The sequence below is a fragment of the Eumetopias jubatus genome, unplaced genomic scaffold (assembly GCF_037043125.1).
Source record: "Eumetopias jubatus isolate StellerSeaLion01/CBP00866 unplaced genomic scaffold, mEumJub1_p1.0 scaffold_15, whole genome shotgun sequence".
Taxonomy (NCBI): domain Eukaryota; kingdom Metazoa; phylum Chordata; class Mammalia; order Carnivora; family Otariidae; genus Eumetopias; species Eumetopias jubatus.
In genome coordinates this window covers 72,889,412-72,961,500 of record NW_028274821.1, presented here as the reverse complement: position 1 = coordinate 72,961,500, position 72,089 = coordinate 72,889,412, and the positions used below count along the sequence as shown (strand labels likewise).

The following is a 72,089-nucleotide window of genomic DNA, read 5'->3' as shown; positions in this document are numbered from 1 at the left end:
ACTCCTGGTGAAAGCTCCTGACCGTCTGACTAAAGCCTCCATCACCTGTGTGATTTGCTCGCCTGCCCTCTCTGCTTTTCTCAGCGCATAGATACCACTGTAAATTGTATCCGTTTCTCGGCCCCACACGAAGGCTTTGTGTGTGTCAGCCTTTTCTCCTTATTGGGTGACTGACTTCACGGGGGCCAGGAAACCTGCAAGAGCATCCCTTCAGGTTTACAGCAGACATTCGGTAAACTAATACGTTTACCAGCTTTACCCTAATCCCCTTGAGAAGTAAGTACCACCTGTGAAGATGATGCAGGGACACCTTAGGGCAATGAGGTTTCTTGCTTTATATAAATAGCCAACGATTGCCAAGACCATGTTTGTATTAGCTGTTGTAAAACTTTTATTTGTATAAAAATTTTGCTTGTTAGAAATGTGGACTCTAGGCTTCTCTGCTCACAGATATTCTGATTCAGTAGCTCTGCAGTGGGGTCCTGATAGCCTGCATTTAAAAATAGATCCCTGAAGGGGCGCCTGGGTGGCTCAGTCGTTAAGCGTCTGCCTTCAGCTCAGGTCATGATCCCAGGGTCCTGGGATCGAGCCCCGCGTCAGGCTCCCTGTTCAGCAGGAAGCCTGCCTCTCCCTCTCCCACTCTCCCTGCTTGTGTTCCCTCTCTCACTGTCTGTCTCTGTCAAATAAATAAATAAAATCTTAAAAAAAAAAAAATCCCTGAGAAATTCTGGTATAGATTTTGAGATGACCATACTTTGGGAGGCATTGTTTCTGGCAAAAAATCTACCATTCCAAAATAAAAGCAGGATTTGTTCTCATTTCTCCCCTGTTGCCTTTTAATTTTGTTTTTCCTTCCATTGTTTGTGCCTCTGTGTGTGCCTTCTCATTTGTCTACTTCCATGTCCAGGGTAGGGAAGGGGAGAGGGTTTTGAGTAGAGGAAGGTTAACGCACTTGACAAATTTCAACATATGAAAGATCTAAAGAGTTGTAGTATTGGATATTGAGTTCTGGATGGTTTCACTCATAGGCCATCCCCTTAGATCTGAGGCTTCCGTTACATGTTCAGGGATGTGTAACCCACATAAAGAGACACTTTAAATTATCACTCAGCAAAATTCTGGTGATGCTGGGGCACCCGGGTGGCTCAGTGGGTTAAGCGTCTGACTCTTGATTTCAGCTGAGATTTCTCAGGGTTGTAGGATTGAGCCCCGCATTGGGTTCTGCCCTGGGCATGGAGCCTGCTTACGATTCTTTCTCTCCCTCTCTCCCTGCCCCCCTCTCTAAAAAAAAAATTCTGGTGATGCTGCAAGGGGACAAATTTGATGCCAGGTATTGTTGCCAAGAGGTGTTTGATAGTGGAGGATGAAAGCAAGTCCTGAGTAGTTGGCTTTGGGGCAGTAGAGGTGAGCTGACCACGAAGATTTCATCCCAGAAGTAATTGTTTTTTCTGTTTGGATACCTCCGCCTTCACAACCAGATACCGCATGCATTTCCTGGTAATTTCAGAGTCATTGTCAAGTGGCATTCTGTAGGAGGCTTTTATTACAATAGAGCTGGCTTTTATGTTCGAGTAGAATGAATTATCCGCCTCCCAGAATTCGCGGTAATATCTGTGCTACTGAATATAAACAGGATTAACCAGAGTTATAGACATATCTGAAATCTTTACTCCAAAGAATGAATTATGAGAACTTAAAGACACAGAAATTGAGTGGCTTCTGTAATTAGTCATCAACTTTGACACAAGGAACTGAGCAAATGTGCATGGAAATGAGCTTCAGAATGGGATATGGATCAAAGTGGGACACTGAAACAGATTAGAAATGGACTCATGACACCTGGGTCCCAGATGTCAGAAAAGGACTCATGATGGGACCCAGGCAGATCTCTCTGTAGCAGTTGGTACCTCAGAGATTAGGAGTTAAAGTAGTTACAGCCACATGGTACCTAAAGTTGCTATGGAAAACAAGTGAATATAAATATAAATGTGTTTTATATATTATAGGCAATACTAAAGTTAAGTGTTGGTAAATGGTGCATTCCTTCATTTGGATTAGATTCCATCTCCACCATTACTAACTGCAGTCATAACTTTTAGAGTCTGGGTAAGGGATCCTTTTCAGGTATTGTTAAAAAAAGGGATATATTTGACAGAGAAGGGAAAAACGACATCTGACAGAGAGCCAATTGCTGAACGATTGATTACATAACCCAGATCTATGCTGTAGAAAAATTGGATCATGTTACTTCCCTGCCTAAATCCCTCAGTGACTTGAAAACTTGAAGTCCTTAAAATGACATTCAAGGACTTTCTTAATCTGGTTACCCACCATTTACATCCTTTGCTCTAGGAATACACAAATCCTTCTAGTTTCATGGAAGTGTTATGCTCTGTCTTGCTGCTGCTTTTATTAGGAACACTTATCATAATTTGTAACTTGATAATAATTTGTGGGTTGGCCTGTTTCATACCAGTTGCACTAGTGTGCAGGCTCATGGAGGCAAGGGCTATATCAATTTCATTAACCATCGTATACCTAGGCATTAGCACAAGTCCTGCACAGAGAAGACATTTGGTGCAGACTTTTTGTGAAGGACCGAGTGCTCAGTGAGCATCTGTTGAATAAAAATATGCATGTAATAAACTTCTAATGGTAACTCAGAGAGGTACTTGATCATTCCTGAAGATGTCAGTGGTGACTTCTGGGTGTCAAAAAAGGCTGATGGTGGAGTTGAAAGGTAAATCGTGAGTTGTGTTTTAGACATGTTGAATTTGTCATGAGTTTGAGATCTATAAGTAGAAATATCGGGGATCAGTTGGATATGCAGGGTTTTTTTGTTTTTTTGTTTTAGATTTTTATTTATTTATTTGACACAGAGCCAGAGAGCAAGCACAAGCAGGGGGAATGGCAGGCAGGGGAGAAGTAGACTCCCTGTTGAGCAAGGAGCCCGATGTGGGGCTCGATCCCAGGACCCTGGGATCATGACCTGAGCCAAAGGCAGCCTCTTAACTGACTGAGCCACCCAGGTGCCCCAGGATATGCAGGTTTTAATTAATGAGAAAGATCAGCCTGGAGATGGAAATTTGTGACATATTTGCACATATGTAATTAAGTGATGAACATGGTTAACATGGACTTAGGGAGGGAGTATAGAGTGAGAAAACTGCTTGAGATGAAACTAGAGAAACACTAATATTTAAAGCCCATCAAATGGGAAATGCCAACAAAGGGGTATTGAAAGGGAGCACATTCTAATTAGGAAGAGGGCAAAAACCAGCATACAGATTCCAGTTTTGATCAACATGAAGTAAGCACGTGCCATCCCATTTCTTCCACAAAATGCAATTAAAAATTCTAAGCAGCCCAAGTGTCCTGGCCTAATGAATGCTTAAAGAAGATGTGATATATATATATAAAATGGAGTATTACTCAGCCATAAAAAGAATGAATTCTTGCCATTTGCAATGACATGGATGGAGCTAGAGGGTATTATGCTAAGTGAAATAAGTCAGAGAAAGACAAATACGATGTGAGTTCACTCAGGTGAAATTTAAGAAACAAAACATACAAGCAAAGGAAAATGAGAGTGAGAGAGAGAGAGAGAGAGAGAGAGACAAATCAAGAAACAGATTCTTAACTGGGGGGTTGAGTGAAATAGGTGATGGGGATTAAGGAGGGCACTTGTCACGATGAGCACTGGTTCTTGTATGTATCCTTGTGTGTATGGAAGTGTTGAATCACTGTATTGTACACCTGAAACTTATATTACACTGTTAACTATACTGGGATTAAAAGAAAATGAATGAATGAATGAATAAATCCTCTAGACAGAATGTGTGGAGCATCTATCTGAGGACTCTGCAAAATAAGATAGCAAGCGGACCCGGGAAGGAAACTACCTGGCAAGCTATCCCTAAACTCAGGGTGAATTTCTGTCTCTCCTCCTCTCCCTCCCCCGGTATCTGTTGGCTTTGATTGAAGGGAAGGCTGAAACCCAAACCCACACACTGGGTTCAGGCAGAAAGACAGAAAGATCTCCTGGAGACGTTCCCTTTTCTTTTTTGGTCTGGAAAGAGAAATGGGGCTCCTGTGTATCAGAAAGAGTGAAGTACATTCCCTGATGTCTTCCTATTACCTCCTGCCCAGATCCCCAGGCAGTACTGTGGGGACGGTGATGCCATCAGCAGTGGTGGCTGGGCAGGCACCTGAAATCCTTAGGACAGACTCTTCTTCCTGCCCGGAGGGACTGTGGTCCCAAGAGCACGGCAGGAGTCCTTATTGCCTCTCTTCTTTCTCTAGCCTCTCACTGTTTGGTACCTGAAGCAGAGACTTCCAGCTTCCAGAACTGTCAGAAAGTGAATTCCTGGTCAGTCTATGGTATTCTGTCATGGCAGCCTGAGAGCACTCATACGTGGCCCCTTCCTCCAACTCCAAAGGCAGCAGATGAGTCAAGTCTCACGTTGCATCACGCTGACCCTGCTTCGCTCATCACATCTTTCTCTAACTCTCTTCTGTCTCCTTCCACTTTTAAGGACCTTTGTGATTATATTTGGGCCAAGGCAGATAACCTCTCTCTTGTAAGGTCAGCTGATTAGCAAACTTAATTCCATCGGCAACCTTGATCTTCTTCGCCATGTATGTGAATAACACATTTTCTTTATCCACTCATCCATAGCTGTACATTTGGGTTGCTTCCACCCCTTGGCTATGGTGAATAATGCTGCAGTGAACATGGGTGTGCAGATATGTCTTTGAGATCCTGCCTTCGATTCTTTTGGATATGTAACCACAAGTGAGATTGCTGGATCATATGATAATTCTATTTTTAATTTTTTGAGGAACCTCCATACTACTTTCCATCCTGGCTGCACCGTATTACATTCCCACCAACAGTGCACAAGGCTTCCAATTTGCCCACATCTTTGTCAACACTTGTAATTTTTTTCCTTTTTTTATACATTAACCATTCTAATAGGTATAAGGTAATATCTCATAATGGTTTTGACTTGCATTTCTCTAATGATTAATGATGCTGAGCATCTTTTCATATACTTTTTGGACATTTGTATGTCTACAGAAATGTTTATTCAAGTGTTTTGCCTATTTTATTTTACTTTATAGTCTCTATTATGTCCTTGATTACATGGTAAGTTCTTTAACATGGTACCTTGGCTCTCTTAAAATTCCTTTTTTCATTAGGCTTTATTTTTTTTTTTTTAGAATAGTTTTAGGTTCACAGCAGAATTAAGGGGAAAGTACAGAGATTTCCTATACACTCCTTGCTCCTGTCCCCACAGCCTCCACCATCATCAGTACCCCACAGTGGAGGGGTACATTTCTTATTCAGTTGATGAACCTACATTGGCACATCACAATCACCCACAATCCATGGTTTGCAGTATGGTTTTACTCATGGTGTAGTATATTCTGTGGGTTTGGACAAACATATGACCTGTAGCCATCATTATGGTATGAGACTTCATGGCATTTGCAACTGAGTACATTTCTGTTTTTTTATTAAAAGATTTTATTTATTTATTTGAGAGAGAGAATGAGAGAGAGAGAGAACGAGAGGGGGGAAGGTCAGAGGGAGAAGCGGACTCCCCGCTGAGCAGGGAGCCCGATGCGGGGCTCGATCCCAGGACCCCGGGATCATGACCTGAGCCGAAGGCAGTTGCTTAACCAACTGAGCCACCCAGGTGCCCCTGCAACTGAGTACATTTTTAAGCTTGAGAGTAATATTATCTTTGGACCCTTTTATGAGTACTTTGAACCACCTCCACCCCTCAATATTCCACTGTTGCTCATCAGTAGAGATTATTGCACTTTGAAGGCACTTCAAATTTCCCTTAGGAGAAACTTTCTGAGAAGAAAAGTTCTCTTACTAATGTCTCCGTTGGATTTTCCCAAGTTTGTTCCTAACCTACTGCCTACCCACGAGGCTGAGTCCCAGAGTGTCTTATTTAACCCGTGTGCACTACCAGGGCCACGAGCACCCCGTGGGTTCTGAACTGTAATGAATCTCAGTTTCCTCCAGGGCAGTGAGAACTAGTCTATGACGTGGACCTGTGTAGTGGGAATAGTGTCAAAATGAAGAAGTGAGGTGCTACAGAGAAAGAAAATAATTATGACTGTCTCGGTTAAGTAGGTTTTGTCAACAAAGGCATGCTCTTGCACTATTTGAAGAGTTAAGTCAAGTAGCTGTTTCTCCCAAAGGGCCATGGGAAGATCTCAGAGGGGTGGTGGAGAATATGGAATAAGAGAAGCGGAGAGGTGTGTGTGCATCTTACTGCCCCTTGAGCAAAGAAGTACCTTCCCAGTGTAACTCTTTTCTTAACTTCTGTTTCTTTACCTCAAATGGGCCTCCAGATTAACGAATACAACTTTCTGTACTTTATTAAAAAACTTAACTTTCCCTGTATGTTTTTCCTCTTTTTTGAATAATAAGTCCTAGAGATTTAGTGCACAGTATAGTGAATATACACATCAATATTGCGTTATAATCAGACTTGCTAAGAGACTAGAACTTAATTATTCAAACCACAGTATGTAATGTGATAGAGGTGCTAATTCTCACTACAGTGGCAATCACTACCATATAAAAATCTATCAAATTAACATGTACACCTTAAGTTTATACAACATTGTAAGTCAATCATATTTCAATAGGAAGAAGGAAAAGCAATTTTTAGAAAATAAACCAAAATATATGAAAAAAAAAGGAAAAACAAAATTAGAGTCAACTACCGTTGGCTTCCATAAAATGGGTCCACTACTTGCTTGTGATGTTTAATGTTTCTCCAAGTCAAATCACTGAAAACAATTTTATATAGAATAACCCAGAAGGTAGAGCCATAATTTCACCAATTAAAACGTTATTAAACCTTAAGTTGCCTTGTATAATGTGAAGAATAGCTAATCCATTGGCAGTGAAGACAAACTGTCATTTACCTGACTTCATTAGAACTGCATTCAATTTACCATTTCTAATATTATTAGGAGAACTTATTAGAACATAAGACTTCGATGGCAGAGACCAAAATCTTTTTTTTTACCGGAGTTAGCAAGTCAAATATGAATTCTCTTTCATACCCTCTCTAAAATTCTTAACTTTTTAGTCTTAAAAAAACAAAAAACCATCAACAAGAGTATGAAATTCATAAGTTCCACTGTAATCACTAGCCCCAGCCTCCCCCACCAACACTCACCCTAACTGTATCTAATCCTCATTCTTTCCTCCATTCGCCCATAGCTTTCAAATTCTCTCAAAGTTCAAAAAAGACAGTCTTCTCCCTGATTAATAGCTCATAAAACTCTCCAAAATTGCCTACTTTTTTCCCCCCTACAGTTTTATTCTATTCAGTTGGGTATACTTATATATTATATTGTGAAACGTTTTAAATCAGCTTTTTCATTGGGATTTTGTCAACTAACTTAGAAGAAATTCAAGGCCGGCTGCTTTCTGTATGTAGGATCAGAGCACAAAAAAAACAACACAAAATATATTTTGTATTAGACATGGCTTTTTCAGTGAAGTAGGGCAACGGTGCTCATGCACAGTGAAGCAAGTGGCCACTGGTGAAGTGTAGAGTGAGGTGAGTCAGGGATCCGAAATAATCACATTCCAGATAGTCAGTGGGATATAGGTATGTGCATTCCAAATGCCTATATTTTATGAAAGGCAGTATGTTACTGACAAAGGACAACTAAAACAATTATTAAAGAACAAAGCTATTACCTCCAGACCTGGGATACACCTCCTGGGCTGTGCGTGTACATTCCCATCCGGTACTCCTCATCCATCTCCCACTAGAGCAGCAGCAGTATGAGGGGCCAACAGGTCTTCCATTTTTATCAGAGCAGGCTACTCCTCCAAAGCGCATGCCTTTTCCACATTCTTCGCAGTCTCCCTGTACCCGAAATCCTCCTTGAGACTCCCTTCTGCCTTCTGGAAGAATGCACTCTGATCATTTTCTATGAGGTTGAGAAATAAATATACCACAAGGGCATAGTTTGGTTTCCACAAGAGGGTACTAGCATTTCTCCTTCTTCCTGCTTTTCCTGTGAGCTGTTGCCATAGACTTGGGGTTATTTCACAATTTGCAGTGCAGGGTGTAAACTTGGACCAAGCTGGGAAGGTGTAGTCATCTTGATACAGGACTGTGCATTCTTGCACGAATGGAGGCGTGCCATTTGTCTGCTTGAGGCATTCCATCATTTTTGCTGTCTGGTTATCACCAGAGATGCAGGAGACCAAAACTCTGGGAGTCAGAAGTCCGACATCAGTTTCATGAGGTTAAAATCCGGATGTCAGCAGGGTTGGTTCTTTCTGGAGGCTAGGGAGAATCAAGTGTCTCACCCTTTCCAGCTTCTAGGGACCGCGCACATCCTGCACGGCTAGGCCCTGACTCCAGCTTCACAGCCCACAGGGTAGTATCAGCACACCTCCTCCTCTCTGACCCTCTGCTTCCTTCCTGTTTCTCCTGATGGCCCATCTTACGGAAGACAGTTTCCTTGACATTGTGGGACTAGTAGCATCATGCCCAGAACAGATTAAGGCTGGTCGCATTCTACTCCATATGGGTTAGAGCTACGCCTGCAATGTCTGTTAGTTTTAGAGGAAATGTACCGCCTACTCTAATTATTCTGAGCAGATCTGGGAGGCTCCTTCCACTCTCGCGTTGCCTACCAGCTGTGCTTCAAGGAGAAGAATTTTAGGAGCTCATCAAAATTCTTTTTAATTTCCCTTCTGGCACTTGCTGTCTTTTAGCCACAGGCAAAAGTTAGCATGATGGCATTTACATCTGGGGAACAGCGTTCCAATTTAAGAGAGACATTGATAAACAGGGGCTATGTTATATTTTACATACATCTTTCCTGAGTACATTTTCCTTGAAGAATTATTTTATCTTCTATTGTCTTTTTAAATTCATAGTCTATGAGTAAATATATTCTTCCAAAAACCATTAAAGCAAAATGCTTTAGCAAACTTCTCCTTTCAATATATCCACATTCTATCCCAGTCCTACCCCCAGAGTTAATTCCTTTAATCAGACCTTTCTTACACAATACTCTAGTAGTTCTCAAACTTTACTGTGCTTAAGAATTACCTGAAAAGCAAGTGGTGAGCAAGTGGCTTGATTCCTCAGCCCTATTCTAGAAATTCTGGTTCAGTCGTTTGGGTGGGAAGTGAGAATATGTTTTTCTAATTAGTTCTTAAATGATGCTGATGTTACTGGTCCACAGACCACATTTTGCTATTGGCATGTGGTATGGAAGTGGTATAGAAATATTTAGTATAACTGTGTATATGGTGTTATGCATATGTTATACTGTTTGTAATTTGCTTTTAAAAATTAATAATGTGTCTTGGAAATAGCATCATGGCAGTACATATGGGTCTACCATATTCTTTTAAGCTCCTATAGAATATCCTATATTTTCTTCTAATTTTTTGGGTGCTTACTATAATTTATTAGGATTTCCTTTCTTTTTTTTTTTTAAAGACTTTTTATTTATTTGACAGAGGGAGAGAGAGAGAGAGAGAGAGAGAAACACAAGCAGGGGGAGCTGGAGAGGGAGAAGCAGGCTCCCGCTGAGCAGGGAGCCTGATATGAGGCTTGATCCCAGGACCCTGGGATCACGACCTGAGCTGAAGGCAGATGCTTAACTGACTAAGCCACCCAGGTGCCCCTTAGGATTTCCTTTCTTGCACAACAATTTGTGTTGATACTTGTCTGTTTAATATTTAGTTTTTAATGTTCTTTTTATTAACTCAAACCCAAGCACCAGCCAGAGAGTGTATATCTTCTCTCCATATAGTCACACACATTAATTATTATATTAATCTCATCTTTTGAAGAAATCTCTCCTCAGGGTCTACTCCAGAGACCTCTAACTTACTATAGTCTTTATTTTTTTAAAATAATTTTTTATTGTTATGTTAATCACCCTTCATTACATCATTAGTTTTTGATATTACTATAGTCTTCAATGGCCACTCTCTGGACTTGGTATAGAACTATGATCTTGAGGTCTCTATCATTACTTTGGGGATTGCTTTTGCCTCTGACTTCACTTGTGTTTCCCAGTTCCTGATTTGATGTCTTCCTCCTTCCTTCTCCAAAACTGCCTTGTGTTGTTGACCATCCCTTCAGTAGCTTCCCAGAAAAGGGTGCACGAGTGGTAATTTTTTTGAAACTTTGAATGAACATATCTTTGTTCTGTTGATGGTTTGGCTGGTTATAGAATTCTAAATATTTCGAAATTTCTTAATGATGTGGCTTTGGATAGATTTTTTTTCCACCTGTAGTTGGGGTACTGCTTGGAAGCTTTCAATCTGAAAACTTATGTTCTGGGACATTAAAAATATATATACTTTGATGATTTCCTTCTCTTTATTTTCTCTGTTTTTTTCTGGAACTTTTAGCATTATGTTGAAATTTCTGGATTGGTACTCTAATTTTCTAATCTCTTGTCTTTCTTTGTGTTTTTGCTTTACCTCCTGGGAGTTTTTCTTAATTTAATCTTCCAACTTTTCTGTCTAGATTTTCCAGTTTTGACCATGCTTTTAATTTCCAAAAGCTATTTTTATTTTTTGAATGATTCTTATATACCACAACTTCTTTATCCATTTATCTGTTGATGGACACTTCGGTTGTTTCAACATCTTGGCTATTGTAAATAAATAATACTGCTGTGAACATGGGAGTGTAGTTATCTCTTTGACATAGGGTTTTAGTTTCCTTTGGATATATTCACAGAAGTGGAATTGCTGGATCATATGGTAGTTCTATTTTTATATTTTTGAGGAACCTCTATATTGTTTTCCATAGTAGCTGCACTAATTTACATCCCACCAACATTCCACAGGGTTCCATTTTTTACACTTTCTCTCCAGCACTTATGTCTTGTTTTTTTGATGATGGCCATCTTAGTAGATATGAGGTGATATCTCATTCTGGTTTTGAATTACATTTCCCTTATCATTAGTGATGTTGAGCACCTTTTCATGTACCTGTTGGTTATCCGTATGTCTTCTTTGGAAAAATGTCTATTCAGATTTTCTGCCCATTTTTAAATTAGTTTGTTTATTTGTCTTTGCTATTGAGTTGTATGAGTTCTTTATATATTTTGGAAATTACCCTCTTATCAGATATATAATTTGCAGATGTTTTCTCTCTTTCCATAGGTTACCTTTTCATTTTGTTGATGGTTTCCTTTGCTGTGCAGAAGGCTTTTATATTAGATTTTGCTTTATATATTTCAAAGCTGTTTAGTTAAATCTATAAAAAATCATACTGTTGTGTCTTTTTGATGTATTGAAATGTGCTTGCACAATTATTAATATGTAATAATCCCTCTGGTCCCTCTAATAATTGTCATCTTGTATTCAATTTAATATTAATATTGTTACAGTTGGTTTTCCCCTAAGCATTTTCTTGATATACCTTTTCTCATCCCTTTATTTCAACATTACCTTGTTATTTTAAGCCTGTCTCTTAAATAAGTATAGAGTTTAATTTTAACCCCCTCAATCTGTGAGTCTGTCTTCTAAAATGAATTCTACCTATTCATATTTATTGTTATTTTATAGTTAGGCTGTTTGTCCCCTTTATTTATTTCCTCATTCTTGCTTTTTTTTTTTTAACTTCTCTCCCCATCCCCACTCTATTGAATTGATTATTTCTTTATTTTCTTCTGCTGATACATTAGAAGAAATAATGCCATACACTTATTTAAGTTTATATTTTCTAACAATGTCTATCAATTAATATCTATATCTGTATAAGTTAGCTAGGGCTATTTGATGTTTTGTAATAAGATATCCCCCAAATAAACCCAAATAATAGCAATCTTTTTCACCATTCATGCATCTGTGCAGTGCCTGAGGTTCAGCTGATCCAGACTGGACCTGGCAACATAGCTCTGCTACTCAATGTAGCTCTGTGGGTTGGTTGGAATAGCTTTGCTTCAGACTGTAGAGGTCGGGTGGCTGTGCTCCATGTGTCTCTCATCCTCTTCTTGGAACCACAGGTTTGGGTAGGTTCTAATATGATAGTGTAGGCACAGGAGGGTAAACTTAACTGTGAAAGCCCATTTTACATCTCTGGTTGATTCCTAGCTGCTAACAAGTCACATGTCCTAGCACTTAGTGAAAGTTAAAGAAATATACTCCAAGACAATATGAGGGCATTGCAAAATTACATGACAAAGAGTGTGGATGAATGATCCTATTACTAAGGAAAGAGAGAACAGTTAGCATAATGACCCAGTCTACCAGGATGTTCTTCCCTTTAACAAGCTGACCTTTTAAAAAATGTATACAGCCCCTCCTTTTTTCCTCCCTGTCATCTCCTATGTTGATATTTGAGATTCTTGTTATTTGATATTTGATAGTCATTATTTTTAACTAAAAAATGTATACTTATTGAGGCAAGGACATCCAGGGGGCTGCAGGGATCAGAGTTCTGGCAGGTGGTACTATGAGGTGCTGATCAGAGTCCCCCTCAAGAACGAGGGATTCTCAGCTGTGGGGATGCTGCCAGCAGACAGTTCTCAACTCTCAGATGCCATCAGGGATTGCCTTGACTGAAGACAGCTGCCTTGCCAAGACCATGGCCTCTTCCCAGGTGGTCCCATCCACTAACTGTTCAGTGTGAGGGTATCAAAGTCCAGGGCTTTGGGATGGATGGTTCTCAAGAGTAACCCAGCTTTTGGAACTCCTCAGAGAATCAGCTCAGCTTCCACCTAACCTTGCCCCCTCATGCTCCCTTCTCTTCCCCAGGTGTTGATTCTCAGAGCACTCCCAATTAAACTTTTTTACATGCTAATCGCTATCTCAGAGATAACCCATCCCGGAGAGTTGGTGTGGGTCGGTTCAACAAAACCCAAACCAGACCAAAACAAAAAACACAGGCTGGGATGAGATCCTGGAGTAGAATCACGCATTACCTGACTGGCAAAGAGGACTATTACTGGTGGTAGGTGAGCCCCTGGAAATATAGGCAGTATAATTGTGAAAACACCCATTGTTGGGTAATTGGGACAGTGGATCAGTGGAAGGTAATGCATTAGCAGGTACAAAGTGTGAAGCAGGTGATAAAAATGAGAGGAAAAGCAACTATAAAGATAATAAAATGGAATGTTTATTGCTAAACTCAACACTTGGAAAAAGATAATGAAAAGTTAAAAAAGAATAATTAGAAATTACAAGCTAAATGTGAAAGCCAGAGGGCCTATTTGGTATCATATGCAAATGTTCTCATAGCCTATAGCTGGAAGGCAGAGAAAACAATGGACCAGGGTCAGACAATGGACCAGGTTAATTGTGAATAGCCGAATTCTAAACCAAGGCAGGTGTGCAAGTTTGGGAAAGAATGGGACCCTGACTGACATCTTGGATGAATGGGAACAGTGATATTGATGCCTCCTAAAAACCTTGAATCATTGGATTTTTCTTGAGTCTTTGAGCCTGCAGAAGTGACCCACTTTACTTATAAAGGCTAGAATTCCTTCCTTGCTTAAAGATGATGCAAGGATGACTCTCCCTTACCCCCATCAGGATGTACCCCCATCTCCCTTCCTGACCGAAAGCCAATAACTAAGGTTGAGTTATAATATTACCCACAGGGCATGTATTGGATCTGAGAGACAGGAAAGCAACATGACCTCAAAGGAACTGTAGTATTCAGCTAGCATGTTCCGGCAAAAGCTGCGAGAAACATGGAGTTGAGTTTTGAGGGTCCCTGATCAAGGGGAGAGGAACAGGATTTAAGGTAGAGGAAAGGAGAATTTATCAATTTGAGAGCATTCCCTCAGCAACAGGATATATATAAATAATACATAAATATTTCAAATATAAGTATTTTTTGCTTTTTCATGTATTATCACTTTGCCACAATTGAATAAATGTAGACCTCCATCATTTTCAGTTGCTGCATGGTATTCCATTATGAGGGTATGTTATAATTTTAATATTGTTTGGTGTGTGTCTGATTGAACAGTGCTTTTCCTTTTTTCAATAATTACGTTTTGTCTATCGGTCAAGCAGCAAATTTTATCCCACTGTTCTGTTACTCTGTCTTGCCATATTGTTTGGATGCAGTTTGGATGACATTTGCTGTTCTTCATCAACTTTGCCCTCTCTCTATAGAATTGCCACACATCCCTTCAGTGGAACAAAAAGAAAGACTTCTCAGTGATGTTGCTTTTACTAAAGACAGTTATGAAAATGCAGCAGCTTTTTTTCCCTTTTAAATATTTTATTTATTTGGGGCGGGGGAGAGCAGAGAGGGAGAAGCAGACTCCCCACTAAGCAGAGAGCCCGATGCGGGACTCGATCCCAGGACCCTAGGATCATGACCTGAGTTGAAGGCAGCTGTTTAACTGACTGAGCCACCCAGGCGCCCCCATGCAGACTCTTTTAATGAGAATTTTGTGTTGGTCTGAAAACTGTACATTCTTTCACTATTGTGCCTTGTGGTTTTACAATATAGAGAACATACACAAAAGTAAGAATTAATTCTATTAGGACAGATGGGCCTGCTCACTTGTTTCCCCCCGCATTTTAGAAAATGGAATGTTGAATAGAATAGTTAAGTATGACTGGCTTCATCAAAATATATTTCCAAACCATTACATGGAGGGAGGCTTTACTTTGAACCTTTTGAAAATGCCAAAATGGGAAAAGAAGTGTACAGAATCTCTTCACTAGTCAACTTAAGGAGAATTATATACAATGAACATATCCTGTATATACAGTGGGGTTCTAATATTAATTTACAGTGGGTGTGTAATTATGAGTGCTTTCCTTATTCTCTCAGGCTTAGATTTCTCTTCTCAAGCAATTTAGGTTCTGTTGATGCTTTTGTATACAGTGGTCATGAGGAAGCTTCATTTGCGTAACATTTTTGAGGACACTGAGATAAAGTACCAGCCTAGGAAGATTTCTTCAAAATAGTGAAGGGAGTGTTGAGTACCATAGAATTCAAAGAGGGGATAAGAACTCTACCTACATTTTTGGTGAGACAAGGAGAGAATGAAGATAGGAGAGTAGAAATGTTGGATGGATCTGGGGATGTCAGTTGGGTCTAGCAAGGGGAAATTCTTTTGAGCATGGCATTCTAGGGTTGTTAGCCAAGTGCCTCTCGCTCATCCGAGTACCTTCTTGTTGGGTTTCATGGCATCATTTCTTTTCATGATCCCCAGATGACCCTCAGATATCAGAAACTTCTGGAAAAAGCTATGATCATTTAAACAGAAAAAACTGACTTCCAACTTCAGGGGCAGTGGTGGGAAAAAAGGCACGAATAACTGCATAGAAGTGTGAAGAGCTCTGGTGCCCGGAGGGTTACCTATGCTAGCAGGTGGGCAAGAAGAACATTGATAAGAGGAGTTCTCCTATGAGGAAATTAACAAAGCTGCCTATTGGCTCAGAGCAAAATGCCATATTATCATTATCCAAGTTCTTGAAATTCCTTCAGTCGATATGCTCTGGGCACAGGGAGAGTCTGTGTTCACTTCCTCCTCCTTCCCCTTCCCCTTCTTTCTTTCAAAATGCGTATTTATATTTTGCATTATCTCTTTCCACGTGCTCTAGTGCCATTTCCTTCCACCTGAATCTGGATCTTTCTTAACGCCCTATTTTTAGTTGAAAGTGATTTTCGTATCTTGTTAAAGTAAACAGGTTCGTCCCAAAGACTAATTCCTGTATTATTTTAAAGGATAAATTCACGAATGCCTTCTAATTTACTTTTTTCCAGCCTGATTTATTTTGGATCCTGGGCTCCTGCTGATTTTTATAGGTGCACTAGGAGGCACTGTTGAGTTTTAAATATCCCAGCAGTGTTTGCCTGGTTTGTATTAATGCTGAACTTGCAACTCCTTTCATTTATGTCAGTATTTCACCTTCTGTGCTAGCAGCAGGGTATGAAGAAGACGTGCGGGTTTGCTTCCAGTGCAGAAAAAATAATGATGATTTAAAACAGTGCTTGTTGAAAGTTAGGGAAAGAAAAATGCATTATTTGTGAAGGAGTACTGATTTTTTTTTTCTCTTGGCGTTTTTGGGTTATAAATTCACATTAGTGATACAGCCAGTATACAAACCACAGTTGTAGCAACCAGAGGAGGAAACAGGATATGGCCCCTTTTGTAAGATACTCATAGTATTCCCAAGGAGGCAGGGGAAAACTCCATTCATCTGCAGTTTATTCAGAATGTTCTTTTCTTTTGCTTGTCGTTTTGGAATGGATTTAACTGGATTTAATGGATTTAACTGTTGCTAAAAAGTTACAGGAACAATAGCCTCATAGCTAGAAATCATCTGTTTCTTCACAAAACAAGTTCGCCCAGATCAGCCATGTGACCTTCCCCAGCAGTGTCCAGCCCTCTGACCTGAGTCCTGTTGGAACAGCGTCTCTTTGGGACTGAAAAGAATTCATGTTCTAAGTCCTTCCTGCTATTTCTCTCAAGTTTGTTGCCTGCTATAACGTTGGGTCCTTTTTCCTTTTAAACCAGATCCTGCAAAGTAAACTTAAAAACCCAAATCCTTTCGACAGAGACTTCAATGTGCAGATTTGGGATAAAATAAGCCACACATATTTGACCAGTATCATGATATATCATTACATAATTAAAAAAAAAAAACTGACGAGGGATGATTTGAGTTTTCTCACTGGTAAAGCTAGGCTAGTTGTGCGAGTGATTAAACCGTTTTCAGTATTATTCCAGCTGAGCCTCAGAAGATTCTTAAATTTATGTTTGATTTTTTGTGTGTGTGTTAATAGAATCAGATCTAAGTCTATTTTTTCTATCTGCATTTAATACATTTTTATCAGTTTACCGATATTTTAGGAATAATGTGTCATCATTAATTTCCATTAAAAAGCATTGATTAAAAACATGCTTTTGTTTATGTAGTTACTAAGTGCAGCTAGTTATTTGTGATTCTTGTTCACGTGATGTCCACACTTCACTGAGGCACCAAATATATCTGGATTTGCTTCCCAGCCCAGCGGGTTGCTAGTCCTCTGGCTCTCTTGGGCCACTTATTTGATTCTCTGAGTCTCAGATTGATGAAGATATAAATATTTTCACCATAATGGCTTTGTAGGGATTGAATGATGCTCTAAGGTAAAGTGGTCAAGGTGGCAAAGTATTCAGTGGAATCTAGCGTGCTCCCTTTTGCATCTACTTAAGACCAGTGATGAGGTGTTGTTTTATGTTCCCACATCACCCTGGAAAAATCTCGCAAAGGTGAAGAAAATACTACAAGGGAGTGTGCACATTTCTTGCACTACAGTGTCAACGGAAATGTATACCTACTGTCCAAAACCTAGAATGAATTTGAGCTCTTTATAATACATGCTGCACTCCAGAGTGTTTTAATCAGTCTTGTGAATGACTTTGGATCAAAGAAATGAATCAAATAACCAACAGAAGTAGAGCCTCTATTTCCTTAGTACCTCATATTCATGCTTAGAATATGGTGCTTTTGAAAATTTCTGTTAAAAATTTTTTTAAAAGATAATAGGGCTCGGGGTGCCTGGGTGGCTCAGTTGGTTAAGCGACTGCCTTCAGCTCAGGTCATGATCCTGGAGTTCCGGGATCGAGTCCCGCATCAGGCTCCCTGCTCGGCAGGGAGTCTGCTTCTCCCTCTGCCCCTCCCCCCTCTCATGTGCTCTCTCTCTCTCATTCTCTCTCTCAAATAAATAAATAAAATCCGTATCCCTTAAAAAAAAAAAGAGAGATAATAGGGCTCAAAGCCCAAGAAGTGCAAACGAGTATAACTAGATATAAAGCACTCTACTACTCTTAGCCCTTCCTGAAGTTAGCCTCTGCTACATTCTTGAATATCTTTCTATTGAGAGTAGATAGATAGATAGATGAATGGACGTAGTAAAGGTGTAGGTATAATATTTTCACTCATTGGGACATATCTTTAGGATAAATTACTAGAAAAGGAATTGCCGCATCAAAGGCCATGTGCATTTACAATTTTTATTTTGACAAATCGCCCTCTGTAGAGGATATATTTATCCTCCCCCATATAAATACATATATTCTTATCACCAATGCCTATATTCTTTTTGTTTGTTTTTATTTTTGGTTTTTAACTGAGGAAAAATTGGTATATAACATTATATTAATTTCAGGCGTACAACATAGTAGTTTGGTCTTTGTACATACTACAGAGTGATGAGCACAAGAAGTTTAGTTACCATACAGTTGGCCCCCTTCACCCGTTTTGCCCACCCTCCAGCCCCCTTTCCCTCTGATAACCACCAGTCTGTTCTCTGTATCTTTGAGTTTTGTTTTTTAGATTCCACATAATAGTGAAATCATACAGTCTCTGACTTATTTCAGTTATCATAATAGCCTCAACAATGCCTATATTCTTTAGCAGTACCATTTATTACCTTTTTAATCATAATTTGATAGGTAAAAATGATATTTCAGTGCAGTTTCGATGAAGTACTTTTATTATGAATGATATTAGTTATGTCTTGGGGCCATTTTCTTCCCTTTTCTGTGAACTGTCTTTTCATATCCTTTACCTATGTGAAATTAGACTCTTGGTCTTGTTATTAAGATATTTAAATATATATTAGGAAAATAAGACCTTCATCTGTAGTTTCAGTTGCGACTTTTTTTCCAGCTTTATGTTTATCTTTTGGCTTTTCTTACGTTAGTTTTCATATGCAGGCATTTTACATTTTTCTGTAACCAAATCACTCCAAGATTATGAAAACATAGAATTTGCCATATATTGAATTCCCATGTGTATTTGCTGTATGTGGAAAATTGCATTTTAAGATAAGATTCCCCCCCGCCCCGGAATTATTATCTTTTATGTTAAAGAAATATAATAAAAATATTTCTAAAAGAGTTGGAGGAGACCAATATAGGTTATAGAAATGGATTGTATTAAAGATCACACAATATCTAAGACTAGAGTAAGGCATCATAGCTCATTTGATACCTTTGGAGGCCTTGCCTGGTGAATAGAGATGAATGATTTTAATTGGCACATTAGTTGTTTGCCTGTAAATGGATGCTTCTAAAAGCCTGAAACTAGCCCTTTTTTTAATTGGTCCCTTTAAGACAACTTTAGTTTGGTGAGAACATCTGTGAGATACTTTGGAACTGGCTTTAGGCATATTTCATTTGCATGGCTAATTGCTTTTTAGCATTCCTGGGCATGTCTATCATAGACGATAGGCATATCTTGTCCAACAGTACAGAGTTACACTCTTTTATTTTATTATTATTTTTATTATTTTATTTAAATTAAAGTTAGTTAACATATAGTGTAGTATTGGTTTCCGGAGTAGAATTTAGTGATTCATCACTTACATACAACACCCAGTGCTCATCCCAACAAGTGCCCTTGTTAATGCCCATCACCCATTTCACCCACCCCCAACTCCCTTCCCCTCCAGCAACTCTCAGGTTGTTCTCTACAGTTAAGAATCTCTTATGGTTTGCCTCTCTCTCTATTTTTATCTTATTTTATTTTTCCTCCCCTTCCCCTATGTTCATCTGTTTTGTTTCTTAAATTCCACATATGAATGAAATCATATGGTATTTGTCTTTCTCTGACTGCCTTATTTCGCTTAGCATAATGCACTCTAGTTCCATCCATGTTGTTGCAAATGGCAAGATTTCGTTCTTTTTGATGGCTGAGTAATATTCCAGTGTGTGTGTGTGTGTGTGTGTGTGTGTGTGTGTGTGTGTGTGTGTGTGTGTGTGTACCGCATCTTCTTTATCCATTCATCGTCAGGTGATGTACATTTGGGCTCTTTCCATAATTTGGCTACTGTTGATAGTGCTGCTATAAACATTTGGTGCATGTGCCCCTTTGAAGCACTATGTTTGTATCCTTTGGATAAATACCTAGTAGTGAAATTGCTGAGTTATACAGTAGTTCTATTTTTAACTTTTTGAGGAATCTCCATACTATTTTCGAGGTGGCTCTACCAGTTTGCATTCCCACCAACAGTGCAAAAGGGCTCCCCTTTCTCTGCATCCTCACCAACATCTGTTGTTTCCTGAGTTGTTTATTTTAGCCCTTCTAACAGGTGTGAGGTGGTATTTCATTGTGGTTTTGATTTGTATTTCCCTGATGATGAGTGATGTTGAACATCTTTTCATGCATCTGTTAGCCATTTGTATGTCTTCTTTGGACAAATGTCTGTTCATATCTTCTGCCCATTTCTTAACTGTACTATTTATTTTTTGGGTGTTGATTTTGATGAGTTCTTTTTTTTTTTAAGATTTTACTTTATTTGAGAAAGAGAGAGATAGAGCATGAGCGGGGGGAGGGAGGGGTAGAGGGAGAGGGAGAAGCAGACTGCCCCCTGAGCAGGGAACCTGATGCAGGGCTTGATCCTAGGATCCTGGGATTCTGACCTGAGCTGAAAGCCAACGTTTAACCAACTGAGCCATCCAGGCACCCCAATGAGTTCTTTATAGATTTTGGATACTAGTCCTTTATCAGATATGTTATTTGCAAATATCTTCACCCATTCCATCGGTTGCCTTTAGTTTTGTTGATTGTTTCCTTCTCTGTGCAAAGATTTTTATCTTGATGAGGTCCCAATAGTTCATTTTTGCTTTTGTTTCCCTTGCCTCTAGAGATGTGTCTAGTAAGAAGTTGCTGCATCTGAGGTCAAAGAGGTTCTACCTTTTTTTCCCTCTAGGATTTTGATGGTTTCCTGTCTTACATTTAGGTCTTTCATCCATTTTGAATTTATTTTTGTGTATGGTGTAAGAAAGTGGTCTGGTTTCATTCTTCTGCATGTTGCTATCCAGTTTTCCCAACACCATTTGTTGAAGAGACTATCTTTTTTCCATTGGATATTCTTTTTTTTTTTTTTTTTTTTGAGAGGGAGAGAGTAGGGGGATAGGGGCAGAGGGAGAGGGAGACAGAATCTTAAGTAGGCTCCACACCTATGGTGGAGCATGACATGGGGCTCGATCTCATAACCCTGAGATCAGGACCTGAGCCGAGATCAGGACCTGAGCCGAAATCAGGAGTTGGATGCTTAACTGACTAAGCCACCCAGGCGCCCCTCCATTGGATATTCTTTCCTGCTTTGTTGAAGATTAGTTGACCACAGAGTTGTGAGTTCATTTCTGGGTTCTCTATTCCATTCCATTGATCTATGAGTCTGTTTTTGTGCCAGTACCATACTGTCTTGATGATTACAGCTTTGTAACACAGCTTGAAGTCTGGGATTGTGATGCCTCCCACTTTGTTTTTCTTTTACCTTGGCTTTTCTTTTTCTTTTACCTTGGCTATTTGGGGTCTTTTCTGGTTCTATACAAATTTTAGGATTATTTGTTCTAGCTGTGTGAAAATGCTGGTGTTATTTTGATAGGGATTGCATGGAATATGTAGATTGCTTTGGGTGGTATAGACATTTTAACAACATTTGTTCTTCCAATCCAAGAGCATGGAATTTTTCTCCATTTCTTTGTGTCTTCTTGAATTTCTTTCATAAATGTTCTGTAGTTCTCAGCATGTAGATCTTTTACCTCTTTGGTTAGGTTTATTCCTAGGTATCTTATGATTTTTGGTGCAATTGCAAATGGGATGGATTCCTTGATTTCTCTTTCTGCTGCTTCATTATTTGTGTATAGAAGTGCGACAGAGTTCTTCTTTTTAAAAATGTAACAGATTTCTGTATGTTGAATTTATATCCTGCAACTTTGCTGAATTCATGTATCAGTTCTAGCAATTTTCTTCTGTGGAGTCTTTCGGGTGTTCTACATAGAATATCATGTTGTCTGCAAAGAGTGAAAGTTTGACTTCTTCTTTGCCAATTTGGATGCCTTTTATTTTTTGTTGTCTGATTGTTGAGTCTAAGACTTCCAGTACTATGTTGAACAACAGTGGTAAGAGTGGACATCCCTTCCTGACTTCAGGGGAAAAGCTCTCAATTTTTCCCCCACTGAGGATGATATTAGCCTTGGGTCTTTAGTATATGGACTTTATGATGTTGAGGTATGTTCCTTCTATCCCTACTTTCTTGAGGGTTTTTATTAAGAAAGGATGTTGTATTTTGTCAAATGCTTTTTCTGTATCTATTGAGAGGATCATATGATTCTTATCCTTTCTTTTATTTCTTTTCTTTTTTAAAAAGTTTTATTTATTTGAGAGAAAGAGAATGTGGGGGGGAGGGGCAGAAGGAGAGGGAGTGAGAGAATCTCAAGCAGATTCCCTGCTGAGCATGGAGCCTGATGTGGGGATTGATCTCACCATCCTGAGGTCATGACCTGAGCTGAAATCAAGAGTTGGATGCTTAACCAACTGAGCCACCCAGGCACTCTATCCTTTCTTTTATTAATGTGGTGTATTACATTGATCAATTTGTGGATATTGAACTGCTCCTGCAGCCCAGGAATAAATCCCACTTGATCATGGAGAATAATCCTTTCAATGTACTGTTGGATTAGATTAGCTAGTACTTGTTGAGAATTTTTGCATCCATGTTCATCAGGGATTATTGGTCTTTAAGTCTCCTTTTTAGTGGGGTCTTTGGGTTTGAAATCAAGGTAATGCTGGCCTTATAGAATGAGTTTGGAAGTTTTCCTTCCAGTTCTATTTTTTGGTACAGCTTCAGAAGAAGAGGTATTAATTCATCTTTAAATGTCTTAGTAGAGTTCTCCTGGGAAGCCATCTGGCCCTGGACTCTTATTTGTTGGGAGATTTTTGATTACTGATTCAATTCCTTTGCTGGTTATGGATCTGTTCAAATTTTCTATTTCTTCCTGGTTCAGTTTTGGTAGTTTATATTTTTCTAGGGATTTATTCATTTCTTCCTGATTGCCCAATTTGTTGGCATATAATTGCTCATAATATTCTCTTATAATTGTTTGTATTTCTGTGGTGTTGGTTTTAATCTCTCCTCTTTCATTCATGATTTTATTTATTTGGGTCCTTTCTCTTTTCTTTTTGATAAGGCTGGCTAGAGGTTTATCACTTTTGTTAATTATTACAAAGAACCAACTCCTAGTTTTGTTGATCTGTTCTACTGTTTTGTTTGTTTCTCTAGCTTTTATTTCTGCTCTAATCTTAATTATTTCCCTTCTACTGCTGGTTTTTTACTTTTTTTGCTGTTCTTTTTCCAGCTACTTTAGGTGTAAGGTTAGGTTGTGTATTTGAGACTTTTCTTGTTTCTTGAGGAGGCCTGTATTGCTATATACTTCCCTCTTATGACCACCTTTGCTGCTTCCCAAAGGTTTTGGACTGTAGTGTTTTCATTTTCATTTGCTTGCATGTCTTTTTTTAATTTCTTCTTTAATTTCCTGGTTAGCCCATTCATTCTTTAGTAGAATGTTCTTTAACCTCCATGTATTTGTGGTCTTTCCAAATTTTTTACTGTGGTTGACTTCAAGTTTTATAGTGTTGTGGTCTGAAAATAGGCACGGTATAATCTCAATCTTTTTGTACCAGTTGAGGCCTGATTTGTGACCCAGTATGTGATCTATTCTGGAGAATGTTCCATGTTCGAAAAGAATATGTATTCTGCTGCTTTAGGATGAAATGCTCTGAATATATCTGTTAAGTCCATCTGGTCCAGTGTGTCATTCAAAACCCTTGTTTTCTTGTTGATCTTCTGCTTAGATGATCTGTCCATTGCTGTGAGTGGGGTGTTAATGTCCCCTACCATTATTGTATTATTATCAATGAGTTTCTTTAGGTTTGTTACTAATTGATTTATATATTTGGCTGCTCTCAAGTTGAGGGCATAAATATGTATAATTGTTAGAACTTCTGGTTGGATAGACTCCTTTATTATGATATATTGCCCTTCATCTCTTATTATAGTCTTTGGTTTAAAATCTACTTTGTCTGATATAATGATCGCTACTCCGGCTTTCTTGTGATGTCTGTTGGCATGATAGATGGTTCTCCATCCCCTCACTTTCAATCTGGAGGTGTTTTTGGGTCTAAAATGAGTCTCTTGTAAGCAGCATATCAATGGGTCTTTTTTTTTTTTTTTAAATCCATTCTGATACCCTATATCTTTTGATTGGAGCATTTAGTACATTTATATTCAGAGTAATTATTGATAGCTATGAATTTAGTGCCATTATATTACCTGTAAAGTCACTGTTCTTGTAGATTGTCTCTGTCTCTGTTCCTTTCTAGTCTTTGTTGCTTTTGGTCTCTCTTTTCTGCTCAAAGGGTCCCCTTTAATATTTCTTGCAGAGCTGGTCTAGTGTTCACATACTCCTTTAGTTTTTGCTTGTCTTGGAAACTATTTATCTCTCCTTCTATGCTGAATGACAGCCTTGATGGATATAGTATTCTTGGCTGCACTTTTTTTCCCACTTAGCATGTGGAAAATATGCCATTCTCTTCTGGTCTGCCAACTTTTTATGGACAGGTCTGTTGCTAACCTTATGCATCTACCCTTGTAGGTTAAGGACCTTTTCTCCCTGAGCTGCTTTTAGAATTCTCTCTTTATCTTTGTATTTTGCAAGTTTCACTATGATATGTCTTGGTGTTGACCTGTTTTTGTTGATTTTGAGGGGAGTTCTCTGTGGCTCTTGGACTTGAATGCCTGTTCCTTCCCCAGATTAGGGAAGTTCTCAGCTATAATTTGTTCGAATAAACCTTCCACCCCTTTTTTCCTGCTCTTCTTCTTCTGGGACTCCTGTGATATGATATTATTGCCTTTTGTGGAGTTGCTGAGTTCCCTAAGTCAGTATTCGTGATCTAATAGTTTTCTTTCCCTTTTCTTTTCAGCTTCATTATTTTCCATAATTTTATCTTCTATATCACCTATTCATTCCTCTGCTTCTTCCGTCCTTATTGTGATTATATACAGTTGGTTTTGCATCTCAGTTTTGGTGTCTTCTCTAGGATCTTCTATGCTTCTTTCAAGCCCAGCTAGTATTCTTATGACTGTTGTTCTAAATTCTTGTCCAGATATATTGCTTATATCTGTTCTGAGCAAATTCCTGGTTGTGATTTCTTCTTGATCTTTCTTTTGGGCAGAATTCATCCATCTTGTCATTCTCTCTTTTGTGTGTTATGAAAGCTTGTTGTTTTCTGCTCCTGAGAGTAATACTATATTAAGCAGGGGTCATACACTATCCAGGGCCCAGCAGTTCAGGAAGTGTTTCTGGTGTATGCTGTGTGCACTCTGCTGGTGTGTTTTGGTTGCTCTTTCCTGCAGTTCAGTCCTCTGAAGGGTTCCTCCTTGCTTGCAGTGGGGAATGTTTGGATCTTTAGGTGTGCTTTGATTTGTCTGTTAAGATAAGCCTGATTTAAAAAAAAAAAAAAAGCCTGATCCAAGAAAAGAGATAAGGAAAAGGAAAGAAAAAGCAAGCAAACAAACAAAAAGCTATAAGCCTGATTCCAAAAGAGAAAGAAGGAAAAAAGAAAAAAAAAAAAAAGCCTGATCCAAAAAACAGGAAAGGCAACAAACCAACCAACAAATGAACAAAAAACTATAAGCCTGATTAAAAAAAAAGAAAAAGCAAGCAAGCAAGCAAGCGTGGCCCTATTTCCACCAGAATTGAAGCTGCTTTGGAGCGCTCTATAATCAGTAGATGGGGGGGCCTGTGTTGGTCCTCTGAGGGAGAGGCCTGCTGCTCTGGCTCACAGTCAGACCTGCTCCGGTAAAGATGCCCCTGTGGGGCACAGGGGTGTGGGGTTTGGTGTAAGGCACTCCAGCCTCCATTGGAGGCGCTGTTTCTCGCTGAAGTCTGTGCTGGTGGTCAGGGCTGGCAAATGGTGTCACCCTGCCCTCTCCTCTCTGCCGAGGGGAATGCGCTGCTGGCGCTGTTCAGGAAGCCCTCACAGAAGAGTGAACAATCTCCCCTCCTGTGTCCCGGGCTTTCTTCAGGTCCCTGCCCTCAACCTGTCTGTGCCGGCCGTCGGCATGCCCGGCGCCATAGTTCTGTGTTTTATCTCTGGCTGGCCCCTGGCATTCCAAACTCCAAATCTTAAAGGACCCGGCAAGGCACAGACCCACTGCCCGCCCGGGAGGAGAGCCTCGCCGCACACACGGCGTCATTCTGGAGTCTAGGGTGAAGCACAGTGGGAAGTTGAGACCAGCTTAGCTGCCCTCTGAGCATGTCTCTGTCCCCTGCTGTTGAACAGCGGCCCAGCGGTGCCCAGTGGGCCCTCTGTCCTTGCAGAGGCACTGCACCCTCTTCCAAATGTCCTCCAGGGAGGGGAATGTTCTCTCCCAGTGTGACGCAGGGGATCCCCATTCCGTGGCGCCCTGTGCAAACCTTACATGCTGCTCTCTCCCTTGCTTCCCTGACTTCTCTCCATGAAAAGTCTCTCCCTCCCTTCCATGGCACCCCGGCTTTTCTCTCCCCCAATTCACATCTCTGAACCTCGCATCTGCCACATTCTCTCCCTCCAATTGTGCAGATTGTTTTCTTAATCCTCAGATCGATTTCCTAGTTGTTCAAAATGATTTGGTATTGATCTAGCTGTGTTAGAGGGATGAGGCAAAGCCAGGGTCTTCCTCCTACTCCCTCCCAAAGTTACACTCTTAATGTTAAGGTTAGAGAAATGTGTTTCTGATGACCTTGTTTCCATTATTGATATATGTGTGTGTCCTTTAAAGGACAGTAATGAACCTCAGCAGATAATTTTCAAAATATTTCTTATAAACCACTAGAGCCCAACCTGATGAGGTTTCTCTACATTATTTGCAGAACTTCAGACTATCATGTGCTTCTATCTGTAAATATTCAAGTGGTGTCATTGGGAGAAATTTTGATTTGTAAAAAGTCCCTGTAGAAATCTACTTGAAAACAATTTATGTAATTGTAAAAAAAATTCTCAGTGATTAAAAAGGGCTAGAGAAAGGTGAGGGGTAGGTTCTCTTTACTGGTTTCTTCTCAGCCCCTCTTAGAAGTCTCTGGCTTGTATTACTACAAGCTACCTATGGCTTTACCTAACAGTTGTAACTTAGGCCACCAGGGCTGATTTCTTCTGAGTGAAGTTTGCTGGATTGCACTTTTCCCAATAAATATAGAGTCTGATTTATTTCATGTTAAGCAGACAAAGATTCCCTTTGAAACATGTAGTCTGACCGCCAAACACTAGACTCATTGTCTCTGAAACAATAAGCGCCACATTCAGTCTTTAGGAATGGTGAGCGATTTGCTTGTATTCAAGAACCAAAGAAGTTTTACACAGCCAGAAAAGTGATGCACAGCTGAGTTTTCAATAATGCTAATATTGTGTGTATGAGTGCAACTTAACACTGTGGTGTGTACTGTGTTGTACCCTGGCTGGTAGATGCCACTCATGGATCAGCCTTGCACTGACTGCTCACGATGAATTATTTACAGCGTATGCTAACAGAAACCGATCACTTCAAATGGAAGTAGAAAGGATTTCTATTTATGTTTCATTTTTGCATATGAGTATATAGAATTAGATTATATTTGTTATATATATTCCAGATGTTATGTGGCATTCAAAATTAGGGATTGCCTTGTGTCATGTTCTGCAGATGCCAACCCTGAACTGAGTACTTATGTGCAAGTGATTTATTTAGGGACTTGCTCTCAGGAGAAACAGGTAAGGGAGTAGGAGAAACGGATCAGTGAAAAGAAGGAATCCAAGCAAGGGTACAATTTCTGGCACCATTCTAGCCTCAGCTGGATTGTATGGGAAAGCTTTGGAGAACAAATTATAGCTCATATTTTGTCTCAACTGGAAAGAGAGCTGGACTTTCATAAGTCATTCAGTGGCTCAGAACCACCCAAACTAAACCCAGTCTCTCAGATACTTTCAGCCTTTTGCACAGGCAGGCAGGCAAAAGGGTGTCTGTGGCTGAGGGCAGTCTTCTGAAGATAGACACTGATGGGGCCCAGGGAGGCAAGAGCACAAAGGAGCTGCAGATGGGGGTGGGTACCGAGAAATGGCCCAAGGGTTTCAAGGGCATCTGGGTTCAATATCAACAGTTGGTTGCTACAGGGATTACTTATTAATTCTGATTAAATGATCCTTAGTCATTAAACAGTTCTTTTAGTGATTCTGATACAGTCCTTTTAAGAGAATTGTTAATAGGTAAATTACTCTGATCAGATATTAGCTTAGCTAAGGGCTAAGGTATAGGGAAGCTTTCTCCTTATTATTTCTCAAACATACCAGATGTACTTCTTCTTCTTTTTAAAGATTTTATTTATTTATTAGAGAGAGAGAGGGAGAGAGAGAACACAGGTGGGGAGGGGTGCAGAGGGAGAGGGAGAAGCAGGTTCCTGCAGAGCGGTGGGGAGCCCGATGTGGGACCCTGGGATCTTGACCCGAGCCGAAGGTAGTCACTTAACCAACTGAGCCACCCAGATGCCCATCAAACACACCAGATGTACTTCTGTCTCGCGGACTTTGTACCTGTTTCTTCTGCCTGGTTCTCGCCCCATGGATTGATTTTTGGTAAAAAGTGAGAAGAATGTGACTTCATGATAGAGGAATTGGCTATTTCACCCTGATCCAGTCTGGCCATCACTGACTAGACATTGTGTACCTCTTACTGTGATGCTATATGAGGTATACAACATCCTTGTGAAGTATTCTTTCCCCAGACTATTTAAACAGAATCTGTTCAAACCTGTCCCTAACTTCCGGTGTACAATATAAATACTATTGTTTTATATAGTCAATGTCTCTTGAGAACATTGGGTTTGCCCGCCTTTTTATCACCTGTTTTGCTCATCCTCTCTTCTTGCATCTCAGCCATTTCACCAGGAATAATTTTCCTTCTAAGTATATCTCTTAGCACTGCACTGATCAATATGGTAACCACCAGTCATATGGATATTGAGCACTTGAAATATAATTATTAGTCTGAATTGAGATTTGCTGTTAGTATAAAGTGCATACTGGATTTCAAACACCTAGTATAAAAAAGGGTAAAGTATCTCACTAATGATTTTTATATTGATTACATATTGAAATAATTTTTTGATCTGTTAGATTAAATAGACCATTATTAAAATTAATTTTACCTTTTTTGCATTTAAAAATGTGGCTCTATACTAGAGCATTTAAATTTACATATTGCTCATTATATTTCTAACGGACAACTTAGTTTTAGAATTTTCTTTAATGATGGTCTAATGGCAGGTTCTTAAATTTTATTTTGTCTGAAAATGTCTTTATTTTACACTTGCTCTTGAAATCTTTTTTTACTGGATATATTTTGCTAGTTTTTTTCTCATACTGTTTCACTGTTTCTGGTTTCCATTTTTGCTGATGGGACATTAGTTAACATTGTCACTCCTTTGACACTGATTTGTCTTTCCAGTCTGGCTGTTGTTTGAAAAATCTTCTCCTGGTTTTAGATATTCTAATATTTCATTATGATGAAATCTAGATATGGATTTCTTTTTATTTATACTACTTGGAATTCACTGGATTTCCTAAAACTGTGTATCAGTTTCTTCTGAGAAATTACCAGTCATTATCTCTTTAGATATTACCTTTTCTCCATTCTAGTTCTCCCTTCCTTCTGAAACTCCAGTTAGACCTATGTTAGACACTTACTTTATCTTGTTTTTTTTTTTTACCTACGTACTATGTTTTCCATATTTTTGTCTCTGTAAGGTGCATACTGCATTAATTCTTCATAACTACCTAACATTTTGCAAATACTATTATTTGTGTCTAATCTTCTGGTTCAACTTTTCCATGGAATTTGTTAGTTTCAGTGGCTTTATTAATATTTTTTGTTACTAGGAATACAATTTGGTTCTTTTCAGATTCGCTTATTTTTGTCTTAGTCTCTTCAGGCTGCTATAATAAAAATACCATAGGGTGGGTGGTTTAAATAACAAACATTTATTTCTCATAGCTCTGGAGGCTGGGAAGTCTAAGATCAAGGTGCTGGCAGATTTGCATCTGGTGAGAGCCTGCTTCCTGGTTCATAGATGGCTGTCTTCTCTCTGTGTCCTCACATGGAAGAAGGGCTGAAGGAGTCCACTGGGGTCTCTTTTTTAAGGGCACTAATCCATTCATGAGGGCTCCACCCTCATGATCTAATTACCTCCCAAAGACTCTAACTTCTAAAACCATCACATTGGGGCTAGGTTTCAACATAAGAATTTTGAGGGGATGCAAGCATTCAGTCTATAGTGTTTTTTAATGGTCTCTTATTCTGTAGTCATATATTTTTTTTTTTAACTAAAACAGTTGACAATTTTATTTTCACATTTCATGATACAAATGAAAATTGCTTTTTTTTTTTGGGTCCCATTAGTCACCTGCCAAAATTATTCTCTCTTTGATAGGAGGGGGGAGCAAGTCCTCCCTGTCCTGCTGTTAGAAAGCACCCAGAGTCACTGCACCATGGTCTCCTGGTGAAGTAGAGCAAGTAATGTAAAATGCATATAAAGAGGCTCCCCTCTCTATCTGTCTGGGGGAGTCAGTCCTGGCTGAGTGGGCACCACCATGGGAACATGGGCAGGAGGTGTCATCACTGGGGGCCTAGGCATCTTGGGCATGTAGCCCCCCATAGGTGGTCTCATTCCAAGAGCAGGTCCCACTGGTGTCATCCCAGGAGGAGGAGGGCCCATCATTGGCATCATGGTAGGGCCCCCCATATGGGGTGCTGGCATCATACCAGGGCGAGGAGGAGCTGCGAGACTGAGGGGAGGTGGGATCATTGCTCCTGTAGGAGGAAGAGCAGAGAATGGAGTAGGAGGTACCTTTCCTTGTGGATATGCAGCTCTGAGCCTACTCTTCCATCCACTTCTGGTAGTAGTCTTGCACATTCTTTTTGTGTCTCCTACCACTGCAGTGTGTCTTCCTCACAGATGGAGAGTCGTGGGTGAGGTGTATATCACAGGAGTCACAATAAAACTTAAGCATGTTGCTCTGCAGGCTGTTGGTCATTCCGCCCCTCTTTTTTTTTTTTTTTTAAGATTTATTTATTTGAGAGAGAGAGATAGAGCATGAGCAAGTGCAAGCAGGGGGAGAGGCAGAGGGCAAGAATCTTAAGCACTCTGTGCTGAGCATGGAGCCATGCGGGGCTCCATCCCACGACACTGAGATCATGACCTGAGCCGAAAACCAAGAGTTTGATGCTTAACTGACTGAGCCACCCAGGCACCCCCCCACCCCCTCTTTAATCATATTTTTAACACTTCTTTATTGCTTTAAATATCTTAATTCAACATACTTTTTCATATTCTGTGTCTAAGAATTGCAATATCTGAACTCTTTGCAAGTCTGCTTTGCTTTCTATTGTTACTGTAGACTGTCTCTTATGGTACCTTCTTTTCTTGTATATTTTATGATTTCTGACTGTATGCTGTTCATATTTCTTGGAATATATTTTTTGGGGGAAGTAGAATTCTTTGGGGCCTGTGTTGAGGTTTGGTTCATTTCAAAAGTATTTCTGTTTTCTTCTTTGAGGAACCCAGGGGCACTAATAATATGGAACAACTTTAAAATTTCAGTTTCAGGTGGTCAGACCATTCAGTTCCTCAAAATTTCAGATTCCTGTAGGGTTCCACTTGTGGCATGAGTTTTCCTTTGAGTTCATCAGAATATCATAATTGGTAGTTTTATGGTTTCTTAAAAATAAAAATAAAGTTCAAAAAATACCTTTCAACTCCTTCTAATTCATGGTGAGGAATTTTACTTAGCCTTGGCATCCTCTGTACTTTCTATGACTTATTCTCATGGAGTTATCCCTAAACAGCATTTTATTTATTTATTTATTTATTTATTTATTTATTTATTTATTACTTTTTAATTTCCTTTTTTTCTTTTTTTAAAAATTTAAATTCGAGTTAGTTAACATATTGTGTAGTATTGGTTTCAGGAGTAGAACTTAGTGATTCATCATTTACATACAACAACCAGTGCTCATCCCAACAAGTACCCTCATTAGTGCCCATCACCCATTTCACCCACCCCCTCGCTCCCTTCCCCTCCAGCAACCTTCAGGTTGTTCTCTATAGTTAAGAGTCTCTTATGGTTTGCCTCCCTCTCTGTTTTTATCTTATTTTATTTTTCCTCCCCTTCCCCTATGTTCATCTGTTTTGTTTCTTAAATTCCACATATGAATGAAATCATATGGTATTTGTCTTTCTCTGACTGCCTTATTTCGCTAAGCATAATGCACTCTAGTTCCATCCATGTTGTTGCAAATGGCAAGATTTCGTTCTTTTTGATGGCTGAGTAATATTCCATTGTGTATATATACCACATCTTCTTTATCCATTCATTATCAGTTGATGGACGTTTGGGCTCTTTCCATAATTTGGCTATTGTTGATAATGCTGCTGCAAACACTGGGGTGCATGTGCCCCTTTGAATCAGCATTTTTGTATCCTTTGGATAAATACCTAGTAGTGCAATTGCTGAGTTATACAGTAGTTCTATTTTTAAGTTTTTGAGGAACCTCCATACTGTTTTCCGGAGTGGCTGCATCAGTTTGCATTCCCACCAACAGTGTAAGAGGGTTCCCTTTCTCTGCATCCTCACCAACATCTGTTGTTTCCTGAGTTGTTTATTTTAGCCCTTCTAACAGGTGTGAGGTGGTATTTCATTGTGGTTTTGATTTGTATTTCCCTGATGATGAGTGATGTTGAGCATCTTTTCATGTGTCTGTTGGCCGTTTATATGTCTTCTTTGGACAAATGTCTGTTCATGCCTTCTGCATGAACAAACATTATTTGTTTTTTGGGTGTTGAGTTTGATAAGTTGTTTATAGATTTTGGATACTAACTCTTTATCTGATATGTCATTTGCAAATATCTTCACCCATTCCATCGGTTGCCTTTTAGTTTTGTTGATTGTTTCCTTCACTGTGCAGAAGCTTTTTATCTTGATGAAGTCCCAATAGTTGATTTTTGCTTTTGTTTCCCTTGCCTCCAGAGACATGTCTAATATGAAGTTGCTGCAGCCCAGGTAAAAGAGGCTTTTTTTCTCTCTAGGATTTTGATTGTTTCCTGTCTTACATTTAGGTCTTTCATCCATTTTGAATTTATTCTTGTGTATGGTGTAAGAAAGTGGTCCAATTTCATTCTTCTGCATGTTGCTGTCCAGTTTTCCCAACACCATTTGTTGAAGAGACTGTCTTTTTTCCATTGGATATTCTTTCCTGCTTTGTCAAAGATTACTTGGCCATGCAGTTGTGGGTCCATTTCTGGATTCTGTATTCTGCTCCATTAAGCTATGTGTCTGTTTTTGTGCCAATATCAGACTATCTGGATGATTACAGCTTTGTAATACAGCTTGAAGTCTGGAATTGTGATGCCTCCAGCTTTTTTTTTTTTTAAGATTTCATTTATTTATTCATGAGAGACAGAGTGAGAGAGAGAGGCAGAGGGAGAGGGAGAAGCAGGCCCCCCCCCCCCCAACTGAGCAAGGAGCCCAATGCAGGGCTCAATCCCAGGACCCTGGGATCATGACCTGAGCCGAAGGCAGACACTCAACTGACTGAGCCACCCAGGTGTCCTTGTTTTTCTTTTTCAACTTAACTTTGGCTATTCAGGGTCTTTTCTGGTTCCATACAAATTTTAAGGTTGTTTGTTCCGGCTGTGTGAAAAATGTTGATGGTATTTTGATAGGGATTGCATTGAATGTGTAGATTGCTATGGGTAGCATAAACATTTTAACAATGTTTATTCTTCAAACCCAAGAGCATGGAGTGTTTTTCCAATTCTTCGTGTCTTCTTCAGTTTCTTTCATAAATGTTCTGTATTTTTTAACATATAGATCTTTTACTCTTTGGTTAGATTTATTCCTAGGTATCTTATGGTTTTTGGTGCAATTGTAAATGGGATGGATTCCTTGATTTCTCTTTTTCTGCTGCTTCATTATTGGTGTATGGAAATGCAACAGATTTCTGTATGTTGATTTTATATCCTGCGACTTACTTTGCTGAATTCATGTTCTAGTGATTTTTTGGTGGAGTCTTTCAGGTTTTCTACATAGAGTATCATGTTGTCTGTGCAGAGTGAAAGTTTGGCTTCTTCCTTGCCAATTTGGATACCTTTTATTTCTTTTTGTTGTCTGATTACTGAGGCTAGGACTTCTAGTACTACGTGGAACCGTGTGGTGAGAATGGACACTGTTGTGTTCCTGACCTTAGGGGAAAAGCTTTCAGTTTTTCCCCATTGAGGATTAGCTAAACAGCAGTTTATTTTAACCAATGAAAGTTCCCTTGCAAGGTTTTTTTTAGCTTTGAGTGAATTTTAAAATTATATTTGCAATAAGTTTTATAGTTATTTTCCACATTAAATTTTTATTATTTTTTAATTATTTTTTTAATGTTATTATGTTGTGTTAATCACTATACATTACATCATTAGTTTTTGATGTAATGTTCCATGATTCATTGTTGGTGGTTCCACTGGGGATCGAACCCAGGACCTTCTGCATGTAAAGCAGAGGTGATAATCACTACACTATGGAACCACTTTAAATTGTTTTTCATATGTACTGACAGCAGTGCCTTTAAATTTTGACTTTTGACTTCTCAAAGTCTCTTTCAACTTCTTCAGCTGTAGAATGTACTTCAGGACATTTCTATCAAGGGTACATTTGTGGTATTTGTGTTGAATCCTTGCATGAGAAGTTTTTTCTGTTGGTTTTGTTTGTGAAGGAGAAGTTGACTAAGTTTGGGATTTGGGCTTACTAGGATTTTTGCCCTCAACATTTTGCAGACACACCTCCATTTTCTTATGGAATTTAAACATATGATGAAGACTGAGGCAAACTTGAGTTTTTTCCTTTCTAGGTAAGCTTTTCTTCTTCTTACATCTTATAATACTTTTCTTTATCCACATAATTAAAATAGTTTGCCCTTTTGTGTCTAGAAAAGGTTTCTATTTCAATAACTGTTCCTGGAACATGATGAACCCTGTTTTTTTTTTTTTTTTTAATAGATTCAGACCCCACCTCCCCTTTCTTTTAAGGATCCAGAAAATTTTTCTTCTTTCTTTTTTTTTGTTTGTTTTAGGGTCCTACTATTTCTGACTTCTTTGTTCAAGACATTATCAATCTTAGGTTGGATTTTATTTCCTGTTCTTGCATAGATGTCTGTTAAGCTCATATAGTCTAATATGTTGCTTAAGGCTGATGATTCATTTAAGGCTGTCAGGATGATCTAGCCAATTACATGTTCTTTTTTTTTTTTTTAAGATTTTATTTATTTATTTGACCGAGAGAAAGAAAGAGAGAGAGTGCAAGCACAAGCAGGGGGAGTGACAGGCAGAGGGAGAAGCAGGCTCCTCAATGAGCAAGGAACCCGATGTGGGACTCGATCCCAGGACCCTGGGATCATGACCTGAGCTGAAGGCAGATGCTTAACTGACTGAGCCATCCAGGTACCCCTAGCCAATTTCATATTCTTAAAAATTATTATTTTTTCCTGTCACAATTAAAATTTTTGTTCTCATTTCCTCTCTGTGCAGTGATACCTTTTCAAGTTTGTCTTCAATATTTTTGTTCCAGGTACTCAATGTCACTTCTACTTTTGACTTCTTGGCCTCCTTCAGTGGATTTTTGATTTCATTATAATATATTGGACTTTCCTGCACGTTTTTCTAGTTTCTTCAGTATCTTTCCTCATTCAACTATATTCTTCATTAAAGTTTGCTATTTCTGTTTTACAAAGATCATAGCGTCTGTATCTTTGGGAAAAATAGTTGCCAGATTTTTTTCTGGTTCTTATAGAAATAATTTTATTATTTTTAACAGTACTTCTATTCTGAGGTTTCCTGCCTTAAGGTTGGCTCCCTTCTTTGTTGCGGTATATTTTCATTGATTCTATATTGACTTATTTGTTCATATACTTTTTAATATTTAGATCTATCCAAGCATGACATCGTCTCCAAATCAGGGTAGAAGTTGTCAATATTCATGAGGTATTTAAAGGTTTCAGATTCGTTTAGCACAAGTGTTTTCAAAATGTGGTCTACAGATTCCTAGATTTCTAGAAGGGTCTTTCTGGGCAGCCTCGGGGGTCAAGAATGAACACAAGCCCACCTATCTAGGTTCTCTCACCCCGAAAATAGAGTGGCTTACACATCAAGTTTCTGCATTAGAAATCATTTGAAGGAAGGAGCTAGCTGTTTAAGATATTTCTGCAAATTACTTTTTTGATGTATGAGTAACATCTTAGGCTAAGTCACTTTTGGAAGCTTTACTGTTTTAGGATATTAGGATACCAAAAAGTATGAAAGCTGAAGGAAATATGTCCCAAGAGAAAACAACGGATTAATAACTGCCTAAAGGACTGGTGGGAGGGGCAAATGACCTAATAAGAGGAAATGGATGTAAATTACTTTTACAAAAACTAGCCAGCTACCATGAAGAAGTGCTTCACTAAAATGAAATATGACTTGTAGGTGAACTCTGAGATCATGGGCAGATCAGCCTAGGGGATGATAAAGCGGCAGCTCCTTTGGTTTCCACTCCTTTGTGACAGTGCCTAAAATATAGCTGTTCCTCCACAGAATGCACAAGGATGTTGATAATTTCTGTTAAGAGCGCACAAGGCACTGATTGGCTACAAGGAGGGCAGATGACTTGAGAATGCCCATGGCAGGGACATCAGTGGACTTCAGGGGGATTGAAGTCTCAAGATGGGCGATTATACTTAAGGAATATCCAGACCACTAAGAACAGAAGTTTTCATACCAGTGTGTTTATTATGTGATGGTGATTGAATGGAGTGAAAATACAAGATTAAAATTTGAGGAAGGGCCTAGAATGAACATTAGTATAGGGTTTGGAAACATGGTAGAAGACGTAGGTGGGAGTGTAGTTTTGGGAGCTTGATCATTTCCTGCTTGGGTCTTGTAATTAGCTTCTGCTGGGATCAATTTTATATGTGGGAGTCAAAAGCACATCTTGCATCTCTTCCCCATTCTCTGTGCTCTTCCCTTCATCTCGTGTTTCATCTTACAGGTACAATCACATACCTTTAAAATGTTTTTGTTTAAAAACCTTTTCCTTTCTATGCAAAGGATTGATTTTCTTTTAAAAAAGGGAATGAATAATTTAACATAAGACTTTTAGATAACCATGTATGTATGTATGTATATATGTATGTATGTATGCATATTTTGGAACACTATTTATCTGTAGAGAGTTTATGAATTCTAAGCTATGTGGAGGCTAAGAGGCAAGAAATGATTTAACTACCTAGAAGGAGACTGCCTTCAAGGCATGAAAACTTTCTCCAAGAAGACTCTGGCTGATGTGTTGCATTGCAGTGCTCCCAACCTGAAGCAGTTGAGGCGTGGATTGGGGATGGGGGAGGATCAGCAAAATACCTGGGAATGTGGGCTTTCCTCTTTGAGAGGTCTGACTTCTCTGCTGAATGAGTGCTGGGAAGGCAATGAAGCCAGCCAAGCCCTCTGTCCCTCAGGCTGCGTCATTAGGAGGAAAGCGAGGCTGCCCATCTTGAGAACGCCTCTCTCTCAGGAGAGAACACTGCCAACTGTCTCCAAAGGTGGCCCAGACTGCCCAAAGGATCTGTTCAGCTGGAGTCATTTACACCCCACAGTGCAGCATGGCTTTTAGTAGCCTTTTCTGATATGGCACCACATAGAACATGGTGTCTCAACTGTGTCTGTGCAGCAAGATCTAGGACTTTATAGTTTAAGTAAGTATTCTGGTGATTTTGCTGTAGAGAGACCAGCACTTTTGCAAAAGATGTAGTTTAGAACCGCTAATTCAGTGCAAGACAGCTGTGATATTGCATCTGCAGAAAGGACAAGCCTAGAAGTTTATGAAGCAAGTAGTTCTACTCACTCTTGAAACATGAACTTCCCTGGGGCACCCCCGTAGAATTTGTGTAGTATTAGTAAGTCACTGTAATCCTTGACCCAGAATATCCACATACGGAGCAATAATGAGTTTTGGCCATTCCATCACTTCGTGTACCTCTGTGTAAGAGACAGTGGGCTGCCTTTTGAGTATCTATTCTTCTCTGCTTCCTTGCCAACAGACCTGATTTTATTGATATTAGTCATGTACCCACCTGAAACCGTACAAATCTCTACCTTCCTTGATCATGGGGTAGCCTTTGACTTAATTCTACCCAATGAGATATAAGCAGAAATTGTCAGGTGAGGCTTACAGAAAAGTTACTTCAAAGAGCAGACATCTTTTTGTTCCATGCCCTTCCCTTTACTTCTCCCTGAAATGTAGGCATGATGGCTGGAGTGTCACTAGCCATGTGGAAGGTATGAATATGAAGATGTTACCCTAAGGATTGTGGTGTATTAAGCCAGAAGCACACTGGGTCCCTGGAGTAGTGCTACCATGACATCTTTGGGCTTCTTGGAACTGCCAACATAGCTTTAGTCTGCTTACCTCAGGACTTCACTTACGTAGCAGAAAAAATAAATTTCCAATTTGATTAACCCATTGTTTTTGGTTTTCTATTAATAATCACTAAAATAATTCTTAACTTTAATAGTTAAACAGTTAAAACCTCATAATATCTACATTATATCAGCATTTGTCTAATTTCTGGGGAAGCTTCTGGACATTCTAAAGCTTCTCTAAGACATGCATGTACCATTAATTTGTGCCCCAAGCCAAAGGACCACCACCTGTCAAGCCAATAGAGATCACCAATTCTGTGGCCTTTCAGCTCCAATTGTGGCTTCTAGCTCTCCGTTCATATCCAGTGTGCCTCTCCACTTAGAAGCTTGAACACCCAGCTCTGATGCCTTATGATGGGAAACCACCAGTGTATTGTGGGGAATACCAGAACCTGGGGCCCTGGCTAAGAGTGACACTCGTGGAACTCTGTATCCCACCTCGAGGATGCCCCTCTATACTTACAAGCTTCTGACTAGGTAAGCCCACCCAAGGAAACCTTGACTTTACTCCATGAGGAAAGGGTGGGTTTCAGCACATTTTTGGATTTATGAGTTTAGGCACCTTTCTGATCTAGCATGCTGCAGTGAGCTTGTAAGACACAGGCATAGACAATAGCTCCTGTGTCAGGAGTTTGCTTCTTACTGTTCATTGCTTCACCCTTTTCTCCTGTCCCCATTTCTCTGATTTTCATCCTCTAGCCTCAGATCCTGGCTTCTGGCCATCCCTTGTTTTGATGTTCCATTCAGGCTCCCTTTCTCTGGCCCCCTGATCCCATTCTCCTGTTTGTCTCTGCATCTGAATGCTTGACTATAGTTCTGGGTAAGGGACATACTCATCCACCTTTTGCCCCTTAGCATCTCTGCTGCTCAACCTCCCTATAAGCCAATAGCATTTAGGCGCCGAAACTGCTCAGGGAAGTAATGTATCCTCCCTATTCCTGGTTTTTATAAGATTTTTTTTCCTACATGCTCCTCTTAGATTCTTTCCTTAGACCTTTCTCACACAGTCATGGGTAGAGTAAATTACCTGATTTAAGATTTTGGGAAAAGAATAGGGCATGCATAACTCAGCCCCTATTTCCTTCCTTTTCTTAGAAGCAAACTGTCTGAAGGAAGCCCATGTACTGATTGGCTCCTCTGTGTTATACTCTACAAGTACAGGCCCCAATGTGGAAAGGACTGACATTGTCCAGTTGGTCTGTGGTGGGGAGACAAGTCTGCCTAATTCTGGGGGTACATAGTGTATTAGAAAGTCCATTTGGCAGTTAGACCAAAAGCCATGTCCTTTCCTCTAGCCTTTGTCAGAAATAAAGGACATATTCTGGCCCTCGTATGCTCACTTTTTTGCCTCTTTCAGTAGGCTGAGAATTCAGGCAGGAAAAGAGAAGTGCCATTTATTGGGTTCTCTCAATCATTCTCAATTCTATAATATATGGAGGCAGCTTTTCTTTTTTTTTTTAAAGATTTTATTTATTTATTTGAGAGAAAGAATGAGAGAGAGAGAGCATGAGAGGGGGTTGGGTCAGAGGGAGAAGCAGACTCCCTGCTCAGCAGGGAGCCCGATGCGGGACTCGATCCCGGGACTCCAGGATCATGACCTGAGCCGAAGGCAGTCGCTTAACCAACTGAGCCACCCAGGTGCCCGAAGGCAGCTTTTCTAATAGTGTAAAATCATTTGAAATCCTAATGCATTATGCAGATGGAGTGCAAATCCGCATCTTCGATACACTTAGCTTTTCCTAGTGCAAAAGAATATGAGCCAAACATGAAGCATAATTGTGTATATACTTGTACTTTGTGGTACACACAACTCACTTTGCCAAGGAATTGTTACGATAGAGTGAAAAGGCCACATTATGGTGTAGTGGCATCATGATATGGTGAAAAAGCCCAGGAGACTAATAATCAGAAAAACCAAAGTGTAAGTAACACTCCATCACTTAAGAGTTGAGTCACCTGAGACATTTTACTTGAGCTTTACTTATTTCTTCTTAAACGAGAACAACGATACCTAGCTCTTAAGATTGGAGTGATAAATAGTGTACTGGAAGGATTGCCATGTAGAAGAAACTCAGAAAGTGTAAGTTTCCACTTCTTGTGTGGATCCAAAGAGATACGTCTCCTGAGTTTCACTGTAACTACATTGTTTGTGCTATATTTGAATGCTCTCTAAGTAATATTCTACCATGTCTAATAAGAAATTTGGGATATTCTGCTTTATTCCCATTATCCTATGGAAATTACTCCTTTGAATGTGCTTTATAAAAATGGTTTCTGAAGGTGAAGGAGTAAATGATACTCATCTGCCAAACAAATTAGCTAAATACTATTGTTGTCCTTTGTACACGGCCAATTTTAAAGTAGATTTGGAAGATAGATTAAAACTGTGACGTACAAAAAAGCCCCTTTAAGTTGATCTGAGGTTAAGTTGGACTTCACTGTGTTTCTTTTTATGTCAGTAGTTTATAACCTTTTTAAAGGTTTGCAATGTCATTTCCCCCCACCTTAGTTGTATTTTAGGTATCTCTGTTGAAAAGATGCATGTGCCATATTGATTTGTAGACCCCTTGCATACAATTTGCAGCCCTTCAGTTTCAGATCCCTTAGATTGGAAAATATTGCCTTTTGGGAGATGTTTTAGGGTTGAAAGAATCTTATTTAGATCAGGGAACCCCAATCTTTCCCTTGGCTTTATGCTGATTTATTTTTTCAGGACACTGTGCTTCCCTAAACTCCAGATGAATCCTCAACATTTGGATAATGGGCTCCAGTTTTAGCACCCTGAAAGGTTAAGCATTCAGTTGGAGTGAGATGGAAGGGCAATTTCATATCCTCCTATTTTATCTGAAATCTTCAAATGGCACACAGCTTCTCCCAGGTGTATCAGACAGTTAATGGGCTCATAGTTTGCTCTTTTCTTCAGTAAAAAGTAAGTAGAAGATTACATATTGTCAGTTCGAAGTAATGACTAACAATACCTTCTTTGTGTATGTGTGTGGGGGGGGGAAGAGAGAGAGAGAGAGGGAGAGAGAGACATGGAGGGACCTTATTGCTTTGTTTAATTTTGCTCAATGGGACCGATGATTTGTAAAACTCTTCTTCCTTTTATTATAACCCAAATGTTGGGACCCGTCTGAGAAATTCATACATCTAAAAATCAAAAGAAAATACAAGTCTAACTCAAAAACATTAAAAGATGATGTTGATTTTTACTGTTGTTTTATTATAGGTAAGGAAGATGGTGTTTCAATGCATACCTTAGAATAAAACTTAAAAGTCCTCCTCAAGCATGTTTTTTCCCTAAAACTTCACTCCATATGATGGCTCCTATATATCTCCCTTTTCTCTTTTTCTTCCTCACCCTCTGCCTGAAGCTCTTCATCTCCTTTTTATCCCTCGTAGAATTCTACCAGCATATCTCATTCAGGCACCCATCAAAAAAAGGGCCACCTGAAGGCAGTGAGCTAGAGGAAAACCCCATCCTGATCATCCTTGTCCCCTAGGCATGCCCACTGGGAGCCTCCATTCATCTTAGTATATCATGGAATAGCACAGTGGAAAGGAACAAGCACTAAATTAGGACTCAGAAGACATCTGCCACCAGCGAGTGGGGTGTCTTCAATAAAATTTTTAACTGTTTTTTTAAAAATTAAAAAAATTCTTGAGAGAGGGAGAGTGTGCAGGTGGGGGCAGGGGGAGAGGCAGAGGGGGAGGGAGAGAAAGAATCCCAAGCAGGCTCCACGCCCAGCACAGAGACTGACACGGGGCTGGATCCCACAGCCCTGAGATTATGACCTGAGCTGAAATCAAGAGTCTGACGGTTAACTGATCAAGCCACCCAGGTGCCCCTTCAATAAACTTTTTTTTAATGCTGAGCCCCATCTTCCTCATTCTAAAATGGGACTAGTAATATTCACCTTACCTACCTCAAAGGGCTGTATGAAGATCAATTCAGTGATGCATTTACTGAAAGTACTTTAAGAATTAGAAACCAGTCTGACGTTACTATGAGTTCTAGAATGAGAGGGTGACAGTTGGAGGGGGCAGGTCTTAGAGTTATCTAGTCCTACCCTTCACTTTAACAATGGGGAAATTAAAACCCAGAAAGGGTCATGACTCACTCAACGCCATCAAGATAGGTAGAAGCAAAATCAGATTAGAGACAGTATTCCCAATGTTAGAATGAGTTTTCAACTGTTCAATAATGAATCAACCACAGATTAATCAACTGGCTGTCAGTGCTGGATATACTGTCAGTAGATCAAGAATGTGATGGAAGAATGGAGGTAGAGACATTGCAGATAGTGGACAACAAGGGAAAACAACATGAAATAGGGTGTAGGAAAGAGTGATGAGTTGTCACAAGAGGTTTGCTAGGGACTTGAAGGACTCAGTAGCATTTGTTATTCTACCTCGTCTAAAATGCTACACAAAGATATGTTTTGTTTGGAGTATCTATTTATTTTGAATGATTAATGATAGATTATCCACACAAATTGAATTATCTAATTCCCATTCTTAATTATGGCTATATAACAGCTGGGGATATGTGTCAGAAATTCATTTACTGGAATGAGAAAATTTCCCTTCTCCATGAGTCATGAGAATCTTCTTTCCACTGGAGTTTTATTTTGATGAAGCCAGGGATTAAGCAATTGGTAAATTATTTGGTTCATGATGTCCAGATTCTCATAATCTGCCTACACGTGTTCTTTATCTTTTAGACTTGAGTTCTCTGTCACTTGTATGAATAAACCTCGGATGAAGCAGATGGCCAGAACATTCTCTTCCTTGTAACTGGCAATATCTAGAGAGGTCTGATGAGATAGTGCTGGGCAAAGAGCTGGCACTCTCTAGACATCAGATTGATTACGTGTTAGGAATGAAGTTAGCTTGTTTACTCTTATTTCTTTTCTTTTTTCCTTTTTTTCCATTTAAATGTCACATGGTGTGTGTTCTTAAAGCTTATTCTATATTCAAGTGTTACAATTTTTCTTGAGCAATTTCTTCAAGGGAAGTTTCATTACCTCTTTCTTTGAAATGATACTCTCCATCTGTTTTTACTGGCAACACAAGGAACAGTTTCCAGTACCCAATTAAATTTATGCAAGCTGACTTTCATTAATATGTCACCAAACATTTCTAGCTGTTGTGCATTATTTAGAGAATAAAAAATCAAGGTCCCTTGATAGTCATTTTCTGAACTTTCTGGAGTTTACATATATCATGAGGCCCTTCTTTAGAGGTACTAATGCTTTTTTCTTGTTTTGGAGAGAGCGGTGTTTAATATGGCAGACTGTTCCTTGGAGAACTCTGTGTTTAATAGGTGATTTAATAAGCTCATTTAGGTTCTTACCATAAGTAGATGGCTGTGATCAAATTGTGTCACTGTAATACACATTCAAGGATTAGACTATCTTCTTGAAGATTTTGAAATTCTCACGTCCAAAGCATATTTCATTCATCACATCCCAAACTCTTGAACCTGATCTCAGGATGGACTTATGCACAGTATGAATTTATCTGCTCATTGCTAGATTCGCAACTCAACACAATTAATTTCATTGGAAAGAGAAGAGACTCTGAAAGGGGCTTTTTCAATTATAATATGGTTGGATTTTTCCTGAAAAAAATACTGGAGATAGAAAAGAAGGACAGATTTTGAGAATGAGAAGATACGAAGTATTCTGCTCTCAGACAGTAGAGGTTTGCGGGGGGCAAACAGAACGGAGAAAAGGAGGAAGGAGGGAGAGAGAGAGAAGGAGTAGAGAGGAAAGGAGAGGAAGAAAGAGGGAGATAGAATATAATAATTCTTTTTTTTTAAATTTTTTTATTGTTATGTTAATCACCATATATTACATAATTTGTTTTGGTGTGGTGTTCCATGATTCATTGTTTGTTCATAACACCCAGTGCTCCACGCAGACTGTGCCCTCTTTAATACCCATCACCAGGCTAACCCATCCCCCTACCCCCCTCCCCTCTAGAACCCTCAGTTTGTTTTTCAGAGTCCATCATCTCTCCTGGTTCGTCTCCCCCTCTGACTTACTCCCCTTCATTCTTCCTCTCCTGCTATCTTCTTCTTTTTTTTTTCTTAAAATATGTTGCGTTATTTGTTTCAGAAGTACAGATCTGTGATTCAACAGTCTTACACAATTCACAGGGCTCACCATAGCACATATCTTCCCCAATGTCTATCACCCAGCCACCCCATCCCTCCCACCCCCGACCACTCCAGCAACCCTCAGTTTGTTCCTGTAGAATATAATAATTCTTAGATAGCAGATGCTGAGATCCGAAATCATGGATCCAGTCATCCCGGTCCTGACTATGTCTTGAGGAAGATGGCTGCTTGTAGGTATGTGTAAGGCTGAAATAACTAAGAAGCAGAATTGAATTTGGACAATTTGTTGAGAGGACCAGGAGCTCATGAGCCCAAGTGACATGAACCCAGACAGTATATCATGTGGGCTGTGTTTACTCCCACCCCACCCCTCCACTTTTTTTTTGCCCCTGGGGTTTTATTTTAATGAAAGCAGTGATTGAGCAAGTGGTAATTTATTTGGTTTGTGATGTCCAGATTCTCAGTCTCCCTACATGTGTTGCTGATCTTTCAGTCTTTTGTCCTCTCCAGGCTGGTTGAATAAACTTCAGATAAGTCCCATTGGTAGAAAAGTCTGAACTGAGGGGACTATCCCTGGCAGTGGACAGTTATCATAGAGCTGATGGGTTGAAAGATTTTTGGTGGAGGTATGCACCATTTTACCATAAATCTAGTAGGAAACAAGCTGGATCATGCCTAAGTGATAGTACCATCTGGGCTTCAACAAAGTTACCATGTAGCAATGTCAGGCCCAGTGGTGGTAGAGAATAGAGTTATCTGGTAGATGAAAATTTCTCTCTAAAAGGGACTTATAGCCAGGAATGAGGCCTTGAATTGAGGAGTCAGTTCCTGGTGTTGGAGGGCTTATCTTGGATGTGGCGGTGATGTGTAGAAAGAGATGAAATATTCAAAAATTGACTTTGTTTTCTATCCTAAGCTGCTAAAGCAGGGAAATATCCATTGCACAATACTAATTCTATGAGATTTTCCTTAAAACTGGAAAGTCAGGAATCAGTTTCCAATTATAGAGAATGCTTATGTTTTTATTATTACATTTGATCTAGAATTTATTGCATCATATATTATGCAACATCTCATGACTCCTAGGAGACTTTCGGCAGATCTTTTCTCTCCTTGGGACAGAGAGAGCTCATCCTAACAATTTCTGGTCAGTGTTCTTTATCTGAAAAAGGAATTTCTACTTGTTTTGGATGAAGTAAATATATCTGGGACCTGCTCTGGTAGGTATAAACAATATTTACAATTCCAGGGTCTTAGTGTTTGCACTGTGTTTGTCTAATTAGAATCTTATTTAACTGCGCGTATTCCCAAACTAATATACAATTTTTTAAAAAGCCATAACATTATACATCAGAGAACATCAATTATGACTGTTAGACTAGAGAGGAAATAGTTTTATGATCTTTTAACTCATATAACTTATCTTGCAACCCAGTGGTGAAGAGCATCATATGGAAAGACCATGGCTTTGAAATCATGCCAACCAAGATTTGAATTGTTTTTTAGTGTAACCTTGAACCTCAATTTCCTTATGCATAAAATCTACTTTGTTATAAGTCTTTTAAATAAAATCCTAGACACCTAGTAGTTGCTCACTTAATGGTAACTATTATTAATGTGCATGGTTTTGGTTCATGAATTGTACTTTTATGTGTATACCTTTGGGTTCTTACATAATTTTAAAACAGATTCTTACGTCTTTTGCCATCCTTTTCAGAAATTGCATGCATCATATTAGTAAGCCTTGGCAATTTATTTTATCAGTAACAAAAACCTCCTTACCCAATTAAAGAGTATAAGATTATAAATCTGTAACTTATGCACTGTTTATATAGATACCATTTTACATTAATTTATAACCTGCATCTGTGATTCTTTTTCTACTTGGGCATAAGGTCTAAATATTGGATTCAGAGTCTTCTAAAACCTATGAAAAATTGCTGGAGAGGGCAGTGAAATAGAATTTTAATGGACAAAGGAAATGAAAAAATAATTTAGAAAGATAATCAAGTTAAATAGTCGTGGCAAAAAAAAATCTCTGTTGGAAAGGAAAAGAAAGGAGCCAGTAGATACCACTTCCCATTTAATGAAATAGCCAAGAAAAGAAGGATAATTGTCCACTAGAACTTGAATGCTTTTAAATGACAACATCCCAAATTTGAAGAGGGAGTAATGAAAATGATTATTTTGTTTTTGTTTTTAATGATAGTACATTTTGCAGGAATAAAAAAAGTCAAATTGAAACACTGTCTATCAAGACAAAATGGTTTCATCACTTTGATTCACTAACCAACCCCTTCTGAGAATTTAGAATGCTTTGAGTCAGGAAAAGGCTGAACATTTTCCTTACAATATTGGAAACAGCTTAAGTGTTTAAATCCTGGGGGTAGTTCAACACATTTTATGGTGAAGAACTATTCAGCAAATATTATGAGGCCAGCGAAAAATCATCAAGACCATGAGGTACTTGAAAAATTGCTAACAATAAACTTTTTGGGAGAAAAGAAAAATGTAAAAAAAAAAAAAGAATGCATGCTATGATAGCGAGTTGAAAGATTTGAAAATGTCCCTTCTCTGTTCTAGGTGGAGGTCTGGCTTATTTCTCCCATCATTACATCCTCAGATCTTGTGGCTGATGGCCTCCCTTGAGTCCCCATTCCCTACTCCTAAAGTCTGCTTGCTGCTTACCGAAAATACCGTTTGCCCTCTCTCTCATTCCTTTGGACCACACCTCATTCTGCATTAGGATAAATTCTGTAGAGAGCAACTTTACCTAGTGTCTCAGTGATCTCTAGACTCAGCCCTATTATGTTTATCATTCACTGTCCACAGGGCCCCAACGCATCTTTAGGGGAAAGGGATGGTGCTATTACAAATCTGAGTAGTGTACACAAAACCGTGCGGGAGAGTACAGTGACCTCTTGTCCCAACAATGTGTGCTTGGCCTAAGCATGTATGCTCCTTGTTCCCTTTTCTTATGATGGGTTTTTAACAGAGAAGCTTCTCACTTCTTTTTTTTAAAAGATTTTATTTATTTGACAGGGAGAGACACAGCGAGAGAGGGAACACAAGCAGATGGAGTGAGAGAGGGAGAAGCAGGCTTCCTGCGGAGCAGTGAGCCCGATGCGGGGCTCGATCCCAGGACCCGGGGATCATGACCTGAGCCGAAGGCAGCTGCCTAACCAACTGAGCCACCCAGGTGCCCCAGAAGCTTCTTACTTCTTAAGAGTAGATAGCCCTGGATGGGCCACTCCACCAAACTTCTAGTCATGCCCAAACCCACTGCACTTTAGAATGAGCACATTCTAAATGCTGTTATTCTGATACCATTTGCACTCCCTCATCCCTCACATAAACCTTTGCGAGGTATTTGTCTAGCGTATGGTGAACTTTGAATAAACTACATAATTATGTAAAATCTTTTTTTTTTTTAAAGATTTTATTTATTTGACAGAGAGAAAGCCAGAGCAGGGGAAATTACCCCCTGTTTTCTTCTAGGAGATTTACAATTTCAGGTCTTATGTTCAAATCATGAATCCATTTTGAGTTGATTTTATGTATGGTGTAAGTGAGGGATCCAATTTCATATGTTTGCATGGGGATATTCTGTTTCCCCAACACCATTTATTGAAGAGACTCTCCTTTCCCCATTGTATATTCTTTGCTCCTTTGGCATAATTAATTGACCATATATGCATAGGATTTATTTCTGGGCTCTCCATTCTGTTCCATTGATCTATGCATCTATTTTTATGCCAGTACCATACTATTTTAATTACTATAGCTTTGTAGTATAGTTTGAAATCAGGAAGTATGATACCTCTAGCTTTGTTGTTCTCTTTCAGCATTACTTTGGCTGTTTGGGGTTTTTTGGGTTCCATATAAATTGTTTTTCCGTTTCTGTGAAACATGCCATTGGAATTTTGATAGGGATTGCGTTGAATCTGTAGATCACTTTGGGTAGTATGGACATTTTAACAATTTTAATTTGAACATGGAATATCTTTCAATTTATTTGTGTCTTCAAGTTCTCTCATCAATATTTTATAGTTTCCAGAGTGTAGATCTTTTACTTCCTTGGTTAAATTTATTCCTAAGTATTTTATTTTATTTTTTTTTGATGTTATTGTAAAACACATTGCTTTCTTTCTTTCTTTTTTTTTTAAGATTTTATTTATTTATTTGACAGAGAGAGACACAGTGAGAGAGGGAACACAAGCAGGGGGAGTGGGAGAAGGAGAAGCAGACTCCCCGCCGAGCAGGAAGCCCGATGCGGGGCTCGATCCCAGGACCCTGGGAAGCGTGAGGACTGAGCCACCCAGGTGCCCCAAGGCATTGCTTTCTTATTTTCTCATTCTGATAGTCCATTTTTAGTTAGTGTGTAGACATACTACTGATTTTTTCCCCTGATTTTTGTATATTGATTTTGTATCCTGCAACCTTACCAAATCTGTTTATTAGTTATAACAGTTTTTTTGGTGGAGTCTTTAGGTTTTCTCTATATAATATCACGTCATCTACAAATAGAGGTAGTCTTATTTATTCCTTTCTGATTTGGATGTCTTTTCTTTCTTTTTCTTGCCTCATGGCTCTGGGTAGGACTTCCATTATGTTGAATAAAAGTGGCAAGAGTAGGTATTCTTGTCTTGTTTCTGGAGCTGTAAAAGTTGGAGTACTAGATCTATGGTCCAAACCCTTCATTCCTCAGGGAGAAGCTGGGAGTTAGGGATTCCCTTTACAGGGAGATTGTGTCTAAGCCTTCCCTACGCATTTCTGTGTGCTGGATGTGTAGGAGTCACAATGTTAGCTTCTGGATTTTTCTTTCAGAGAGAATTGCTCCATGTGTAGCTATACATTGGGTGTGTCTATGGGAGGAGGGAAATTGGGGAGCCTCCTGTGTCACCATCTTGGTCTGGAGTCTCTCATAGTTTATTGTTTAATGTGATAAATGTGACAAAATCATGTACAAAATAAGGGCAGCACATTGGAGTGTGGCTAATTTCAGGAAAAACTTCAGAGAGAATATAGTATCTGAGCTAAGCTTTAAAGAAATAAAGTAGTACTTTTTTCCAGGAAGACAAGGGAGCACAGAGAAATTCTAGGCAGAGGAAACAGTATATGCAAAAGCACAGAGCTATAAAAGACTGTGTGGTATGTTAGGGCCATAAGGAGAGGTCAGTTGGGTGAACAGGAGTTGCATCATAAAGAGTTTTGGGTGTCTTGCTAAAGAGCTTGGATTTGATATTTTTGAGAATGGGGAGCAATTGAAGTGTGTCAAACAGAGGGAGGTGTGATCCTTTTTGTTCTTTAGAAGGCTGGGTTGACAGTAGGCAAGGCAAGAGACATGGAGAGCAGCTATAAAGATGTCCAAGCCAGAGAAGATGGATCTGGGCATTATTGGTTAGGATGGAGAACAAAGACAGACTTAGAAATATTTAGGAGGTAAATCTGACATAAATGGATATTTTTGGTATTGGATGTGAGACAGAGAAAGGGGTCAAGGGTTACTTTCTGCTTCTGGCTTGGGAAGCTCAGTGACTTTTGTGGCCATACACACAGAGAGAGGCACTGGAGAGGTAAAGATCTTGCAATAGGATTCTAGATTAGTCTGTTCTGATAGAGGTCTCAAAACACAGATGCTTAAAAAAAAGATAAAGTTTATGTTTCTCTCCTGTCAATGTCTAGTGAACTCAAAACTTTTGGAGACCTAGTCTCCTACTCTCTTGTTGCTCTGTCACTCTCAACATATGGTTTCCATGTCACGATCTAAGATGGCTGGGCCATCTTTGGCCATTGCGGATACATATTGTTCACATACCTTCCCTTCAAGGGCCTGATTCAGAAGCTGAACTTGTCCTTTCTGCTTACATCCACTCTGCTCACATCCATTGACCAATATGAATCATAGGACCATAGCTAGATGTGAAGGCAGCTTGGAAAAGTCTTTACTTGGGGGCTCTGTGCCAGTTAAAATTATGTTTTATTATGTTTTTTAAAGTTTGTGTGTATGTATGTATGTATGTATGTATGTAATCTCTACACTCAACATGGGGCTTGAAATCATGACCCTGAGATGAGAAGTCATGCACTCTTCTGACTGAGTCAGCCAGGCACCCTGGTTGTATTCTATTATTAAAGGAATAAGAGGAGAATAGATAGTGGAGAACAACCAACAGTACTTGCCATATGTATGTTGATTTTCTTTTATTTTTTTTAAGATTTTTAAATTTATTTTTTGACAGAGAAAGAGACAGCAAGAGAGGGAACACAAGCAGGGGAAGTGGGAGAGGGAGAAGCAGGCTTCCCGCTGAGCAGGGAGCCTGATGCGGGGCTCGATCCCAGGACCCTGGGATCATGACCCAAGCCAAAGGCAGACACGTAACGACTAAGCCACCCAGGTGCCCCGGTATGTTGATTTTCAAGAGGAAATATCCAGTATGTATTTGGAACATATAGGTCCAGATCAGAAATGGGGTCTGAGCTGAAGGTAAGGAATTTGCATTTAGGGAGCATTAACTGTTTTCATTTTTCCCTGGTGGCAGAGACTGCTAATTCTCCCCAAATGGTCATTCTCATCTTACTATTAGTAATAGGAGTTTTGGAAGGGCAAGTGGCTGCTTAGTTAGAAACTATTTATTAGCTTTGCCTACAGAAAAATGTCATGTGATGAAGGAATGGACTTTTTTTTTTTTTTAAGAGGGAGAAAGAGTGTGAGTGGGAAGGGGCAGAGAGTGAGAGAGAGAGAATCTCAAGCAGACTCCATGCTGATCATGGAACCTGATGCTGGGCTTGACTCACTACCCTGAGATCAGGAGCTGGGCTGAAATCAGGAGTCAGGTGCTCAACGAACTGAGCCACCCAGGTACCCCTACACTTTTTAATGAAAATCTTTTTTTTTGAGATTCCTGAGACCCTAAATGGAACAGGAAGAGAGAGTCTGAGTCAATACGCTGAAGCGGTAGGGGAGGAGAAAATGTTGGCCTTGCACAGTTTGGTCTGATGCCTCCAACTTTCACATTATTTATTTATTTATTTCTTATTTTTTAAAGATTTTGTTTATTTATTTGACACAGAGAGACACAGCAAGAGAGGGAACACAAGCAGGGGGAGTGGGAGAGGGAGAAGCAGGCTTCCTGCCGATCAGGGAGCCCTATGCGGGGCTCGATCCCAGGACCCTGGGATCATGACCTGAGCCAAAGGCAGACACCTAACAACTGAGCCACCCAGGCGCCCCTCCAACTTTCACATTTAAATTACTTTTCTTCAACCTTAGTTGTCTTTGTTCTTTTCCAATCACCAGATTGGGAGAGCTTTAATTTTATTTTTTATTTTTTTAAATTTTTTATTGTTACGTTAATCACCATACATTACATCATTAGTTTTTGATGTAGTGTTCCATGATTCATTGTTTGTGCATAACACCCAGTGCTCCATGCAGAACGTGCCCTCTTTAATACCCGTCACCAGGCTAACCCATCCCCCCACCGTCCTCCCCTCTAGAACCCTCAGTTTGTTTTTCAGAGTCCATCGTCTCTCATGGTTCGTCTTTGGGAGGGCTTTAAATTCACAGGATTACATAATTCCCATTTAACCAAGAGCAGTGCCCTTTTGTATAAAAACAATTTTTTAATGTTAACTCTCCTTTACATTTAATTATAATTTTTAGGGCAATAATTCCAGCCTTCTTTTCCTTCTGCCTTGTACTGTAGTTATATATGAAATTGTGACAGTTTCCGTCATTAAACTTTGAGTCCTTAGGCCCCTATCTACTTCATTCATTTTGAACCTTTATGTCTGTCATGCTGTCAGTTCTGCACAGATGTATCCTGAGGCAATTACATGGCTGCTGACCCAACTGGCTGCTCAGGGGAGCAGCTCTCCTGGCTCATCTTTCCCTCTCTCCATCTTCATTGCTATGATATGTTTATTTGTGGGGAAAGGCAAAATGGAGATATTTAAAAGACCATGAGAGCAGAAAACGGCTTTAGAAATTGCTTTGAGTCCACAGGAGGGAAGCATAACAGGAGGTGAGATCATGGGTTTTATATACTGCATAGTAAGTGTAATAAACTCCAAGCTGGGAGGACAGCAAGGGTGCTCTGTGTGGGTTAATTGGTGCCCTGCCTACACTCAAGGGGAAAATAAATTTTCAACCACATCAAAGTCTCCTCAGAAGAAAAAAAATGCTCATTAAAAATGCCACTTCCAGGAACCCTGGCAGCCAGACAATAAGAAGGCTGAAAAATCACCTCTGTTTGGCTTGCTACTCCCTCAAATCTTGAACTATTTGCCTTGAGAAGAACAAAGAAAGTATGTTGGTTACATATTTAAATTCGGCTTCTTAGAAAGTGCAGTGATTTAGCTAGAGTTGGCTTCTGTCCGTTTTTGAGTCCTCCCCAAAGCCTCAAAATGTATTACTATTAGGAATGTAAAAATTCACCCTTGGATACACATACAACCTCCATCCCATTCTCATGAAATGCTTACAGCATAGGCCATGGGTTCATGCAAAATCATACCACTCATGATGGGGAAAAATGCTGAGGAAAAGCAGATTGGCTTCTGTATTTAATCCTGATAGAAGATTCTGTGGTTCATAAATTTCTTGACCATCTCCCTCATTTATCATAAGACTGTGGGTCATTATAAGATCTCTGAAGGCAGAGGCCATATTTTATTACCTTTTTTTAAAAGGATTTATTTATTTATTTGAGAGCAAGAGCAAGAGTAAGCACGAGCAGAGGGGAGAGGCAGAAGGAGAGGGAGAAGCAGGCTCCCTGCCGAGCAGGGAGCCCGACGGCAGGGTGAGGCAGGGTCCCAGAATCATGGCCTGAGCTGAAGGCAGAAGTTAACCGACTGAACCACCCAAGTGCCTGGAGAAAGAGAATCTTTTTTTTAAAAATTTTTTATTATTATTATTTTTATTAACATATAATGTATTGTTTCAGGGGTACAGGTCTGTGATTCATCAGTCTTACACAATTCACAGCACTCGCCATAGCACATACCCTCCCCAATGTCTATCACCCAGCCACCCCATCCCTGCCACCCCACCCCCACTCCAGCAACCCTCAGTTTGTTTTCTGAGATTAAGAGTCTCTTATGGTTTGTCTCCCTCTCTGGTTTTGTCTTGTTTCATTTTTTCCTCTCTTCACCTATGATCCTCTGCCTTGTTTCTCAAATTCCACATATCAGTGAGATCATATGATAATTGTCTTTCTCTGATTGGCTTATTTCGCTTAGCATAATACCCTCTAGTTCTATCCACGTCATTGCAAATGGCAAGATCTCATTTTTTGATGGCTGCATAATATTCCATGGTGTGTGTGTGTGTGTGTGTGTGTGTGTGTGTGTGTGTGTGTGTATAACACATCTTCTTTATCCATTCATCTGTTGATGGACATCTGGGCTCTTTCCATAGTTTGGCTATTGTGGACATTGCTGCTATAAACATTGGGGTGCACGTACCCCTTTGGATCATTACATTTTTATCTTTGGGGTAAATACCTAGTAGTGCAGTTGCTGGGTCGTAGGGTAGCTCTATTTTCAACTTTTTGAGGAACCTCCATACTGTTTTCCAGAGTGCCTCACCAGCTTGCATTCCCACCAACAGTGTAGGAGGGTTCCCCTTTGGAGAAAGAGAATCTTAAGCAGACTCTACGCACAGCATGGAGCCTAATGTGGGGCTGGGTCTCACAACCCTGAGATCGTGACGTGAGCTGAAATCAGGAGCCGGATGCTTAACCGACTGAGCCTCCAGGCGCCCCCTATGGTACATTTTTAAAACTAAGAAAGTAATAGCACAATACTATTAACTAAACTGCAGACTTGCTTCAGATTTTATCAGTTTTTCCACTACTATCCTTTCACTGTTTCATAATTCAATTCAGGATACTGACTGTTTTTAGATCTTACTCACTTTTATTTTCTGGCACTCAGGGCAATACCTGATAGGTGGTCAGTATGTGTTTGCGGAGAGACCAACCTGGAGAAAACAACTAGAATTTATCAGTCAGATGCCTGAGAGGAGGAGGTTCAGAGTGCGACCCGTGGAAGTATGTGCTGCACGGAACTGGAGGATGGTTAAACATGGGCCCTGGAATGGCAGTTGGGGCATTGCAGACATTTGTCCCCATAGCGTCGCTGGAGCAGTGGGGGCAGCGGACAGCGTATGTGGGCTGAGGAGTGGGTGGGAATGAGAGATAGTGAGCGTAGAGAACTTTGTAAGCACTGACAAGTGAAAGCTCAGTGATGGAAAACAGAAGGGTCCGTGAGAAAGTGTTAGGAAGGTGAAATGGTGAGCTGGATTGTAATCAGAGGAAGAAGGGGGAGATGATTGCTGAACTAACACCCAGGAAAAAGCAGAGGGAAACATAATTGGGAGGCTGCATGGAAAAGCTAGTCTTTGGAAAGGAGAAGAAAAACTTCTTTCCATGGGACCAGGAAGGAAGGGGGGAATCTGTAGCTGAGGGTCATGGATGTTCCTGTTCAGTTTCCCTCTCTTCTTTCTCATTTGGTTTAATGGATTCTAATTTTCAAGAGAAATGGAAAGACAAACCTTGGAGAGGGAGGGAAGCAGGAATGGATTGTAATAGAGGCTCTTAGAGACTGATAAGTACTGTTGGAGTAGCTGCTATGGGGTAAGGAAAATGAAATCAACTGAGAGTGGACAAGAGGAATGATAGAGCATCACTGAGGGCCCAGAGATTGTCAGGCTATTCCATTTTGGGTCTGGAGCTAATGATTTATTGGTGCCACACTTAGGCTGCCAGACTCCCCTGAGGACATGCTAGCTTTTTAAAACTCACTTTTCCATTTCCTTTCATATTATTACATCATTGGTCCAATTATGTACTTTGTTCTGAAATTCAGCAACAGACTTTGTTGAACTAATCGCGAATAACTTTTGTGTGGTGGTGTCACAGAGTAAAGCTGTCATAGTCACAAGGAATTTTCTATTTTGTTGATAGTAAATAACTCTAGCAGTATTTATTCTAATAAAAGCAATAATTAACCAGAATTTCTTGAGCGCCTATTACGTTATAGCACTGTAGCAGACATTTTACATATGTCTTGAAGGCATCTCAGTTTCAAATGTGGGAACTGAGTCTTGGAGAGATTCTTTCTCTTTGACAAATATTGACTAAGTGCCCTTTATGCGTCATGTTTCATTTGAAGGAATTGAGATACATCAATGAGTAAACTAGACAGAGACCCCTGACCTGTAAAGTCGCATTTTAGCAGAAAGTAAAAGTGCTAAGTATCTCAGTTAGTTGGGGCTGCTATGACAGAATAGCAGAGACTGGTTTGTTTATAAACAACAGAAATTTATATCTCACAGTTTTGGAGGCTGGAAGTCCAAGATCAAGGCACTAGCAGATTTGACATCTGGTGAGGGCCTGCTTCCTGGTTCATAGACAGCTGTCTTTCTCCTGTGTCCTCACATGGCAGAAGGGGTAAGGGCTTTCCCTAAGGGGTCTCTTTTATAAGGACATTAATCTCAATCATGAAAGCCCCACTCTCATGACCTAATCACCTCCCAAAGCCCCACCTCCATATACCATCACATTGGGCATTAAGCTTCAACATATGAATTTTGGGGGCAACATGAGCACTCAGTCAGTAGCAGTAGGTGATTTGCTTAAATTCACACAGATAATAAGTAGTTGCGGTGACCTTTACTAATTTTTAACTACCTTGTGTCCATTTCACCTTCTTTTGGTAATTTTTTTGGGAAAATTTTCTACTTTCCCTATTTGATACTACTTTGTAGTACTGTTAGTCAAGGTGTCCTGTTATCAAGCTTAGGCACATGACTAGTCTTGACTAGGCTGATTGACTAGGCCAGTTGAGTGCTTTTTTCCCATGAAATGTGAATACTGTATAAAGAAAACAAAGTGCTAGAATCACTGAAACTTGTCCATCCTTCTGGTTTCCTGAACACTTTTCTGAAATGAGATCCCCTGATATTATCTATGGTTTTTGTCTTTTTCAAGTCTGATTTACCAGCCTTCCCGTCAATTCTGAGAGCTTCCCCATAATGTTGCTTCCTCCTCCTCCTCCTCCTCATCATCATCATATTTGCTTGAGTTAGCCTTCATTATTTTCTGTTGGTTATGATTGAGGAACCTAGATTTGTCTGAGTCCAGAATCCCTGCACTGCACTAAGCCTCACTGGCGTACATTTCATAACACATGGGAATTCCTGAGAGGGTGTTCCAGGGAATTTTTTTGTTGTTGTTGTTACTACACATATCCTGACTTGAATATATTCTGAATCTAGACAGAGTAAGATGCTGAACCATCTACATCTCTTGATATGGAGCGTGACTTAGAAAGGATGGACCCTGCTTCATTTCTTTTGGGGATATGTAGCATGTTGGACAGAACATCAAATTAGCTTTTACCCAGTTGGCCCTCCTATCATTGTGAAGCACTCTGAGGATTTACAATTGTCTTGTGACAATTACATGTGCTTGGCATGACATTATTTTAGCCCCATGTGCTCAGTCAACAACTCCTACCACCTCTGAAGACTTACATTACTAGAGCCTTATATTGCTGGCCCTGGCTGTCAGTATTTAGCAGACATTATGAGTACTGGAGGAATAACTGCTGTGGCTGTCACTTGCAGGGATCATCTATATTTGTGGAAACATGGAAATGCTGTTCCTAGCTTCCCTGCAGGGCTGCAGCCTTATACAAACACTAGGGCACCACTCACATAGTAAGCATCACAAATGGCACTCCCAGAGTCAAACAATGAAGTGTCTCTGACTCCTGGTGTGGAATTGGCTTCCAGCCTTTTTCTTCCAGCTTGGTGTATACTCCTGGATGCTGACTCAGACTTCTTTCTTAGAACTCTTAGGACTCATAGATATTTCCTTACGCCTTCTCTAGGAGTTTCCGATTCAGAACTTAGCTTTACCCTTTGGATTTATTTTTCTCATATGTTTTGTAGAAGAACTAATTCCTGCATATGCTCTGTGTGTGCAAATGCTCTCACTACTCTTCACCCCTTGCTTGCCCAACTCTTGATCCTGCCTCTTCTAGCTTTCTCTCTTGAGTGCCACTAAAGAACCAGCTCTACCTCTTAACAGCTCTCCATAGTGTAAGAGCTGGCCCATTCCTCAAATTGACAGAGCTCAGTGCAAAGATGCAAATGAGTGCCCACATATTATGACAATTATTTATAAGTTATACTTTAAGCTAACAGTCATTACATAAAAGATCTTCTGTCCACCTACCTTAACTTATATATCTTCATAATGACTGTGAAGGTCAAGTTTCTTGGACTTCTAAGAGTTCCATTCCTGAACATGGCAGCATGGGGGAACCTGCACCCCCAGTCCATACTGTGGTTCTCTCTTCTCACTCTGGCTCTGTGGATCATGTGCATGTGTGTAGATACCCCAGTGTATAGGTATAAGTGCCATCTACCTTCACAAACAGGCCTCTCTTGGCCACTTTTTGGGGTTAGGGGTATTTTCCCCATTGGTGTAGTGTCCTCTCAGGAGGAAGGACCCAGGGAAGAGGCCGGCTCTGGCTCTGAAAGTGGGCTCAGGGCCATTTTGGCAAGGAATTCGGGGGGGTCTAGGTATAAGATGCATGGTCCTGAGGGAGAAATGAAGGCTGCGGGTGACCATGTACCCTTGGCTCCTGGAAAGCCTTGCTCTGTGAGAAGGGACATGGTCACAGAAGGCCAGGAATTTTCTTCCCAAGCTTAAGGGTTTATTTCATTTTATTTTTTAAAGAGATTTTATTTATTTATTTGAGAGAGAGTGAGTGAGAAAGCATGAGAGGGGGGAGGGTCAGAGGGAGAAACAGACTCCCTGCTGAGCAGGGAGCCTGATGCAGGACCCAATCCTGGGACCCTGGGACCTGAGCCAAAGGTAGTCACTTAACCAGCTGAGCCACCCAGGTGCCCAAGCTTAAGGGTTTAATGGTAAAGGATTGAGCCAGTCTCATTCTCCTGTAAATGCTGGCATTGTATGCCAATTCAGCCGTGCTCTTCATCTTCATAGAGAGCGTTCGGGGCAGTAGGGAGATAATGGTTCTCTATATGTTCAGGATGGTGACAAGCCGTAAAATATGATGTTTCTGACTTACTTCTTAGAAGGCAATGAACACTGAGGGAATCTTATTGTCTCTGGTTCTTCAGGGATATATGTGATACGACAAGTTGTTTCTGAATAGTGCTAGGAACTAAAATGGCAAGCACAAGTGAGAAACAATTCACATATCACATACATGGAAGAAAGCTTCACACAACCCAAAACATCAGTGAATATTTCACTCTGAATTCCATGCAAGAATTAATGACAGGTTGCCTTCCATCCACTCTGTCTTTATTCCGTTCAGCAAACCTTGAGCATCTGTTATATTTTGAATTCTGACTGGAAGAAGGCTAGAGAGGAAGGAGGTAAAATTTGAGTTGCACCTTGAGGGATAAGTAGGTTATTACTGGGTGGGCAAATTGGGATTTGTCATTCAGGGACAAGTTTCCTCACCTGAAACGTGGAGATGATAAGAGTGGTTATCTTAGAGAATTTTATGAAGACTAAAAGAGTAACAAAGGACAGACACATAAATCATAGCTCACATTCAATAAACATTAATTATCCCTATTACTTTTTTTCTGAGGAGAACAATGAGACAAAGATAACTTGTTTGAGAGACTGGGAGCAGGTTTTTGCAGAAGAGTTTATACAAGAGGAGTGACTGCAGATTAGTTTGAAGAGCTAATTGAAACTATATTGAGTTACCTGAAGGAGTTCAAATATTGTTAGGTAAGGGGACTCACCAATGAGATCAAGGGGAATCTTGAGGGGACTGACATGGTAAGACTGACCATTTTAGAAAATTCACTCTTATGGTGTCATAAAGGTTGCTTTGGAAGAGACTAGAGACAGGATGATCTGCAGCAATTCAGATAATAAACGAGAAGGACTCACAGTATGTACAGGTCGTGGGACGGTTAAGAAAGGGCAAAAGTGGCAACAAAGTTAGTGGCGCTCAGTATGAAGGGTTAGGAAAGTGAAGTGACAGAGATACTTGAAGGTTTCAGGTGACTGTGGTATCATGGATGGGGAGACTGTTAATTGAGATAGGGGATAACAGACCAGGGAAAGATTTGGCAGGGGGAACCTAGGGTTTGAGACATATGAAACATCTGATTGACCATTGGTAACAGAGAGATCAGGTAGAATTACAAATTTGGACTCTTCTTCACTTGTATGATAGCTGAGGCCATGGGCAATGGTCAGATATGTCAGTGAGATTGCAGACTGAGAGAAAAGAGGCCTAAAAAGATTCAGTAGAAAGTATATATGAAGGAAGAGGAGCAACAAAGGAAGAAGGGAAGGAATAATGAGAATGAGAAGGGATGGTACAGAGTGTTAAAGGAGCTGCAAGAAGGTGGGGTTAAAGTTGGCAAGTGCCAAGGATAAGGTGCTAAAATGAGATAAAGATTGAAAAGTGGCCATTGGATTTGTGAGTTGGGAGGTCATGAGCGATCTCAGTGAGGTTGAGAATTGAATAGGTGGCAACAAGAGGAAACAGCCAATCGGATCTTGTTGTGAATTTGGGGGACTTTTTTTTCCAGATTTGAATATACTTTTTAATTTTTAAAATTTTTTAATTTTTTTAAAAAAAGATTTTATTTATTTATTTTGAGAGAGAGAGAGAAAGAGCACATGAGCCAAGGGGAGGGGCACAGGCAGAGGGAGAGAGAGAGAATCTCAAGCAGACTCCACACTGAACATGGAGCCCGATGCTGGGCTTGATTTCACGATGCTGAGCTCATGACCTGAGCAGAAATCAAGAGTTGGATGCTTAACCAACTGAGCCACCCAGGCACCCCCAGATTTGAGTATATTTGATACTGCTTTTATAAAAACAAAATAAAACCATATATACATTTGTGCATGAATATATTTATGTACTTGTTTCTCATAGAGATTATGGAAAAATAATACTTTGTGGTTAGTCATGTTTGCCTTAAGATAATGGGAATGAAAAGAGTGTTAGAGAGATGTTAGTGATGTTTTCTTCATAAACTTTGTGTGGATTCAGTGTTTATGAGTATTTATTTTTTAATAAAAATCTTTAAGATCTTTAAGTATTTCCTAATAGTTGGCATTGACTAATAGTTGGCAACTTGAAAAATTAGATTCATGCCTACCAAAACTAATGTGAATATTAGTAATAATAATAAGAAATAAAACTCTGAGCATAAATAAACCCCACAAGAAAGTAGAGTGGTTATGTATCAAAGCTCTGAAGTGTAGATGAATTCCTAAGCTCAGAAAAACATCAAGCAGAAAGTCCATTATCTTTATTATGCAGAGTTAGGAACATGTAAGCTGTTATCAGATGGGTTGGGGCTTCCAGCAAATTCTAGTACAATATTCCTGCAATCTCCCTGGTTTCTCTCTCTCCTTTGAAAGTTGATCAGGCAGGAGAGTGTGAGAAGTGACCCCTGTGTGGGCTTCCTGTTCAGTAGATTTTAGTACAAGAGAGCAATTGTCTTTTCTTATTGGACTCACCCACCTTTGGAGCCAAGAGGTGTTTGGTTTGGTTTGGTTAGGTTTTTTTGTTTTGTTTGTTTGTTTGCCTTGCAGAGTGCCAGGTTGGTCTTGCTTCCTCTCTGAACCTCGAAGCATTTAAAAATAAAATGACTGTACATAGAATCTTCTCGACTTTCCAAACCAACCTGACTGGAAAATGTTAAAACAAAAGCCTCATCTCACCAAACCGCCTCAATCCACATTTGAGGAGTTCCTGACAAAGAGGTTATGCTGTCCTTTGACTTAGGATGAGCCTTTCCAGTTTTCAGATCAAACCAGGAATTTATCCTGGCCTCTGAAATCATGCTAAAGAAGAACTTCCAAAACATTTTAAAAAGCAGAGAAACCAGACCTGATGATTTTCAAGGCCCCAAATCTGAAGCATTTATGGAGGGAGCAAGATTCAAAAGGACCTCCTAAGATAGCTTCTCTGCGTGTCATTTAACAGAGTGACATAGGAAGAATAAAGCTGTAGAAGAGGGTTCTTACCTGTTTTGTCCACTTGAGCGCCCCCTCTTCGTTCTAAGAGTCAAGCCATGTCTAAGTACTTCACAATATGTAATAATTTTTACGGGACTTTTGGGGATGATGGCATAGTTTGTCAAGAATCCACATGCTGAAATGTCCACGATAGCCAAACTGTGGAAGGAGCCGAGATGCCCTTCAACAGATGAATGGATAAAAAAGATGTGGTTCATATACACAATGGAATATTACTCAGCCATCAGAAAGGATGAATACCCACCATTTGCATTGACATGGTTGGAACTGGAGGGGATTATGTTAAGTGAAGTAAGTCAAGCAGAGAAAGACAATTATCATCTGGTTTCATTCATATGTGGAATGTAAGGAATAGTGCAGAGGACCACAGGGGAAGGTAGGGAAAACTGAATGGCTAGAAATCAGAGAGGGAGATAAACCATGAGAGACTCTGGACTCTGGGAACAAAACTGAGGGAGGGGGATGGGGAGATGGGGTAGCCGGGTGATGGGTATTAAGGAGGGCACATGTGGTGATGAGCACTCGGTGTCATACGCAACTAATGAACTATTGAACACTACATCAAAAACTAATGATGTACTATATGCTGGGTAATTGAACATAATAAATTTTTTTTTTTTAAAAAGAATCCACTTGCTGAAATAAGAACTGTGTGCCGTAAACTGGGACTATCCATATAGAACTATGTGTAAGACATTATTAAATGGGACTCTCTTACCAGTTCAAGATTTCCTTGCTTAGTGTGTGGTGATATCCCTTAGAAGCTGAATAATTTGGTTCTGATCCAGCCTGGCATCCGAAATTGTGTTTCTTCATAATTGCGTTAGGATGTCCCTTGCTTGGTTCATGTGTCATATCAGGATTTGCACACAGTTCTTCATTTTTGCATCTACGAACGTTCAAAGTTCACTTTCTGAACAGAGTTTTGATTTTTCTACTATTTGTCCAGTAAAATGCTCACCATATGTTTGATGTTAACTTTGGGGGTAGGTGTAGTTTGTTTGCTGGGTCTAAAGGTCTGAAGTTCTGGGTGCTCCATCCTGTTTTTAATTCTCTCTGCTGGGTTTTTCCTGTCCAACATTCTGCAACAGTATTTCTGAATGCTGGATGCCCACTGGAATCACTTGGGGAATCTTTTAAAACTAATCATACTCTATAGGGGTGAGACGTGAACATCAGGATATTTTCTAAAGTAATTCTCATGTGCAGCCTTGTTACTCTAGAGTTAAAAGGGGAAATTTTTATGCTATTTCTTTGGGTAGGAATTCACTTACTTGCTGGATGCCAAAAGTGTTTTCAAGGTTTACTCCATGTTGTAGCATGTATCAATACTTCATTACTTTTTATTGCCAATTTCCATTCCATTTTATAGATGTATTGGATTTTATTCATTTGTTGGTGGACATTTGGATTGTTCCTACTTTTTGGCTGTTATCAATAATGCTGCGATGAACATTCATGTACAGGTTTCTTCTGGGTATATAGCAAGGAGTGGAATTGCTGTGTCATATGTGAACTCTTAAGTTTAAATTTATGTTGAGAAGCTACCAAACTGTTTTCCAAAGTGGCTGCATCACTTTACATTCCTAGCAGCAATGAATGAGGGTTCTAATTTCTCTACAGCCTTGCCAACATTTGTTGTTATCTGTCTTTTTGATTGTAGACACCCTAGATTTGCTACTTTTAATGTCGACAAATGTATGGCGTTTACAACCCTTTGGGTTTTCACAATTGGGCTTTGCAGATGACAGTATGGAAATTTTACTTTGAAACTGTGTTGTTTCAATGGACAGTTTTATCTTGTGCTGTTTTAGTCTCTATAAAATAAAATGCAGTACGAGAATCTTTGCAACAAAACAAGGTAGACTGTATGAGATCAACTTCGAATGAACCCCATGAATGAAAATTAATTCATACAAGAACAAGAGACCTCTGGCATGGCAAGCTCCCAGCATTCTGAGAACCAAGGCTGTTCAGGGAAGCATGAACCAGATCCTTGTGGTTGTTTGTCTGGTCCCCATGGGAGAATACAGGAGGTCAACACAGCCTCTCAAAAGGCTTCCTCTTGAAAAATGAAAAATGTGATTGGCAGGAATGAGCAAAAGCACCACGATTGAGAGCAGGTCTGGCCCCTGATTCTAAAATTGAATAACGACCTCTGGATTAGGACATGAGAACAAGAGAGCTCTGTATTGCTAGTGTTGGATATAAGAGGCATGCTCTGTCCTAGGCTGACAGTCTTGTACTGCAGGTACCAACTGGAGGCAGGAACAGGAGACAGACCTGCCAACCTCAGCGGTTGCTTACTCTCTGCCCCCGCCCCCCCAGAATCACACTGACAGTAGAGTTCTCATCCTTCCAGGCCTCACCTTCTTACCACCCTCGGCCACCGCTCAAAATATAAACCCTTCTTGTCACTTAATCGTTCCTTTCCATGCTCCCATTCTGATAGTGCTCTATGGCTCTCTGGCTTGACCCACGTCCACACTACTCCTTTCCCCTTCCCACACCTTTCCTGTGTGCCCTCTGGAACTTTGTCCCTTACTGATCAAAATGCTACCTTCGGTCTCTTTTCTGAAGGGTCCTCTCCTCTCACTCATTCCTCTTCCGGTTCCATTGGAAATTTTCCCTCTGGTGAAGTTCATCCTATCCAGCTAAGCCCACCCTCTGGCTGCAGATTGCGGATGCATCCATGACTGCTGTTCCCTTGTCCATGTACGTGACCTTTGGCTCAGTCCTTGAATTGTCTGAGTAAATGCCATGTGCCTATGGACAATGTCCCAGGACCCTATCTTCACCATTCTTTGATAGTTTAAACTCCAGTGTCTCTCAGACACCTGCTTCTAGGACTACACCTTGGCTCCACCATCACATCCAGTGTACACAGCCCTTAAATCTTATGTTCCCACAACTCACTGTTTGCCATGCCCTCCTATCCAGGCTGCTCCCTCTCTTACGTGTTCTATGCCTGGTCTTTCACCTTGTTGTGGACCTACTTTGTCTCAACCATAAATCTATAATAGTGGGCAAAGTGAGGCTTTGGTTACATTTTGCTGGTTTGAAGCCCATGTTTATTGTTCCTTAGCTCTCTTTATTTTTCTCATCTCTTAGTTATTTAGAGTGCTTTTTTGAGTTATTTTCAGGAGGGATCAGTTTAGGGCCTTCCCATGCCTGATTTCTTTTTATTGTATTTTCCCCCCTAAAACTCAGAAAAACATTGCTGCCTAGCACTTATTGTTGCGGAGCAATATCTGGGCCCAGACTGAGTTTTCTTTCATTGCATCTAGTAGACTGTGGGAGTTAATGTTTTCCCCATCCAGTTCTTCTGGTTCCTTTGGGAAAATCCACATGATTCTGTTGAGTCTGTTAATAATGATGCCATGTAGGCTCCAGTCCCCACTCCAGTCCCCACTCCCCACATAATATGGACTGATCAGCTGAGTTCTACAATCCCTGGAGATGGTGATTGCTCCTCAGCTGGGATCCTGACTTGACCAGGACCAACTGGGATTGATATAAGGATTTGGGAGAAATCACTGTTTCTGCTAGGTTTGGTAAGTCAGCAATTATAAGTCTGGAGTTACTGGGGTTACTGGTAGCTCGCCCTCTATCTATCTATCTATCTATCTATCTATCTATCTATCTATCTATCATCCATCCATCTACCTACCTACCTACAGATATAATTACATGTATATCTGTCTCTACATAGTATATAATATATAATATCTCTACATAGATATAATAAATATATCTGTAGGTATATAGATAAATAGATAAGAAAGGTAGATAGCTACCAGTAATCCCTGCAACCCCAGACTCATATTGCTTACTTACTAAATCTAGCAGAAATAATGATTTCTCTTAACTCCTTATACAGATATATTTAAACACATAGGTAGATACAGATATTGATAGACATAGATAGAGGTGTAGAGAGAGAGATTCAGAGAATGAAGATGAATATGAAGGTAGGCAGAAGCACACAGAATTACGGAACGGAAAGAGACAGCCTTGAAGATATCATTTGGAGCCTAGTTCTGAAACCAAATTCATCCTAGACGTCCCAGAACGTTCCAGAATACATGAATCAAAACACTGTTGTTTTTTTTTTTTTTTTGGTTGTTTTTTTGTTTTTTGTTTTGCTTAAGCTGGTTTCTTGTCCTTAAGCTAATTTGAGTTTCTTTCGCTTATACTCAAGGGACCTTTAACCAGTAGTAATGAATCCACTTTTTCTCCTTTGAATATTTGTAAATTTTTTTCTCATCCATGAAGTTCAAAAATGCCTGCAGAATATGGTTAAGGTATCTCCTTAGTAGGTTTGTCTGAGTCTGTAAAAAGAGCTTGTTTCTTTTATATCTTTTTTTAAAAAGATTTTTATTTATTTATTTGAGAGACAATGGGAGTAAGAGAGATCATAGAGGGAGAGGGAGAAGCAGACTCGCCCCTGAGCAGGGAGCCTGATGTAGGGCTCGATCCCAGGACCCTGGGATTATGACCTGAGCCGAAGGCAGATGCTTAACTGACTGAGCCACGCAGGCGCCCCTCTTTTGTATCTCTTAATACCACTTTTGTTCTGTTTGTTCTTTGCTCTCTAAGTTGAATATATTTAAGACTGGTGATCTGTATTTGTCATTTCTTGAAATTTCAATGTGTTGATCTTTTTCTCTGCAGTCTGAGAAAACTTCCAGTGTTTGTCCTCCATGTCCCTAATTTGATTTTTGACACTGTATATTCTGATCTTTACCTCTTCTAATGAAATTTTGCCTATTATATTGTTTTCCCCCCTGCATTATTGCTGTTATAATATTCAGGTTTGTTTTAAAATTTCTGTTTCTCAGCCTCTGCTTTTAAGTCTGTAATTATAATTTTAATGAGTCTATATTTTCTCAAATTTCTGTAAAGCACCACGAAATTCACCTCAGGTTTTTTTTTCCTGTTACAAGTCTTTTTCAAATGCATATGCTTCCTCTGCAGAATATTTTCATATTCAAAAGTTCATAGGTTTTATAGGCTCCCTTTTTCTTCTATTTATATCTTCTTGAATAAAGAGAGATCTATTTACCTTTGGTGTTTACCTCTTTAGAAAGGGTGGCTGAATTTATCTTTGGATCTCCTCCCTGTATATCTGATTACTATTAAAATAATCATCATCATAATAGCTCTAATAATAATTATTTGTTTTAGATTTTAAGCTGGAAGCCTGACTGCCATATATTTATGTTACCAGCAGATTAAGTTGTGTGGAGAAGGAGCAGGATCCTGGACTATCCCATGGGCAAGAAATTTAGTGTTCATCTTCTTCCTCTGAAGCTGTTGAGCTGGATGCAAACTCTTTGAGCATGACTCTCCATGTGGCGTGGCCCTGTCTGCCGCCATTCTTGTTCTGCTGCCGGAGGACTCTAAAAGACTTGCCTCATGGGAGAGGAGCGGGGCTGTTCCAGAGTTTTGCCACACCACCTGCTTCCTGCGTGCTGGAATAACAGCATGCTGCCCGGGATCTCCTTGAACAGCTTCTTTGGAATGGTACCGACCCACGGCTCCAAATAGAATAGGGGGTGCTTCCCTTTTATGCAACGCAAACTTTTTCCAGCCCTTGTGCTTCCACATTTACTAGTGTTAGTAGGGGTCTCCCAGGATGTTGTCTATTCACTCTTTTATCATTAGCAGATCATAAATGTTGTCTCTGGGTGTTGCTTCTCCAACTGGTTTTACTAGAACCATTCAGAAGCCATACAAAACATCCTTCTCAATTTTTAGCACAGATGCAAATTTTCTCCCATTTTTATATTCATTTTCCCATTTCCAAGGGGTTTGGGGAGAAAAGAGGAAAGTTGAGGCTCGATTTTCCAAGTATCTCTTAAGTCTCTCCACCCCCACTGTTACTGCCTTATCTCGTATCCCATCACGTCTAAATTTTTATTGCAAGAGTCCCCTACTGGATCTTCCTGCCTCTTTTTTTGGCACTGCTCTTATGGTGTCGACACTCAGTTGAATAGTGGCTTGGCTCCAGGAGATATTTTGTTGTATTAGAATTGTGTTCAATTTCAAAGAATTAAAACCCACTCTACTGTAGCTTAAGCAGAAAGCAAGAAGACCAGAGGTGGTCAGTCTAAGACTCGTTGGGTGACTCGATGATGCCATCACGTGCAGGCTCCTTCTGCCTTTCTGCCCTGCTGTTTTTACTGAGGTCTGCTCTACCTCCAGGCTGTGCGTGGGTTCTAGGACGGAGAAAGGGGGAGAGGAAGAAGCAGCACCAAGAGACTTCTGCCTACATTTCTTTGGTTAGGAGTGTGTCTCATTGCCACTCTTAGCTGACTGGAGGCAGGGAGATTGAGTCTTTAGCTTTTACAGACTGTGGCAGAGGCAGGCAAGGAGGAAGGGAGTTAGAAAAGGAGGGAGGTCAGCTAAATTCCGGTGTCTGCCACCTTCTTTGTTCCCAGCATCTGCTGGTCAGAGGAAACTCTCTTAGCCTGGCACAATCACGGCCTCAGAATAGTGTTTTTATACAGAGGGGAAAAAAATTGGTTGGAGGGGGTGTGGCTCTAAGTAGATGTTTATTTTTTTCTGCATCTACCACCTCCAAACCTCTATCTCTCTAAATTAGGGGATATTTGTATTTCGCCCCCCACATTTCTTCTGCTTTATCACACCACACTGCACAATTATTCAAGAAGAACAGTGATATGTGGATTCAAAAGTTGTTGAGGTTTGCACTATGAGGTTGGAATTTTCTTTGGATTTTACACGGATTAATTTTAATCATTGTGCTTCCTTTTTTTTTTTTAAATATAGTCCATTTTATGGACAGCTTCCCCAGAGGCGTCCCTGTTTTTTTAATTTTTGTTTTTTGTTTTGGGGGGATTTTTGGGATCAAGATGATTTTGTGGCCCCAGACCTTTAGGATTCTTGTCTCCTTTTCTAGGAACCCAGTAGGGCCTACGTATTTCTTTTCTTTCCTTTCCCGGGGATGGTCTGGCTGCTCCTTGGCAATTTGGATCCCTCTAGACATTAAGTGGCTTTTTCCAGTTCTTTTGTGTGTCTCAGTGGTCACAGCAGGTTCACAATTGCAGCCCAACTGTGCAGAAGTTCAGAGAATGCTAATGGGACATTTAGCACCAAGTGTTCCTGCTTGACTTTCTATGGAAAACAAAATTGAATTCACAGAGGAGGAAATGCAATTCTCATTTAATGTAGAAAACAGTCCCAAGTTAGGACTGCCTGTTATGTTAGTCATTGACAGTTCTAAAGATTTTTATTTATTAGTCATTGACAGTTTTAATTAAAGATATTACTTCACAAGAAACATGAGGGAGTGGTGGATCATTATGGTGTGTGTTACTAGACACATTCCCTACTGAGTACTTCTTTTGTAACATTTAAGATAGATTTTAACTGTGCTTAATAAATATGCAGTAATTTGTGTACATTAGAATTATGTCAAAAATCTGATTTTGAATTTTGAGAATAAATGTGTGATTTTGGGATGTATGCTACTACAGTTATAATTTAAAAGACTTCTACATATCTATGGAAACATCACTCCCTATAAATACTATTCTGCATTCTTGCTCTCCCCCCGAGGCAGCATGACAAAATGAAAAAATCAGATGATTTAGAGTTAGAAGTTCTACGTATAAGTCCTGGATCTCACATTTACTAATTATGTCAATACGGAGAAATCACTTCGTTCTTGGCTCTCTGTTTTATTACCTATAGGATGGTGATAATGCCGTATTTCAGAGTTGTTGGAAGTATCACATATCACATGGCAGGATGTACTTTGTAAATAGAAAAGCATTATATATATATATATATATGTAAGTATGTACTCCTTTGTAAACTGCTTTTTCATGTAACAGACTACAACCCACTTTTTTTAAAAAAAGATTTTATTTATTTGCCACAGAGAGAGTGAGAGAGAGTGCGTGCACAAGCAGGGGGAGTGGCAGGCAGAGGGAGAGGGAGAAGCAGGCTCCCCACTGAGCAGGGAGCCCAATGTGGGCCTCAATCCCGGGACCCTGGGGTCATGACCTGAGCCGAAGGCAGATATTTAACCAACTGAGCCATCCAGGCGCCCCTACACCACACTTTTTAATTGGATGCATGATATTCCATTTATATGAATGAGCCATATAAGTGGTTATACCATATAAATGGTTTAGGTTGTTTTCTGTATCTGTTTAACTATCTATCTATCCATCCATCTCTCTCTATACATATATCTACATATTCTCTCTTAAGAGAATTGTATTATATTATTATTATACTTGTATTGTACAATACAATATTGTTAACTCTAGTCACCATGCTATATGGTACATCCCCAGAATTTATCCTGTACCTGGAATTTTTTACCTTTTGACCACCTTCACCCAATTCCCCAGCTCTTCATCCACCCTCTCTGGCAACCACCAGTCTGTTCTTTATAACTATGGGTATAGTTTTTTGTTGTTGCTGTTTGTTTTTAAATTCCACGTATAAGTGGACCATACAGCATTTTGTGTATTGTTCCAATTCATTGTAATGGTCACTTATTGTTTGTGTAATTGTGAAAAACTGTTTTTGTGGTAAAGCCTCACTCCCAACTTCTGCAATGCAAAAAAACACTACAAATAAGGTAAGGTGGTGAAAGACCAGCTGGCGATATCTTTTTACAGTATATATGGCAAATAGGTTAATTTTCTTAATACACAAAGAGCTTTTAAATAAACCAGCAAAAAAAGTTGAAAACCCTAATATAATTTAGGTGAAGAACATGAATCAGCAGTTTATGCGAAAAAATACAAATGGCAAATATGTGAAGAGATGCTCATTTCTTCTTGTTGAAGAAATGAAATTAACATCAGAGTTCTTTTTTTTTCACTTCTCAGATTGGTAAAGAGGCAAAAGTCTGAAAATATTAAATATATTTGAGGATATAGGGAAACAGAAATGCTTTATGGCCGTATAAATTGGTGTGACTTTTTAGGAGTCAATTTTGCAATATTTGAAAAAATTTCAATGCAAATTTTGGCCCATCATTTTCACGTCTAGGATTTTATCTTGTACAAATATTTGATGCATATAAAAAGAGAGCATAAGGTTCTTGTGACATCTGTGTATGTTTATGCATCAGCAAAACAAATAACCAAACCGTGAAATGCCTGCATAGCCCATGTATCTCTCACCATGGTACTGCTCAAATTATGTATATTCATAACGTGAAATTTTATATAGCAACTAGAAAATGGACTGGTCTCTGAATACTCATTTGAAAAGACGTTCCTGCTCTGCCGATAACTGAAAACAGCAAGTTCAGATTTGCTTTTATGCTTTTATGCACTATGTCGTATGTATGCTATCAAGTAGAAAAAAACATGCTTCTTTATGCAGAGACAACTTCTGGAAGAATATATAAGAAATTGTTGAAGGGGTTCGACTGTAGGATGATGGATAGTAACTAGCCTTGTAGTGGTGATCACTTTGTAATGTTTACAGATGTCACAGTGTAAAGCTGTGCATCTGAAACTTGCATCATTTAAAAAAGAAATTGACGACAGTGACTGTTTTCTGGGAATTAGACTGAAGGGAGCAAAAGGAGAGGGGAGGAGTTTACTTTTCACTCTCTCACTTTCTGCACCTTTGGAATCCTTCCTCCCCAGTATTTTATTATGCAAAAATTTAAAAATACAGAACGTTTGAAGGACTATCAAGTGAAAAACCAATAAATTCACCAGCCAGATGCTATAATAATTTGCTATAATTGCTGTATCTCTTCATTAAAAACCAAGGATGATGAATTATTTTTACAATTTAGTAAGAAATAGGAGTGTAGCAAGAGTACATTAGAATAATGAAATAGTAAAATCAAAAAAGTACATAAATATGAAAGAGAAAATGAAACAAAATAACATGACAGATATAAACAGCTGTTAGGAGTACAAAACTCAATGTCACAATTCCACGCAAGAGCAAAGACAGAGAGGCTCTTAAACAGGAGGGGTTTCGTGCCTGAGGTCAGGGGAGGATGGTCCCAGGGCATAGAAAGCTCAGGGCAGGTAGCTTTTTGGCTCACATGAAAGGCTGGTGCCCTTGAAGTGTGCCGTGGTAATGGCCTTCAGACCTCAGAGGCTCATCTCACACTTTAGTGGGTGTTAATCACCAGGGAAACTTGCTGACGACACACATTTGACCCTTACAACTCTCTCTGTGGAGAGAAGTGTTCACAAAAGTGTTGTAAACCAGCTTAGATTTGAGTGAGGATAGAGAGGAGCATTTTGTTTTGCTTTGTTCTAAACTTCCTAGTTATTCAACACTGAACCACTTCTCTGTGCATAAACCTTGATTCAGTAGGAGAGAGTTGGGGTCCAAAGCTCTGAACTTTTAACAAGCACCCTGTGCGATTTCACGGCAGGTAGGTGCTGCAAAATACTGTCCTTTTCTAAGGATGTGGTTTATTTAGCTGCCCCCTCCTCCCAAAGCATTCCTTGCTTTGTCAGGAAAGCCTGTCTTCTCCAACAGCTCTTACTCATTTTCTAAATGATCTTAATTACTAAGCTCCTAAGGGAGTG

The 72,089-nt window shown here is 39.7% G+C and overlaps 1 non-coding gene and 1 pseudogene across 1 annotated transcript; both read right to left on the bottom strand.

The window, feature by feature from the left end:
- Nucleotides 1-30,396: 30,396 nt before the first annotated feature.
- LOC114213449 (U1 small nuclear ribonucleoprotein C pseudogene) lies at nt 30,397-30,859 on the bottom strand (annotated as a pseudogene).
- A 3,488-nt stretch (nt 30,860-34,347) lies between these two features.
- TRNAV-UAC (transfer RNA valine (anticodon UAC)) lies at nt 34,348-34,420 on the bottom strand. The gene has a single exon. It is a non-coding gene; the product is annotated as a tRNA-Val (tRNA).
- Between the last annotated feature and the right edge of the window lie 37,669 nt (nt 34,421-72,089).